The sequence below is a fragment of the Arachis hypogaea genome, chromosome 12, assembly GCF_003086295.3.
Source record: "Arachis hypogaea cultivar Tifrunner chromosome 12, arahy.Tifrunner.gnm2.J5K5, whole genome shotgun sequence".
Taxonomy (NCBI): Eukaryota; Viridiplantae; Streptophyta; class Magnoliopsida; order Fabales; family Fabaceae; genus Arachis; species Arachis hypogaea.
In genome coordinates this window covers 114284617-114356705 of record NC_092047.1, presented here as the reverse complement: position 1 = coordinate 114356705, position 72089 = coordinate 114284617, and the positions used below count along the sequence as shown (strand labels likewise).

Here is a 72089-nt window from a genome sequence, read left to right as displayed (position 1 = left end):
TGTTATAATATAACATGTTTAAAATAATTATCTTCAAAGATTGGGATAAATTAATACTTTTTTAAAGGTTTAATTTACATTTTTAGAGTGTGAGGTGGTTTACTTAGTTTTTCTATATTTTATATGTTTATTTTTAATTTTTTATTTATGTTTAATGTTATTTTTGTCGTGATACTTCAAACAGAATCAATTATGAAATTAAAGTTGAAGATGAACTTCAAAAATTAGATAATACTATTCAATTATATACAAGTTGAATTTATAAATAAAATTAGGCTAGGAGGACAACCTTTTTAAGTGAAAAGAGGAGGCAAAAAGAATCCGTATCTGAAGAAAGCTCTAACATATGATCTCAACACATTGAAAATACTATTGGAAAATATAGAGAATGATTTAGACAATTTATCTGATATTGTCGAAATGTATTGGCATATATTGAGAGATCGGATTCGATAAGATTGTTTTTTGTTATTTTTAATTATTCTTAATAAAAATTCTAAATATATAATTTCAGACAGTTATTAAGAAATTAGTTGATGAAGTTTTTATTGAATTGTCTCCAAATTTTTTGGTTGTGATGCACATACGGCTATACAAAAAATATATTTTTATTATGATGAAATAACTATTTATGAGTTTAATTATTTTTATTATTGTTCTTAAATATTATATTAATTATTTTATTCATTTTAGGAAGCCAAAATATACGAGAAAAATGATCACAAAGAATTCTAAATTTTAGAATCAACTTTTATTTATTTTGTATTGAATATGTTATTTTATGAAGTGAATATGAATATTGTAAATGTATGACATTTAAAGTTGATGAATGATGATTGTTGTTACTTTTTTTGTAGTCTTGGTAATTAATTGGAACTAAATTTCATGTTTTACTGTTTCTCTGCGTAATTTTTTTTTAATTTTTAATTATTAGATTAATATTTTTAGTTGTTTATTAATTTGGTTTGTTTTTATTTATTAGTTGTTTGGCATTCTTAGGGCTTCGTACGATAAGCTTTTAAAACAGGTTTTTTTAAGTTACTTTTATTCAAAAGATTTTATAAAAAGTAGAAGTAAATTTATGTTTGGATATTCTATGCAAAAAGATCAACTATGTTTGGGTATGATCATATTTTTTTATTTATTATGTAAAAAATATTTTTTTAAGTAAAATAATTTTTTGAAAAAATATAAATTGTAGTTTGTCAAATTTTTTTAGTACTTTTATTTTTATTATTAAAAATTTATCAAAAATACTAAAAAATAAAATAAGATTATTTTTCATTGAAATTTTTTTTTTATCAAAGTAGAAAATAAATATTTTAACTGAAAATATTAAATTTAAAATATTAGTCACCAATTGAACAAAAACAACTACAAGACATTCTCATAATATACATACAAAGTAGAAAGAATAATTATTCAATTTTAGAAAGAAGTATAAACACAACAACATTACAAAGAACAAAAAAAATGAACGAAGAAAGATACATACCAGTTACAGGAGAGGAAGAAAAAAAAAACAACGGAAGAGATGGTGTGATAATTTGAGTGAGAGGGATATAGTTGAACACGCGAAGCAAAATCCACAATCTATACCGAAGCTTGTATAACTTATGTGAGACAGAGAACCAAAGATTTAAAGCATCACATGGACATGGACAAATTATCACGGATACCTCTTTCAGTTTTTGCCATTTTGGAACTTCATAGTTTTCAAGTGCTATTCGATATCTAAGTATATTTTTGTGTTATAGTTTTTATTTAATTTACTAAACTAGTCTTTCAATTCAGAGGTGAAAGACAAAAATGGGTATCCTATTAATTTTTTGCTCCCTGCATATAACTCTTAACTCTTTGGCTAATTCAGCGGTATAAGCCGCATGGGATGAATTTTTGTTTTTGTTTTTGTTTTTGTTTTTATTTTTTATCTATTTATTATTTTGAGGTTAGTTGTTCCATGGTTTTAGAAATTTCACAACGGTAATGTTATAAATATGGCTTAATGCTCTAATTTGTTTTTATTTATGGGGATGTGTAATGATTTTTTTTATGCTTTTGTTATGTTTTATGTGAGGAGCTGGAATACATAAATTAAGAAAAGATGAAGGAAAAAATGCTTATATTCTCATTTATCTAATTGTATTTTAAGAGTTATAATTTTGAAAAATAAATAATTCAATTAAAAATATCAATAAACCAATTTAAGACTCGAGGTAGCTATTAAACTCTAATAATTAGCAACTGCAATGTGCAATTTTAGTTTGTTAAAAAAAATAAAGTAAGAATTACCACTAAGTCTTTGGTTTTTTTAAGAGAAATAAACTCTTGATTTTGTAATCTTTTTTCTTTTATATCATTTTATGGTTAACAATAATAATTTTTTATAGTTATTATTATTACTTTTTTTTAAATTTATTTTTAAATTATTAAAGATAGTTTGATAAACAAGTATCTTGCATCAATATAAAATTTGGAGGACTGTATTTAGAAAGTATTATATATGCCACCTAACTTGAAAATTATATCAGTTTTTACAACTTAAACTCATAATATTGAGGTCACACGAATAGATATTTTATGCCATTATAATTTAAATTTATAAATTATTATTAGTCCTTTTATTAATTCTATAATTAGTCGAAAAATACTGTCCAAAATATAAAAATGTCTCCTTTAATTTACAAATTACAACACTTTAAACAAGGTTATTTTCGATATTCTTGAATTTTAAATTCTAAAAATAATATAACTTGTAATTATAGAGTTTATGATGGTTATTAGGTATATATTATAATAATACCCTTTTAAATATGAATCTTTAGGGCAATCAACATTATTAATATAAGGTCTTGAATTACTAGAACACATTGTCCATTTTTTTTTTCATTTCCATGGCATTAATACATATGTGTTTTCCAATTTAATGTTACGGACCAAAAAATAAAAATTGTTATCTTATAGAAAAGAAAAAGGATTATAAAATATGGTGCTATACTGCTATCACATGATCTAACCATATCATCATACTATGTTCTAAAGTAGAATGATGTAGAATTTTAAAAAAAAAAACATTATCTTTATCATAAATGGAAAATTTTGATTGAAGGGTTTTTCTACAACAAAAGATTATATTTGGTGGAATGAATAAATACTTAAATTACAAAAAGATCGTGTTGTTACTATTTAACTTATTTTTTAACAAAAAAATTTTATTGTCTCAAAATAATTTTATTAGTGATTGAAATTATTGTCTTTTAAAAAAATGGATAGAAACCAGACTGAATTTTTCTTTTAGTTTTACTTATAAGGTAGCACCACTTACATGGTTTGGCCATTTTGATGAGGAAGAACAGTAATGCTTGTCTTTATATATACAACACAACAGCTTTATATATATAATATATCTCTTGCAGGATAGTGTTTATTGTATTGTTTGTCGTATTTAGATTTTGTGACACATCCCTCAGCTCACTCTTTTTTGTTTTCATTATCGGATTTTTGTATATGCTTCACTGTGTTCTTTTGTCCTTATTATTATTCTTAATTATTTCAATATATATTTCATGCTATATATGCCTAGAAATTAATTAGTGTCATGATGATGCTACTACACCATTTTATTCTTCTGACATTCTTATTCATTTCGGTGGTCCACAGAAAAATAAAATTACATTACAAAAACCTTTACACTACATATATACTACTTTTATTTATGGGCCAAGTACTTATGTCAATTATTTAATTTGTCATATATTTAATTATCTGAATTTAAGCTTTCATGAGAAAGCTTTCTTCGGTGGTTAAGAAATTAAGTATCCATACTTAAAAGAGATGATTTAATTAAGGCCAAATCATTGAGTAGCCTTGTTTCATTATATATAAAGACAAGTATTCCTTGGTGAAATATTATTAAATACTTTATTTTTAGGTGGAGATAACAATAATGTTACATTTGCGTTGGTTTTTTAACAAGAAAAATATATTAAAGTCTGCTAATTAAATTCTATCATCTGTATAAGAATCTTAAATTTTGACACTTATATGCAATGCTTTAGCAGAAAGCCATGATCATAAATCCGTTCATATCGTATACAGCAATCTCAGATTTAAGGGTTGACTATTAAGCATGTTGTTCATATCGTATACAGCAATATTTTAGGTGATTTGTACATGCTAAAGACCCGATTTTTCATCCGAAGGTGCGTAGGTTTCATTGATCTAAAATCGGGTTAGGATCCAAAAATTAGGTCCGGCCTATATTTCGGGCCGAGTCTGGGTTAAGGCAAACCCGGTGTGACTCAACTCATGTACACCCCTATTTTAAAGTATATTGGTATATTATAATTTCAGTGATTTTTAACCGTTAATCTTAATTAAAAAAAATATATAATATATATAATTAAGATATATTCAAAAGTTTTCCATTATATATACTTATTATTTAAGTTACCTATGTTGCTTTATTTGTTTGCAACAAATTAATATTTGACATCTATTATTATGGACATATAACGGGAATGAAGACTTGAGGAAAAAGATTATAACAAACTTACAAAGTTTTTGTAATTATTAGCACATTACATACATTTTTTTTCCTAATTGAATGATGTTAATTACAGGAGGAATCTAAAAGGTATCTAATTAAGAAACAAAAAGTTGGAAAAAGTAGCATGGTTGCTTTTATCACTCTTTTTTGAAATAGATTTCTCATTTAAATATATTGTATTTGATTATATTCTTATTTCTCTTGTAGAAAAAAAAAAAGAGTCCATGACACTTTTTTTTATATAATAGAATAGCAATAGTATTTTTTTGAAATGTAGATTGTTTGGGTGTTATTATCAATTTTGGAATCATTTAATTAGTGAAGCAGAAAGTGAATCGTTCGATTTGTGAAAGGTACAAAAATTAGACTATCTGATGTCTGAAAAATACAGAAATTGGATTTAGAGATTTCTATTTAAAAAAATAAAAAAAATTTGAGATACAGAAGTCAGATCTTCCAATTAAGGGATTAGTATTGATTTAGTCTCTAACGCTTGGAGTCAAAATTAAATTCGTCTCTAATTTTTTATATTTTAAAATCATCTTTAATGTTAAAATTATCTTTAAAATCATCCTTTTAAACTAAATTATCCCGAACCAAAATAAATAAAAGAATACTTTCAACCATCCCAAATCTCATTCAGATGTCAATTACTGAAAAATTTAGAAAGAAAAAAAAAATTGAAAGAGGGAAAAGGTGTAAATCTCCCCAAACCAGTAGCGATGGTGTTTTAATAGGGAGAAAGATGTACCAACCCTTTTATAGGCAGAAAAATGTACGTACCCTTTTATTTCCATGCAATAAACTCCACTATTTTATATTTCGGATACCACTCTAATAAAGACACTAAAAATATTTTTTTTAAAAACATTTATATATGTCATATTATTATTGGATATTTTTATTAAATCGATTAATAATTTATTTTTAATAAATTAGAATAAAATGGATTTATTATAGCAACCGTGATAAATCTAATTGTCTGCATTATATTATAATTATTAGATATGGTTTGATCCGATCGAATTACACAATCTAAACCGGATATCTTTAAATTCTTTAATAAAAAGACAAATATATCCCTGACTTTTTGTTTTGTGGACATTTAAATCCCTAAAAATTTAAAAATACAATTAGATCCCTAAAAAATTGGATTTATTATTATTGTTATAAAAAAAATCGGTTTTATTCTAATTTGTTAAGAAATTTAAAAATAACCGGTTCATTAATACGTCCAATAATAATGCGACACATAAACATCTTTTTGAAAGACGTTTTACGCGTCTTTATGGGAGCATCTCCCTTGTATCTAATTAAAAAAAATTACCTTTAACTTGGCGGCTATTTATTTTATTTTTACTGATAATTAGATATTAATTATTTTATATTTTAATATTAAAAGATTTTAAATACATTTTTTTAATGTTATTATAATTATTATTATTATTATTATTATTATTATTATTATTATTATTAAATATTTATTATTAAAAATGATTTTTATTATAGTGTATATACTAATCAACATATGTATAGATTTATTTCAAGGCCTTTTTTTTTTCAAAGTAAAAAGTAAATATATGAATTATCATGTGAGACCCACCAATAACATACTAATAAGTACAAATAAGCTTGTTAGGAATTTAAATCTTGCATAGCATTTGGAATTTGATGGACAAAACTATTTTTTCTAATGTAATCGTTATCTATAGCCCCATAACCAACTGTTATAGTTAGTGTATAGTATTTATATTGGGTTGGTTTACATCGTAATTGAATGGAAATTTTAAATAAGACATTTATTCACAGATAGTATCATCCTTCTCTAGTTCTAATGTATTTATTATGCCCCTCATTATTACAAATAAAATTGCTAACTTATTTGATGATCATTAAAGCTTTTAAATAAAAAAGTAAAGTGCCAATGAGTAATAGTTCAAATAGCATAGTCTCTCCATACTCAATTAAGAGGTTGCGGGTTCGAGTCTCATATCTTTGGTAAAAAAAAAAGGTAGTAAAGTGACAATTAGATCTTAAAAATATTAATTTTAGATTAATTAGTTTTTAAAAAAAAAATATCAATTAAATTTTTTAAGATAGTAAATGGTAGACATATATGTCCTTCTCAATGAATAATGCAAAACGAAATTCATTACATATATGTCTATCATGCAAACAGGAAAATGATGTAGTTTTGAACAATGAAGCATTTATTATCTTTTGAGTTTTCATATATATTTTATCAACTGCTCTTTATTTATCACAAATTCTATCAAAATAAGTAAAGTTTAGTTACAAAAATTATTATCTACAGGATTATCTTTCATAGATAGATATGTCAGAGTAATTAACAGTACATATAAACATCACCGTTAAGTTATAGTTGATGAATTGATAGAAAGATATCATATGTTCACTATTTGCTATCTTTAAGGACCAAATTAGTACTTTTTTTAGAGATTAATTAATTCGAAATTGAAATCTTCAAGAACCTAATTATGACTTTATTCTAAATAAAATGTTGTGATTGGAGTTTTGATATCTAAAAGAGAAATATAAAAGCGAACTAAAGAGACGAAAGAAACAGACGAAAGAAACGACCAGAATTTACGTTATAACATTCATTAATTGTTAAAATAATTAATGAATGCTAAATAAAATAAATTCTAATTATTTTTTACTTTTTTTTGTTATCGAATAATTCAGTATAAAAGCAATTGAATTGGATGGTGAGCTACCTACATATAGTAAAATGGATTCTCTCAACTATTAAAAAAAAATTTAGGATATAAAGTGTGATTACTGATCTTTAAGACTCTAATCTTTCATTGTTCTTTCTCTCATATTTTTTTTTATTCTACTTATAAAATTAATAATAAAATATGATACTTTACTCCCTCAATTATTAAAAAAAAATTGAGAAAATTTATTCCCTCCACATAATAAGTTTATAATAATTAATAGATGTATTAATTACTTTGCATATCATGCTTTACATTTGTCACTTCAATTCATTGCAAGCGTGCACGCTTAATTTAAATATGTTTCCTCAGTTAGATCATTCAAAATATAAATATTCTTGCAGCAAAATTAGAATATTATTGTATTGAGAAAAAAATGTGATATCACCTACTTGTAAGTTGTAACTAATGCCACTGTTGCAACTAATGCCACTGTTGCTCCCTATTATTATTATTGACAATATTTTTTCACGGAATATTAAGTCTAGTTTTTTTTTTTTTTTTGTTAAAAAAAAAAACCGTTTCTGTACTTCTACTATTAGTTAAAATCCAACAAAATTGTGCCGTTTAAAATGAAATAACTATTATATGTCTTAAGAAAATATATTATACAGTCAATAAATAAAAAATATTACTACATATTGTAGTAAACATACAAATTTCATCCTTTTTTTTTCTCCCTGACATCAATACAATCTATTCCTTGCTTCTCCAGCAAGAGCGACAGATGCATCATGGTGACTATTCTGACCTGAGAATGCTGATCAATGCAGTGACAAATGACTACAAAGAAAGAGATGGCAGAACAAGCTCGAATTATCGAGGGAGAGGGCGCTCAGGCCGTGGCAGAGGCAGAGGAGCCTCAAAACTCTGTTCTTATTGTGGCAAACACGGACACACGGTGGATACCTGCTATACCAAACATGAATATCCCCCAAATATGCAACGCAAGATAGTCAATGCTGTCAGTGTGAACAGCTCAGTTGCTGAAGGAAATGTAGAACTCAGCACCACTACCACTCCTAAGGGTGAGAATGGAATCAGCATTGATGGTTTATTTTCAGAAAAACAAAAGGAGGCCTTGATTGCTCTTTTTCAACAACATGACCAACAACCTGTTCATAGTGGAAACTTGGCATCACCTGTACTTGCTCCATCCGCAGGTATATTCCAAATACTCTCAACCACGAATTATAAATTGAAAAACCATGATTGGATCCTGGACTCAGGTGCTACTGCACATGTGTCTTCTTCACTGACACTCTTTCAATCATATCATTACATTAATCCAGTAACAATTAAAATGCCAAATGGTTCAAAGATTGTTGCAACCATCTGTGGAACAGTCTTCTTTTCAACTAATTTGTATTTGACAAATGTGTTTTATGTCCCTACCTTCTCTTTCAATCTGATTTCTGTTTCACATGCCACTAAATCCTTGCTTTGTGTTTTTTCATTTGATAAAAATGCATATAAGATCCAGGAACTCCTTTCCTCGATGATGATTGGAGCTGCTAAACAGTTAGGAGGTTTATACATCATGAATAAAGAGACTATTTTCACACATGTCATCAACCACAACATTCACACTACACATGACTCTCAGCACAAACAGCACAACACAAACAACATCACACATTCCATTGGAGACAGTAGCATTTGGCATCAAAGATTAGGACACTTAATTTTAGATAGGCTTAGTTCTATGAAAAAGAAATATCCCTTTCTGATTTGTCCTGATGCTGGTATGCCTTGTGACTCTTGTCACTTTGCCAAACAAAAGAAAATTTCATTTGGCACTAGCATCACTCAATCAGAGAGAAATTTTTCCCTCATTCATGTAGACATCTGGGGTCCCATTAACATTCCTTCAATTGTTGGTCACAAGTATTTTTTGACTATAGTTGAGGACAAAACAAGATTTACTTGGTTGTACTTCATGCAAAATAAATCTGAGACATCCTCTTGTTTGAAACAATTTGTTCAATTCATAAAAACGCAATTCAATTGCAGTATACAATGCATAAGATCAGACAATGGCAAAGAATTTATATTAGGTGATTTCTTTAAAAAAGAAGGCATTGTTCACCATACCTCTTGTGTTGAGACACCTCAACAAAATGGTGTGGTGGAACGTAAGCACCAAGAAATTTTAAATATGACAAGAGCATTGCTTTTTCACGCAAATTTACCTAAAAATTTTTGGCATTATGCAGCCGCATATGCTGTACACATTATGAACCGGGTACCAAGCTCCGTTCTTAATGATTGCAGTTCATATGAAAAACTTTTCAATAAATTGCCTGACATTAGTCATTTTAAAATTCTTGGGTGCTTAGCGTATGCCTTCACTTTAGTTGCCCATCGAAAGAAACTAGATAAGCAAGCTCGAAAATGTGTTTTTCTGGGTTTTAAAATTGGTACCAAGGGCTATGTACTCATGGATGTTCAAACCAGAGAGGTTTTCATCATCCAATAGAAAGGTTGATTTTACTATAAACAACACTCCTTCTTCGTACTTCATGGATGATGTTGATGATTTCACTCACCTTCCCTCTGATGCCATAATGCCTACTTCCTCACATTCTCATACTCATTCATGTTTGCCCTCTAATTCAACTCATGCATCCTTAGACAGCACTAATACCACTGTCTCACCTGCATCTCATAATTCTAGTGTTCCATGTACTTCTACTCCAGCACCGCATGCATTAAGAAGATCCACTAGAGATAAACACAAACCATCTTATCTCCACAACTATCATTGTTTTCAAACCTCTTCTAACACCGCTCCTGCACCCTCATCTAAATACCCCATTTTCAATTATTTGGACTATGCATCTTTATCACTTGAGCACAAAGTATTTTCTATAGCACTTACTAACACCATAGAACCTACAAGCTATGAGCAAGCTGTTCTTGATGACTGTTGGAAACAAGCCATTAAAGCTGAACTTGATGCTTTAAATGAAAATAAGACATGGATTCTGACCAAACTGCCCAAGGGAAAGAAGGCCATTGGGTGCAAATGGGTGTTCAAAGTGAAGCTCAAGCAAGATGGTTCCATCGAAAGGTATAAGGCTCGTTTGGTGGCCAAGGGTTTCACCCAAACTCTCGGTTTTGATTATTTTGACACATTTAGTCCGGTGATAAAGATGACTACATTTCGTTTGTTACTTGCCATTGCTGCCTCCAAAGATTGGTATGTGCACCAATTGGATGTGAACACGGCATTTCTCCATGGCGATTTGCCAGAAGAAGTTTTCATGAAGCCTCCACCGGACCTGGCTGCACCTCCGGAGATGGTGTGCAGACTCCAAAAATCCCTCTATGGGTTGAAACAAGCAAGTCGTCAATGGAACACCAAACTGTGCTCTATTCTGTCAGAATCAGGTTATTTGCAATCCAAGGCTGATCCGTGTTTGTTCACTAGGTTGTCCCCTCGAGGCTTCACTTGTATTCTCATCTATGTTGATGACTTGGTGGTAGCTGGAGACTGTTTGACAGATATTCAACATATAAAGAAACTCCTTGATGACCGATTCAAAATTAAGGACTTGGGTAATCTCAAATTCTTCTTGGGTATGGAGATTGCTAGAAGCACTCAAGGTTTTGCTCTTTATCAACGCAAGTACACTTTGGAGCTCTTGAAGGAGTTTCATCTTGAGGATGCCAAACCGGCAAACCCGCATCAACTCCAATTGATTACACAGTGAAACTCTCAAGAACTACTGGTTCGAAGCTGGAGGACTTTACTGCCTATCGAAGAATAATTGGGAGACTCATTTATCTCACCAACACTAGGCCAGATATTACCTTTGCGGTAAGCAAACTCAGTCAATATCTTGACTGTGCTACTGATTCTCATTTCAAGGCAGCCTTGCATATTCTTCGTTATCTCAAGTAATCACCTGCCAATGCTGTTCTCTTTCCTCCTTCTCCAGATCTTTCTCTCACAGCATTTACAGATTTCGATTGGGGCAGCTGTCCAGACTCAAGGCGCTCTGTTTCTGGTTTTTGTTTCTTCTTTGGAAAGTCCCTAATTTCTTAGAAGAGTAAAAAACAGACAACTGTGGCTAGATCCTCTGCTGAGGCTGAGTATTGCGCCCTGGCCTTGGCCACATGTGAAGGTCTTTGGCTCTCTTATGTGCTCGCTGACTTCAGACTTTCGTTGTCTAGGCCCATTCGCATGTTTTGTGACAATAAATCAGCTTTGCATATTGCTGCAAATCCCGTCTTCCAGGAACGTACCAAACATATCGAAATTGACTGCCATGTTGTACGTGACCAGGCTCAATATGGGATGATCAAGCTTCTTCTCGTTACTTCAGCCAATCAATTAGCTGACGTCTTTACCAAAGCACTGGCTCCTGGACCCTTTCGCACCTTTCACTCCAAGCTAGGAATGTTGAATTTCCATGCTCCTAGCTTGCGGGGGCATGTGGACAATAGAGCTCATTCACAAGCAATAGAAGAAATAGAGTGATGCACTACAGAGGCAGTTATGCTGCAATTGCTATTTAAGTACTAAATAACTTAACTAGAGTTAGATATTAATCTGAGTTTGTTAGCTGTAGTTAGAAGGCAGTTACATTTTTAGTTGTGTATATAAACACCATTGTACAAACTGAATTGGGAGTGATTCATCATTAATTCCATTCTCTCATTTCTGATTCTGCATGTTCTAAGTTCTCTCTCCCAACTCTTCTCACTCACCTTCACAAACTCTGCACTCAGAGCATGAGTTTCTACAATGATAGATATTTACAGTTTTGGATGTAAAAAGTATGAATACGCAAAAAATAAATTCGATTAAATTATATTTTTACCAAATAAACTTGATTTTATTTGTTACCTAGTAAATTAAAATGGGTCATTTCGATGTACTAGTAAAATAGCGTCATAATGCTTTGTTCACGACAACTGAATTCAATTTATAATATGTTGTAGTTCTAAGGACAAATTAAATTAATTAGATTCAATTTATTTAAAAAATAACTCAACTTGATTCGATTTAGTGTTGATGGACCTTATATAAATAATCGAATTAGTTTCATACGATTTATATTCTCAATCCCTTTTAAGTTCAAAAATTATGAAAGACGATTCGGATCATATTTAACGTTTGGACCGAATTACCTATATTGCTGGTAACATTAACAAAGAAGTGATTACATAAAATTTCTTTTCTTTAAATTAGATTAAAAATATTTAGCAATCTTTAGTAACTAGATTATAAATATTAGTTATAGTAGTGATTTAAAATTTTTTGTTAGAATTTTTAAATTTAAAATGTTAGCGATAGTAGTGATCTAGAATTATTTTTAATTAGATTTTTTGTAAAATTATAATTTTTTAAATTAGAAATGTTAGTGATACGTGAATATAAATTTATTGAGGATTTGATTTCTTTGGATAAAGATAGAGTAGCATGTATTAGGGGTGCACAGATCCGGCTCGGTTCAAAGGCCCGGTCCGGTCCCGAACACTTTAAGGACTAATTTGATGTGATTTCATCGGGTTTAGGGTCAGGTATGGGTCTCAAAAATAGACCCGGTCATTATTTCGGGTCGGGTCTGGGCCATAGCTCGGGTCACCCGAAGTCGGTCCGGTGGCCCGGTCATCATACACAATTAATATTTTGTGTTAATAGTGATGGATCATGACTATTCTTATGTGAAATTTAAGTATTATAAACCTTAATATTTTGTGTTATTAGTCATTATAAGACTATAAATTAATGTTTTATGATTAGAATGCATAAGACTTTAGACTAATACATAAGATTGTGTTATTTGTATTGCTTTAAATATTTGGTATTATTAGACAATATTAGTATTGATTGTGGTTATACTTTAGTATTGATTGTGGTTATGCTTTAATTTTGAAGAAGGGTTGGTTCTTGTTATATTTTTCTAAGTGAATTTTACCATGTTAACTAATGGTTGGAGTCTTGGAATTTTAGATATTTTTACATGCTAACTTACAAGAAGGTATCAACGTAATGTAATGTTAACGGCGCGGTTTTCACCCGGTATAATTGTGGCCCGAAAGTGTATTAGTTTTATCGGGTCTAGGGCCGGGTTCGGGTCTAATAAATAGACCCGGTGTATATTTCGGATCGAGTCTGAATCACATCAAACCCGGCTTCACCCGGCCCATGTGCACCCCTAGCATGTATGATAGAAATACTATAATTGAATTTTGTATATTTTATGATTGGATTTTAACATTTTAGAATAATATTGTCATCACTTTTGATAGAGATATTTAATAAATTATAAGATTATGATTTTGACTATTTTTTTTTTAACGAGACATGAATAATTTACTATTATTTTAATGTAGTTATTTATTAATTCTGTTAAACTTATTACGGATCTTTAGTAACTTTTATTATTATTATATAACCGACCCGATATATTACCAATATGAGAAGGTAACACATGCTACTTTTATTTGTTAATCCTAAATATTCCTATATAAATTGAAGGGATTAGTTCAATTTACAGCTTTTTTCTAGTGATTAAATTATATTTTTATCAAAGTATATTTTAAAATATTTTGTAATGATTAAATTAATTTTTTTACTAAGATATCCTTTAATATTATGTTTTTAGAGATTAAATTGTGATATTAATGTATATTATTTTAATATTAAATTAAAATTTTTCCTGTGAGACTAATAAAAAAAGATAAAAAAATATTAAAACCAAATTTGTAAAACTATGTTTAATAATATGCATTGATATAATGAGATTAATAGTAAAATATATAAAAAAAAATTGTTGTTAAATAAAATTTTGGAAAATTATAATTTAGAAACTAAAAAATTATTGAAGGGTATTTTAGTGAAAAATAATTTAATTATTAAAAAATATTTTAAAGGATAAAAATACAATTTAGTCACTAAAAAAATAATTTGTTAAAGAATATTTTGGTAGAGTTATGCTACACATACAAGTCTTTTTGCCTTACAAGTCTTACAAGTTGGAGCGTGATAACACGTGCATCACTCAACCGTTTTCAAAGCACGCTCTCACTCACCATTATAGAAGACACTTCTTCTTTTTCATGTTCCTCCTTCTCCTCCTCCTCTTCCTTCTTCGTCTTCTCCTTCTTTTTTGCGTTTCTCCTCCTTTTTCTTTACGTGTTTTATCTTCATCGTTGTTTTTTTATTAGTTAATACTGTTGTTGTTGCTGCATTTTTTTCCACCTCTTCTTTCTATTGATTTTGTAACATTATGTATTTTTTTTTCTTTGTTCAATTTTTTCTCCCAAGAAGAATTATAAGAAAACGAAATAAGAAGATGAGAAAGAAGAAGCAGTAGAAGATGAAGAGGAGGAAGAGGAAGAGTTTTGAATTATGCAAAACTTATCAGAATAAAAATGCACCTAAACATTCTTAAAATACACTCAAATATCTTCGTGTTACACCCAAATTTACTGCAAATACGGAAAAATATTTTCTCTAATACTGCGTTTTTTCTTCTTCTTTTTTTCCTTATTTCTTTATTTCTTTTAGTTAAATGAATGTAACTTCATCATCTTCCAAGTAATTTTGCAGCATTATGTGTTTCTTCTTATTCTTTGCTTGATTTTTTTTGTTTTTATTCTTCTTAAGAGAGTAAAACAAGAAGAAACTTGAGAAGATAAAATAAAACAGAAAAGATGAATAAGAAAAAAAATAAGAAAATGGTGATGATGATATAAAAAAAAAGAAACAGCAGAAGATGAGAAGGAGGAAGAGGAAGAGGAAAAGTTTTAAATTATGCAGAACTTATCAGAATAAAAATACACCCAAAAATTCTTAAAATACATCCAAATTTTTTCATGCTACACCCAAATTCGCTGCAAAAAAATATTTCTTCTAATACTATATTTTTTCTTCTAAATTGAACCACACCTTAGCCACTTGATTGGATTCAAAACAATAATCAATTTCATTATGGTTCAATTGACAATATGAACCTGAATTATTTATTATCTTCAACAACAAGATAAAGGATAAAGAGAAAAAGAAAAAATGAGAAGAAATTTTAATAAAAAAAAGAAGGAGGAAGAGGTGGTGTTGATGATGACGATAACAAGAAAGAAAAATTACGAAGAAGAAGAAGAGGCACAAAGATAAACGTGAAAGCATGACTTGTATGACTTATATAGAAGACGCTTGTATGTAGAGAATAACTCATTTTGGTAAACAAAATTTAATTGCAGAATATTTAAAAAAATAATTTAGTTTTTCTTAAAAAGTATATAAAGTTAGTTAATAGTTAACACAGAATTTAAAATGGGTTAAAGAGGAGATTTTTCAAAAATTATAAAAGGGAAGAGTATATATTTTATAAATAAAAAAATATTATTTTAGTATCTTTAAAAAAAAAGTAAAATTTTTTTAATATCCAAGAATTTTTTTTTAAATACTTATTTGAAAAATTGCAAAAGTAGTAGTTTTTTTAAAGGATTCAGGTAACCTTTTTTGGAGTTTAGAGTTAACTTTATAAATTAAAAATATAATTTTTTTTAAATATACTTATTGTGTATTTATTGAAAGAAAAATTTAAAAAATTAATTTATAATAATCTTAATACGTGCCAGCTAAACTTTTTTTTTATTGGGCAAAATTAGCTTGAATGGTTAGCTCATTAGTGGAAAGAAAGATCAAACAATTTGAAAAAAACTATAAAAATATTAAATGTGGTAAAATTAGTTTTTACCTTTTTGTTATTAATAAAAAATATAATATTTATTAGATTTATTATTATATTTTTAAATTATTCATAAACTATTTTATCAATAACATTTTTAAGAATATTTTGGATAATTAACTCTAATTATATACTATTGAAAAAGCAAATTTTACTGTATAGGTTAGAAAAATGTCCACCTGTGTAGATTTTGTCTGTGTATTTTTTTTTTTGGACGGAGATTTTGTTTCTGTATTGAATAAGCCACGTACCTTTTTATTGGGCCGGAATCATTCAGTTAACGCAATAGCCACTGTAAAAATAGCAGTGTGTCTCGTTGGATTTTTAATTAGTTGTTGACTTGTTGTGATTACTTGAATCTTTTTGCACTCTTTTTGTTTTCTCATGGTTCCAGAGATTGAAGGCCTGAACAATCTAGGATTGGAGAATACTTACTCTTTGGATCCAAGCACATGTTTTATTTTATTTTATTTTCCTCTTAATTTGCCGTTCTCTTGATTTTTTTTTTTAAACAATGAAATGAAAGGAAGGAACATAGAAATTTTGGGTTGCAAATGAGAAACGAACGTACATAATACATGTTAACACGGTTATGGGCTTGTTAAAACCATATGATTCGGTTTGGCTTGACTGATACAATATTGATTGACCATAAGCTATGTGAGGGACTTATAAATTTGTTATTTCTGGACAATATCAAGGCTTGGCAGTCCAACTCGAACCAAGTTAGAGTCCAAGCCCCAACCAGCAGCATTACGGGACAGCAGCACAACCTTTCGCAATCTTCATCTTCTTGTATTCAAAATTTGGTATATCACCAACTTCCCTCCTTGTTCTTCTCTCTTCAACTTTTTATACCTTTTCTTTTTCTATTCTCTAACATGTCGGAATATATGGATGAAACTCGCTACGGAATAGTGACTTGGTACAATAAGAATCGCGGTGTGGAAATAAGCTTCAGGATTCGGTGGTCCAGGATCCTTTGGACCACTTAGTGGTCCAAGTAGAAAACATGTTTTTTAATTTTTTTTAACAACTGTTACATAGGCCTTTAACTAATTTTAATTATAAATTGACCCTATATATTTTATATAATTATAAAAACGATTTTTTATTTTATAAATAATTAATTTATCATAAATTTATCATGTTCATTAACAATCAAATACAAAAACAACAACAATTATATCCTCCATGGATCCCAATTTTCTTAAAATATTACATTCGATCCGAGACGTTCTTGAGGATTCATGAAATCGTGTTTCGCTGAAATCCAATCGATTGGAATATCAAACCAATCGATTGAAATTTAACCCAATCGATTGGATTTCAGTTTATCACTAAACAATCGATTGTATATTGCTGGTAAGCATGGTTTTGCATAAATCAATCGATTGGTGAAAGTAACCAATCGATTGGTCTCACTATTCAATCGATTGGTTACGGCTAAAAATCGATTGAACTTTGCACGTAACTTCTAATTCAATTGATTGGTTTGAAACTTCAATCGATTGGAAAGTGTCCTAAATGTGTTTTTTTCAGCTTTCAATCGATTAGTATTGTAATCCAATCGATTGAAATTTCAAAATCGCTATATAGTAAACCCAAACCATGCGTATTGAATTAGAAGTTACGTTTTTTTTTATTATTATTATTATTATTATTATTATTATGATTTTGAATTTCATTTGAGTATTTAGCTAATTAAAGATAATTATAGATAAGATATAATTAGATAAATTGATCAAATTTAATTTCTTAAATTGAAAATATGTTCTTAAGTTGAAATTGAAAAGTATTTGTTTTTAATTAAAAGATAAGATATCTTAAACAGTTTTAAGATTATTCGGCGGTTTCGCAAATTTTTTAAAAGATAGAATTCAAATTTTGTTATCTTTTTTGGGTATATATATGTGTTCAATCCGACTAATTTTGTATACGTTCACAAACTATTTTAACTATTTGCCTTTCAACCAAGTCTACTCCTAATATATTATTCCGTTGATAATAATCATGGATATTCCTTCTAACGAAGATATAGTGGGGGTCTCAAATGATGCTACCAACACACAAAATATGTTACTGGACTGTGATTTTATCAAAGTTGATTTTGGTGATCAACTTGGAACTACAATTCCTAGTGCAAAGGTAATCCTTAATGGGTATTTAATATCTAGTATAACGTATTACGAGTAATTTAAACTTTAATTTTTTCTTGTTTTCTACAGGATGACCAAGTTATTAATGACGATGTTATTCAAAGCGAGGATCTAAATAAAGTTCAAGAATTGTCTAGCAAAGTGGATAAGGTCCTCTCTAACATGGAGGTAATTTGATGTGACAAACAGTAACTAATATATATTACGTAAAATAATTTAGATATTATAACCTTTTTACCATTCTTTTTTGCAGTTAATGAGAATTGTAAACATGGCTCGGGACGAAATAATTGATAAAATCTTTGAATCTGTAAGTCGCATTGAGACAATGATATCACAACTCAGTCTGAACAATGATTCAGTCTGAACTTGGTCGGAGTTACTGAATCATTGTTCAGACCGAGTTGTGATATCATTGTCTCAATGATTCAAAGATTTTATCAATTATTTCGTCCCGAGCCATGTTTACAATTCTCATTAACTGCAAAAAAGAATGGTAAAAAGGTTATAATATCTAAATTATTTTACGTAATATATATTAGTTACTGTTTGTCACATCAAATTACCTCCATATTAGAGAGGACCTTATCCACTTTACTAGATAATTCTTGAACTTTATTTAGATCCTCGCTTTGAATAACATCGTCATTAATAACTTGGTCATCCTGTAGAAAACAAGAAAAAATTAAAGTTTAAATTACTCGTAATACGTTATACTAGATATTAAATACCCATTAAGGATTACCTTTGCACTAGGAATTGTAGTTCCAAGTTGATCACCAAAATCAACTTTGATAAAATCACAGTCCAGTGACATATTCTGTGTTGGTAGCATCATTTGAGACCCCCACTATATCTTCGTTAGAAGGAATATCCATGATTATTATCAACGGAAGAATATATTAGGAGTAGACTTGGTTGAAAGGCAAATAGTTAAAATAGTTTGTGAACGTATACAAAATTAGTCGGATTGAACACATATATATACCCAAAAAAGATAACAAAATTTGAATTCTATCTTTTAAAAAATTTGCGAAACAGCCGAATAATCTTAAAACTGTTTAAGATATCTTATCTTTTAATTAAAAACAAATACTTTTCAATTTCAACTTAAGAACATATTTTCAATTTAAGAAATTAAACTTGATCAATTTATCTAATTATATCTTATCTATAATTATCTTTAATTAGCTAAATACTCAAATGAAATTCAAAATCATAATAATAATAATAATAATAATAATAATAATAATAATAATAATAATAATAAAAAACGTAACTTCTAATTCAATACGCATGGTTTGGGTTTAATATATAGCGATTTTGAAATTTCAATCGATTGGATTACAATACCAATCGATTGAAAGCTGAAAAAAACACATTTAGGACACTTTCCAATCGATTGAAGTTTCAAACCAATCGATTGAATTAGAAGTTACGTGCAAAGTTCAATCGATTTTTAGCCGTAACCAATCGATTGAATATTGAGACCAATCGATTGTTTAGCCGTGACCAATCGATTGAATTACATAAATTTCACATTTAATTCATTGTTCAATCGATTGGTTACTTTCACCAATCGATTGATTTATGCAAAACTATGCTTACCAGCAATATACAATCGATTGTTTAGTGATAAACTGAAATCCAATCGATTGGGTTAAATTTCAATCGATTGGTTTGATATTCCAATCGATTGGATTTCAGCGAAACACGATTTCATGAATCCTCAAGAACGTCTCGGATCGAATGTAATATTTTAAGAAAATTGGGATCCATGGAGGATATAATTGTTGTTGTTTTTGTATTTGATTGTTAATGAACATGATAAATTAATTATTTATAAAATAAAAAATCGTTTTTATAATTATATAAAATATATAGGGTCAATTTATAATTAAAATTAGTTAAAGGCCTATGTAACAATTGTTAAAAAAAAGTTAAAAAACATGTTTTCTACTTGGACCACTAAGTGATCCAAAGGTTCCTGGACCACCGAATCCTGAGCCAATAAGGAATAATACCTTATGACAACAGGCTCTCCTTTTCCAAAAGCGATCAACTTGATAATCAGATTCTTAGGACTTCCATAGAAGTTCAGTACACTCTTACCAAGAGAATACGGGCCGTACATACGCCATCAACATTTCTATCCTTAACGTCCAGAGTCCTATTTCCTGCGGTATCTAAAGATGTACAATAAAACTTACTTTGAAAAGTGCCATGCTAGTGGCTATGTCAAAGAATATTGTAACGTTGATCCCAAAAAAATATAGACTATTGCAAATGTCAAATCAAACAAAAGCTCTGCCACGACATGCTATAAAAGAATCCGGTGTGAATAGCTTTATTGGAAGAAGAAGACTTTGGTATCATCTTTGGTTCTTTGATTTATGTTATGACAAATAGTTTAATTTAGTACAAATAGTTTTTGTTACTTGTATCGTCTTTCTTAATTTCGATTAGTTTTTGACTAATATTACCATCTAGGGATTTTGGTTTGCATATGGCTGAAGAACATTTGTTGCTTACTAGACTGATATTGACCTTGTATGCCTTTTTTGTTGATCATTAATTATCTTGTGTTCGCCGCTGTTGTTGCTGAGCTTTTTTGTTGCAACTTGCAAAATTTTATTATCTTATTTTATTGTACGACTTCAGATATGATATAAGTAACTGATATTCAAATTGTTGTGCATGCAGAGATTGTTTGTTTCATTGAAAAATCCGATCATTTTCTTGAATGGGTATAAAGCAACCTTACATGCCTTACTTGTGAATCAAAGAGGTGTTCGATTTGTTCTTTGGTAACAACATGGTTTGTGCCATATTAATTGGCTTTGCAGATGAGCATCATAATTGCAGATGTCCATTGTTTTTTGTATCTGTATTTCATTTATCTATCATAGAGAATGCTATTGATATGAATTACATTAATAGTTCTGCTTCTCAAAAAGTTCAAAATTTTTTAACTGTTAATTTAAAGAATAGACATGTTTATTCCATAGTAGATTATTTGGAAACTATTTTGACAGAGGAAGACTTGTACCCATTTACAGATGAAATTAAGGAATTTCTTTGGATGGAGTCAAAGGATACTCTTTCTCCTGTGTCAAAGAGGCCAAAGCTGTTCTAGAGTTATTTCCATTTTAAAATACTTCTTTTATTGATGTTTTGTTTAGGTTTTCCTTAGATGTATTTATGGTTTAAGAATTAAGAAGACATGTTACTTCTAACTGTATTTTGTGGATTTGGAAACTTCACCCCGAAAAAATTGGGTTGAATTTTTGAAAGAATTCCTTTGTAATTCAATTCTCAAAACAATTGTTCAATTTGGGATGAATGAAGTCACCAAAAAAAAAATTTGGGATGAATGTGATGTTATTAATAGAATTTTTAATTTCTTTTAAATTAAGAATACAAGATGGACACAAATAATATTTTTGCATCTAAGTTAGATTGTTTCGTCAATTGGCAAACCCATATTTAATTAGATTAAGAGAGAAAATTAAAAAGTATACCATACATGTGAATAGTGAACTAAGACCCTTATTTTTTTTTGTCTGATGATGATAGATATACAGATTATTAAGCTATCCAATTCAGTACCCAGAATTATGACTATAGAAACAGATATCATTAACCTGATCAATACTTTCTTTTATCCAATTTCATTGACAATCTCTCTAGTGCATAGCAACACAAGAAAACAATAAATCTAAACGATGCCATTGATAATTTGATATAACACAACTTCATTTATCAAGTATGATTATATTTATAAGCAATTTATTTTATGAAACAAATCTCTGCATGCACAACAATTTGAATATCAGGTATTCATATCATGCAATTCAAAATAACAAAAATAAATGTAATTAAACAACTTGCATAAATATAGTGTAAAACTGCTACTAATTTTCGGAAGCATATCTACATAAGAAGAATAGAACTTTTATTGTCCGGGGTCCAAAAAGAAAAAAGCAGAAACTAGCTATGATCAAAGGCTAGACTGAATTGTAGAAACATGTTTGAAATTAATTCTCATCTCATAATCCTTTAAGCTATTGCAAAAAGTCAAAAATCATTCCTAATTTTCAACATCTATTCATTTATTTATTTAGATGATCACAACTCAGACTTCAGTGGTTCACATAAAAACCTTTATTCATTTATTTATTTGTTCTTTTTCTTAAAGAAAAAAATCAATTATTCTCATTTATTTATATTCCTACTTAAACTTTTTCAGTGCCACCCTAAAGTCCAGCTTGTAAAAAAATCCTTTTGATTCTGAGGTGAGGTGCAGGGAAAGGATAAATTGGTGGGATTGTCACAAAGTCACACAAGCAGGGAAATTTTTGTTATTTTAAGGAAAACATTAAAAAGAAACCTTAATTCTCTCATAAAAAACACAGAACATAGTTCTGTTTGATGGCTTCTTTTGGTTGCTCTTCAGCAGGGCTTTTTTTACAGCAAGAACTTGCCATGTTCAGCAACATTTTTAAGGTAACTAACACTTTTTTCTATAGTATCAAAAGTCATTGCAAAGTTTTTAGATTTTTTTTGACCGTATAATAATATTGGGGTTTTGATGTATAATATTTATATTTTGTTTAAAATTTCAAGTATGCTAGCAGTAATGAATTAGTTTCTTCCAAATGCAAATTGGATTGTAAGCTGGCTTAACTCAAAGCATAATAGAGTAGCTCCTTAGAAGACAAAATTGGCTATGCTATGTTTTGTGACTTTGTTTTAGTAACTTTTTTGTTACCGTTGTATGACTGATAAATTTGAACATCAATACATGCATAGTTTTACCGTTGATTAACATAATTTGTTTGTTTGTTCTTGAATTCTTGTTTATGGCAGGGTTCTCAACAACTGTTTCCCTCTGTTGCATGAAAACCAGAGATCGTTAGATATCAATATCCTTTTGTCTTAGTCCGATTCTTGGCGAGGAATCAAGAAAATCACAAAATGAGTGGTTAAATTTGAACTAGTTTGCCAATGTTAGACTTCACAGCTCAAAGGCCTATGCTTGTTGATTCCCAAGGTGTGCATGCTGCTCATTGAAGTGTTATATAGTTTTGCCGATTGTTTCCATGTACTATTAGAACTTAGAATATTTGTGAGGTACATGAGTTATGTATTCTTCTATTTTCTTTCTAGTTGTCTCATGGCAATGTAGAAGCTTTGGCTAGTTTCCCCAATTGAGTTCAAATTCTTGTAATCTCCTCTTATTCTTAGTTAATTATAGTAAACTTTTCTCTTCTGTATTTTGGTATGTGGATGTAGGATTGTAGTTCATTTTAGGTTGAACAATATTATCATTACTTTTTATGAAGAAATATTGTAGTTACAATAAAGGTTATGTTATTTCGACATGCTGATCAAGGCACCAATGAGCTACTTCAACTCTTAGAAGGGTGATCACAGGTTCGCTTAGAGTATAAGCTCCAAGGACTTGTGGGTTAAGGCATCAGCATTAAGAAGGCATGACCATGATGTTTAACTATTAGTGTTTACCAGGTTACAAAAGCTTAAACTCTGTTTGTCTTTAAATTTCGTTAGCTGATAAATTTCTTTTGACTGCATTTGATGCTGAGATACATGTAACTTATTCTGATGAAGTCTATTTTGCTTAATTTCGTTCATCTTTTGTTGCAGCAACATTCCCAAACACAATTATTTTCAGCTTCGACATTGATGAGTATCAACAACTGTTTACACCTCTTAGCTTATCAAATTGGCGATACCCTGAAGCCTTTGCTAGATGTTTTTCAAGACCCTGCTCTAAGTTCAAAGATACAAGTTCATCCAGATGGTGAAGTTACATTTTTGGGTTCCGCGATTAAGATGAAAGATTTTTTCTCTAGTTGCTGAGTCATACTTATCACAAATCTCATATAAGGGAGAGAAACAGTCTATTCTTGTTCCTCACTTCAGTAGGTATAATTTTATTGATTTAGCTTCAACTGCATGCTTGAAATTCTGATTGTTTCTATAAAAAAAGGACTATTTATGTTATTAAAAGCATACTATTTTGTAGTTGCTCTTGAATATGTCAACTGTGTTTGTAACACACTACTAATCATTGTTTAATGAACTTTCTTTTGAGTAGAGTTTTCAGTTTGTATCAAGGAATAGACTTTACTGAGATTTCTCTATGGACAGATTGATCATGAACATGTATGAAGCAGAAACCAGAAATCATTCCTCCACAATGGAGACTGATTCTACAATAACTGTTTCTTTAAGAAGGTATTCAAAACATGGTTTCTTTGACGGTTGAACCCTTCTCCTGATTTTTGCTCAATGTTACTTTGAGAAAATTAATTTTTTCCATCTTTCATAGCATTTAAAATGTGTTTTTTTTCCTCTGCTGTTTAAAGATGAACCACTTATTATTTGTAGCCTTCACTTGTGTTGCCAAATAAAAAAAGAACAAAAGAAATTGTATAGTCTTTCTTATGTAATGGCTAATGTAATATCTTGGTAACCAAATGTATTAAGTTAATGCTTTTCTCTTGATTTATAATCCTGAGAGAGTTAAAGCCAAACCATTGAAGAAAAAGAACAAGAAAGTTGCGACCGAGAGGGATCTCTACAAGAAGAACTACTACTTACAAGTGTGTGACAGTTTTCTATCCTTGATGGTTGACAAAATCGGATGAATTATCTAAATCAAATCCACATTTTTCATCAATATTTTTGGGTTTTTAGATCATATGTTAGAGCTTCCTTAAGATACTTATTTTTTATTGCCTCTTTTCTCGTGTTAAAAAGTTGTACTCTTAACCTAATTTTATTCATGAATTCAATTTCTATTTGTAATTAAATAGTATAGAAAAACTTTTGAAATTAGTTTTTAACTTTAATATAATAATTAATTCTATTTGAACAACTCATTAATAAAAGAAAAACTCCAAAAAGTATAACTACAAAAATAACATTATTAAATATAAATAAAAAATTAAAAATAAATACATAAAATATAAAAAAACTAAATAAACTGCCTCACACCTTAAAAATGTAAATTAAACTTTTAAAATAATACTAATTTGTCTCCATCTTTGAAAATAATCATTTTAAACGTGTTATATATAATAAGAGTAATTATTTTATTGTGTATGATGACGAATTTTAATTTTTTTACGAGCCATTCTCGAAAGAGTATGTTATATATAATAACAATAATTTTTTTATAATTATTTATCGTTAATTACTTAATTGACCTGTGATTATCAAACATTCAAACTAATATTTTTTTATATCTTTATTTCTTTTCGCATACATCAGGTGCTTGCTCTTTTATCGTTATTATTATCAAGAGTTATTTCTAACGAAAAAAATGTTCTCAAACACTATGAATTATGTAAAGTATTAAAAAAAACATCAACGAGAACAAGTTGTAAATATTAAAAAAAAATTGATTTTTGGAATTTTTTTAAAAAGAAAAAGCATTATTTTATAAAAATTCTATTGAATGAAATCATACTAACACTATAAAGGAAGAATATTTTCATAACCATGAAAAGTTATTCTTTTATTACGAAAATCATGAAAGATTAAACTATGCTATACATCTTAATTCTTGAAAGATTAAATTTATAATCTACAAATTTTGTAAAGCATTAAATTTTATTCCTGAATTATTCATAAAGAAAGTTTTGTATTATAACGAATGAATCATAAGGTGAAATAAAATCAGAATAAATTTTAAAAATATGACCAAAACAGTTAAAGAAAATCTCAGTAAAAATCAACTTATACCACAAGTGGAATTATTTTGGATTTCATCTTTAAAATTAGAATAAAGTTAGTATTTGAATAATATTTAAGAGTTAAATTATATCATTAAAAACCAATTTGCAATTTTGTTAAAATTGTAAGGACTAATAGAATAATTTAACATTTAAATATTATTCAAATACTAACTATATTCCAAACTTAGAAATGAAATCGATAAGTAATTCCATCTATGGCGCACGTTAATTTCCATTGAAATATCACTTAACTATTATAGCCATATTTTTTAAATTTATTCTGATTTAATTTTGGGCATGACTTTGGACATGAGGAATTGACTTTAGGCCTACATTAAGGCTGGGTTTAGTAAAGCTTTTTGAAAAGGTGCTTGTACTTTACAAGTACCTCATTTTGCGTTTGGTAAATTAAAAAGTCTAAGTACTTGTGTTTACGGCTTTTAAAAATGAAGGGTGCTTTTGAAAGCACCTAAGAGGGAGCTTTTTAAAGTTTGCTTGTGCTTATTAAAATTAAAAAAAATCTAATATAATAAATATTCAAAATTATCATTATTAATTATTAACACCAGATTTCATTTATTTTTCCACACATATTTTCTGCCATTATATTGCCAAGGGGTGTTCATGGTGAAACCGGGTTTGACGTGACTCAAACTCGACCCAAAATATATATGAGACATATTTGTTTGACCTGAACCCAATCCTAGACCCGATGAAACCTACACATTTTCAGGCTACGATCATATTGGGTAAAAACTGGGTGAAAACCGAGCCGTTAATATTACCTTCTTGTAAGATAACATGTGAAAATATCCAAATTTTTAAGACTCCAACTATTATTTGATATGGTAAAATTCACTTAGAAAATATAATAAAAACCAACCATTCCCTAAAATTAAAGCATTAACTTATAATATTATGCATTTCCCTAAATCAATACAAGTAATATAATATTATGCATTAGTCTAAAGTCTTATGCATTTTAAACATAAAACATTAACTTATAGTTTTATAATGACTAATAACACAAAATATTAAAGTTTACAATACTTAAATTCCATATAAAAATAGCCATCATCCATCACTAATAACACAAAATATTAATTGTGTATGATGACCGGGCCAAGTTCGGGTGACCCGAGCTATGGCTCGGACCCGACCTGAAATAATGACCGGTTTTATTTTTGAGACCCTTACCCGACCCTAAACCCAGTGAAATCACACCAAATTAGTCTCTAAAAGATTCGGGGTCGGGCCGGGTCTTCGGGCCGGGCCGGTCCATGAACACCCCATTATTGCCATTGAAATACTCATATATTTCTAATTTCTCAACCTAACCTTCACAAATTCTAACACAATCTTCATATATTTTTTATTTTTCAACCTAATTTTCACAATTTCAACACAAATACATCTCTATCACGTATTTGGTATAAACTTCTATCTATTTATATTATTTTTTGTGCGTTGTTTTTGTATTTTTTAGTAGATATTTATTTTTCTCTGTTCTTTAAAACGTGAAGAAGGAGACCTGATTTATGAAAATCAATCATAAAATTTTCGTACACCAACTTTATGAACATTAGTCAAAATTATAATAACAATATATATATATATATATATATATATAAAATTTTACTTGATATATGTGTCCCATTTTCTGTGATTTGTAAAAGTAAGTCAATATATATAGATGGGTAATGGACATATCAGTACTAACGTTGGATTACATACAAATTTTATTATTGACTAATGATAACTCTATTTATATTAATATAGAGTAAATCAAATAAATATTTAAATTATTGGTCTCTAAAATTTGAAAAAAAAATTATTTTTCGTTATAAATATGTTTATTATAATTTTTAATTTTTAAAAGCTATTTTACCAAACACAATTGTAGTGGTTGTGCTTATTAAAAGCTATTTTTAACGTGATTTTACCAAACGCAAGTGCTGCCGCTTTTAAAAAGCTGTCTTTTAAAAGACAACTTTCACAAGCTACTTTCGAAAAATAAAAATTTTACCAAACCAAGCCTAATAAAACATCATTCTATCTTGTGACTACTTTGGCATAGCAGAAAAAAAATTCTTTATGAAACTTAGGAGTAAAATAATTATTTCCATCAATAAAATCTAATGCTTTATAAAATTTTAAAATTATAAGTTTAATTCTAATCTATAGCACGGTTTAACCTTTCATAATTTTCTTAATAAAAACATGACTTTTTATCGTTATCATTAATGAAAAATTCTCTTTTTATAATGTTAATATGATCCAATTCAATGTAATTTTTATAAAATAATGTTTCTTTGATATTAAAAAAATTTCAAAAATTAATTTCTTTTATTTTTATTTCTTGTTCCTTTTGATGTCCTTTTTTTAAAGATTCTTCGTATAATTTATAGTCTTTGAAAACATTTTTTTGATTAGGAATAGCTTCTAGTACTGATAAGAACACTTCATGTATACAAAAAGAAATATAAATATTTTAAAATGTTTATGTGATAATCACATGTTAAATAATTAACTACAAATAATTATAGAAGAATTACTCTTATTATATATATAACATGTACTCCTCTGAGAGATGATTGTAAAAAATTAAAATGCGCAAGGATGCACAATAAAATTACTTATCATATATAATATTTAAAATAATTATCTTTAAATATTGATGCAAATTAATACTCTTTTAAAAGTTTAGTTTGAATTTTTAAAATATGAGACAGTTTATTTAGTTTTTTCTATTTTTTATGTGTTTATTTTATTTTTAATCTTGTTATTTATGTTTAATAATGTTATATTATAATAACACTTCAAGGAATTTTTTTTCTTTAATAAGCTATTTAAACAGAATTAATTATTACATTAAAGTTGAAACTGAACTCAAGAGTTAAATAATATTGTTAAATCACAAATAAAAATTAAATTCATAAATAAAATTAGACTAAGAGGATGACCTTTTGGCCAGAGAAAAAAGACAATAACGAATCAATATTTTAAGAAAACTCTAACATACTCCGAAAATATCGATGAGAAATAGAAATAAAAATCTTGATAATTTATCCGATTTTATCAAAATGTATATTAGAAGATCAAATTCGTTAATATTTTTATTTGGTTATTTTTAATTATTTTTAATAAAAAATTTAAATATATTTTTTTATTTTAATAGGAGTTTCAAATAGATATTAAAAAACAAGTTGCTAGAACTCCCGCGCGCCGAATTGTGACTAAATTTTTTAAATATTATGCACATGCTGCTATACAAGATATATATTTTTATTATTACAACGTAAGTATTTATAATGAGTTTAAGAATTTTTATTGTTATTATTGTTAAATATTATATTAATTATTTTAGGCGGTGAGAATAAATTTGAAAAGAAGGATCACAATCATTTTTAAACTTTGGAATTGATTCTTATTTATTTTTTATCGAATATGTTATTTTATGTGTTGAATACGGACATTATAAGTATGTGATATTTAGAATTGATGTACAATTATTATTGTTTCTCTTTTGTAGTTTTGGTATTTAATAGTAACTAAACTCTATATTTTAACGTGTTTCTACGTGATTCTTTATTAATTTTTTTAATTATTGGATTAATGCTATTAGTTGTTTATTAATTTGTTTTGTATTGTTTACTAGTGGTTTGGTATTTTTACTCGGAACTCGTTTTAAATACCCTTTTATACTCCTGCCTTTACTAAAACCCTTTCTCAGACGCTCACGAAAGATCACATACAAACAGCATACCTTCACTTTTATGGCTTGAATAATTCCACTAAAGTGACTAAACGTGGTAGCAACAATAGTGAAGTTTGCAATGCAACCTCCAATGACAAGGACACTCTTACGACTATCAGGCTCAGCAGTAGTGACACACTGCAACATAATCAAGAGCACAACTTTTAAAAATTAAGTTGATGTTAAAACGAACTTGGAAATTTATGGCGTAATTGAAGGGGGATGAGCCCACGGAAGAAAAGGAAAGCAAAGCATGGAGTTACATCAAATTTATGGCGGATTGGGAAAAAGTAGTCACCCACGAAACACAAGCACAACCACACGATATTGTGTTTTAGATTTCATTAAAAGCTATCATAATAGAGAGCTCCAAATCTCCAATAATGAAGAGGAATCAACGAAGAAACAAGAAGGAATTGAAGAACCTAGCTACCTATATATATCTTGGTTGACTTGACTTAACTTGCTTCTTTATTTAACCCTTAGCAAGCTAAGGAATCACACGCATACAACAACACTACAAGCATCATCAACTCCAACTTTCAATGGCATCTTCTTCTTTCAATGTTCCTTTAATCAAACATGATCTCTTCATAAGCTTTAGAGGAGAAATTCGCACTTCTTTTCTTTGCCATTTGATAAAAAGATTGCGCGATGACAGAATCATTAGTTTCTTTGTTGACGAGGAAAATCTTGGTGCTGGAGATGAGATCTCATCCGCACTTCTTCAAGCAATTGAGGAATCTTCCATTTCATTGGTCATCTTCTCGAAAGATTATGCTTCTTCGAGATGGTGTATGGAGGAGCTTGTGAAGATTATTGAATGCAAAGAACAATATCAAAGGACTCTGGTACCTGTTTTTTACAATGTTGATCCTTCTCATGTAAGGCACCAGAAACGAACTTTTGAAGAGGCTTTTGATGTCCACACTGAGAAGTATAGAGAAAACATGGCAAAGGTGCAGAATTGGAGATCTGCATTAAGAAAGGCTGCTGATTTGTCTGGAATCCATTATCCATCAACCTTCATCAGGTCAAACTTTACTTCCAAACAAAGGAAAAAACATGCTTTCGTTGTTTAGACTCTTTATTTTATGTTTTAATTTATTATTCTGGCATATGCATGCATGCATCCTTAGATCCTTTAAACATGTTTTCTAGTTTAAATTCTTCACGTAGTATAGTGTTACCCCTAGTTTAATACTATTGTGTTACATTTACACACACACAAAAAAAAGGATACATTATATATATACATATCTAGTAGTTATTAGCTCATTTTTATGTAGTTTTCAAGTATTCATCATGGAATATATGCTTGTGTGTAATAACTAGGTTTAGATCCAAACAATATATATAAATTCAGGATTGCTACACATTCAAGTATTTTTTTATCCAAGTTCATTCAAGTAAGTCTAACACTAACAAAAATTTTCTAGTAGTGTATTAATTTTAATTGATCTATTGTAATATTATATTATAACACAGAGAAAATTATTCAAAAAAAATTAAAATATGTATTATAATATTTTCTTAATTTTTTTATATTTAAGCTTTTTTGAAAAATTTAAAATAATGGATGTTGCAAGGAAAAAGAAAAAATGAATTATACATACCTCTTCAATACAAGCTTTGTTATTATTTAATTAATATCTTTTGTAAATGAAACACTACATAGTAGTACATACAAAGTGCAGCGTTCTTTGCAATTTTTTTTTATATATGAAACACACTCCAGTCATAACATTTAGCAAAATGCTCAAAGTGATGTCATTCATATATATATATATATACATTGGTTGTTTAAAGTGATGTCATATTTTATTCAACACAAATTCCAAAAGATCACACTTATATAACCTATTTTAAAATATTACATTATTGAAATATATGTTTATTTTTATTATCTTGGATAATTTTCTGTATAATAGATAATAGATAGGTAAATAACATATTTTCCCCCTATATATAAGATCATTATTTCTTGTTATTTATTTGATTTTATTAGGAAACTTCAGTTAAAATTTAGCTAACAAAATAGTAGATAAAAATATATAAAAGAGAAAAAAATTGGGCAAAAAAAGTTGATTTATTAATGCAAACAGAATTATAGCATTTTAGTTTTCATCAAAACCTGAAGCAGCTCTGTACATTACTGCACAAAAATCACCTTAGGTTTTCCTTTTGAATTTCAACTGATGAGAAATTTGTAAACTACTACACTTATTGGTTTTCAATAGGAGGGGGTCAATGTATTTTAAAATCATTAGCTTAGACCTGTTCATTTTCTTTATATTACTTTTGTGTTCATTGTTGTTTAATCTATTTCTTCTGGATTATAGTGTGAATTTGTGATATATCTGCCTTTTTTTTGTTCTTTATGGGACATGATAGAAATGAAGTTGAGCTCATTGAAAAAATTATTGAAGTTGTGAATGAGAAGTTGCCGCCTATTTGTCCAAATAAATCCAAAGGTGTTGTTGGAATTGATGAACAAGTTAAGTCTATTGAATCGTTATTGGCAAAAATGGAGCCGAATGAAGTTGGAATCCTTGGAATTTGGGGCATGGGCGGTATAGGTAAAACAACCATTGCTCAAGTTATATTCAATAAATATTCCTCACAGTATGAAGGTTGTTGCTTCTTGAAAAATGTCAGAGAAGAATCAGAAAGGCACGGTCTGGATTATTTGTATGAGCAACTCTTTTCTCAACTACTGAAGAAACAAAATCTCCTTGTGAAAGGTTCTGCCAATGCAATATCTGCCATTTACGAGAGAAGATTGAGTCAGAAAGAAGTTCTCATAGTACTTGACGATGTGGATACATCAGATATATTAGATTATCTAACTGGAGAACAAACCTGCTTGGCACCAGGTAGTAGGGTCATTGTAACAACCAGAGACAAGCAGATACTCATTGCTGCAAGAGCACATAGAATATACGAGGTCAAGCGATTGAGCTTTAAGAGCTCCCTTGAGCTTTTTTGCATAAAAGCCTTTAACAAAAGCTATCCTGAAAATGGATATAAAAAGCTTTCACAAATGGCAGTTAATTATGCAAATGGCATTCCACTAGCCTTAAAAGTATTGGGTTCTTTTTTATGCTCAAAAAGTGCAGTAGTTTGGAAAAATGCACTAAAAAAACTCCAGAGTTGCCCTGATAAGAGGATTTTCAATGTGTTGAAATTGAGCTACGATGGATTAGATGATTCGGACAAGAGCATATTCCTTGACATTGCATACTTTTTCAAAGGAGAATGCAAAGATAATGTCACAAGATTTCTAGACTCATGTAGTTTCTATGCGGATGTTGGAATAGACAATCTTGAAAGTAAAGCTCTTATAACTATTTCCTACAATAGAATACAAATGCATGACTTGATACAGCAAATGGGTTGGGAAGTCGTTCGCCAAGAATCAAATAAAGATCCTACAGAGCTCACTCGAATAAATAAGCCTGAAGATTTTCACAATTTATTGAAAAATAGCAAAGTAAGAACACGGTACCTCCACTCATTTTGTTTTTACTTGTTTTGAACTAATACAATAGCCTTTTCTTACCATAAATTTTTTGTTTTTAAGGGAACAAATTTAGTTGAAGGTATTATGATAGACTTGTCTCAAATTGGAGATCTACACTTCAATGCTGACACCTTTAAAAATATGCCTCAACTAAGGTTTCTTAAGTTTTATGCTCCATGGGATGAAAAACAGTTGAATGTGTACATTCCCATACCCCTGGAGCCGTTTTCTGCTAGACTCAAGTATTTGGAGTGGAATAGTTATCCTCTGAATTCTCTATCATCAATGTTCTGTGTGGAGCAGCTTGTTGAGCTTAGGATGCCAAACAGTCAAATTTCTAAACTTTGGGATGGAACGCAGGTACTAATACCAACATGAACTTCATTTATAGCCGTTTTGTTTTGATTGGAAATTGAGGATTTTTGAATGTGATGAATGTATCTCTGAATTGTTACAGGAACTTCCGAATTTGATAGTGCTTTACCTTTATGGATGTAAAAAGTTGGTAGAGCTTCCAGATTTCAGTAAAGCAACAAAGCTTAAAACGATAGATCTTTGGAATTGTGAAAAACTATGTCAACTTCATCCATCTATTTTATCCATCCAAACTCTTGAGGAATTATATCTTACTGGTTGCACAAAATTGAAGTGTGTCAAAAGCAATTTGAAGTCTCTTAAAACATTTTATGCTTATAATTGTTTAAGCCTGGAGAAATTTTCAGTGTCATCAGAAAAACTGTCGGATTTGGATATCTCTTTCTGGAGAATTAAAAGTCTACCAAATGAAATACGTAGCTTTTTTTCTCTTGAGTATCTTTGTCTTAGTAATTGCAGAAAGCTAATTGATCTCCCACGCAACATCAAAGCTCAATCAAGGTTAAGGGCTCTTGACGTAAGTGGTTGTAGTAGTCTTCGTGCTATACCAGAACTTCCACCATCTATTGAAGAGCTTTATGCTGTTGATTGCACATCACTTGAAACAATATTCAATTTGAAGGCAGTATTTAGTTTGAATAGGAGAAAGATCTCATTTGCAAATTGTGTGAGATTGGAACAAGAGTCAGTGAATGATATTATGGAAGATGCTCATCTCACAATATTCAGAAATGTTTTATTGTTGTCAGCAGATCCAGATCAGATGATAAATTATTATTATTATCATAAAATGTTAGGTTGTGTTTGTTATCCTGGGTACAAAGTTCCAAAGTGGTTCGGATGTGAAACAAGAGGAGCATCCATAATAATTGAACTTCATCAACCTTACTACGAGTTGTTGGGTTTCTTCTTCTGTTGTGTTATTTCTCAAAACTTACCTTCTTATTATTTTGAAGAATTGGATCTTGTCAATATCAAGTGTGAATACCGCCACTTCGGAGATGGCGTAAAGGACACATTTGTAAGTAAAAATCTAAACTTTGTTTCTAAACGACGATGTAGCTGTGATCATGTTTTAATATGGACTGATCCATTTGGTAGTGAAAACATATTGGGTGAAATTGAGAGGTGCAGACTCAGAGGTGGCAGTGATGATGATGATAGCACTTGCAACCAAAAGATGTCATTCAGATTCAGTATTGATAGACCTAAGAGAGGGAAGAGAGTCCAAATAAGGAGAGAAAATGATGAAGATTGTTTTATCAAAGGGTGTGGGGTTATTCCAATGTATGCCTCAACTCTCTTGGATGCCATTCAAAATCTTGAATTGGAGTTCAACTTGAAGCCTCATCATAACCCCATCCCAGGGATAAATCTGGACGAAGTAAAAAGTATGATGATCCGGAAGAGCAAAGGAAAATCAAAACTCCACTGATATCACTTTCTGTATGAATACGAAATTGAAAGAAAATTCTTGATCAACTTATGACAAACTTTTCTGAGAATGACTCATTGGTAAATGATTTTAATCAAGTGCTTATATAGCTTTTAATATAAAAGAGAGTGAATATTCAATCAAAGATTCTTATTTCATTTTTAAGGTTTTCAATTGTGTATTACAGTTTAAATCACTGAAATCAGAGACAATTCAAATATATTTTTTAAATAACATTCTACCTTTTATAAATTTTTTTAGTCATTGTCAACTATAAACTCTGAATATTGAAAATTTTTTATTATATAATTTATGGTCGGTTAATCTCCAGTCTATGGAATCACCTTTTCTACCAACTTTCAGTGGAATCTCCGATAAACTATGCTGTGGCTAATGATGTATGAGTGCAACTCAAATTTAATTTCTCAACCAAAATTTCTCATATTTATTTATTGTTTTGTGTGGCTGACAATCTGACATATCCATGTATTCTAAGAACTAATGACCATCTAATAAGACAGTAAAAAATGTCTACCATTTAAGAAAAGAGTCTAAATATCTTTGATTAGTAGAAATGAGTACGGTTTGAGTAATCATTCAAGCCCTGAAACTAACATAATACAACCAATAATCCAAGTCTGGCTCCATTGAATTTTCAAGAAATAACATATCCTTACTTTTAACTACCATGTTTCTTCATAAAAAATAATGATAACATTCTTCAACCTAAAATGAACTAAAATCCTACATCCACATACCCGAAAACAGAAGTGAAAAATTTACTATGATCAACTAAGAATACGAAGAGATTGCAAGAATTTGAACTCAATTGGGGAAACTAGCCAAAGCTTCTAATTATGAGAGTTATAGTTTTCTTTTTTAATATTTTTCTCAAATGATTAATTAGAAACTTATTTATTCATATAAATAACAACCTTACCATTTTCTGATTTCTCATTTCTCTGTACCTTCTGTTTTCCGCATTAATAGTTAATCTTAAACTCTTAACCATGGAAGCACATATTAAAGAAAGTAATAAAAATAAAAGAGACAAAACTTGCTCATTCCTATTAGTATTATGTATCTTTTTCTACTTCCTAAGTCTCACTGATGAGACTTTCTTTGCATGTAAAATTTAAAATTTCATATGACACACTACACTTTGTTTTGCTGCCACAATTTCAACCAGTTACTATATTCATAGCTTGAATAATTGAATCTATGCAATAACATAGCCAAATGCTGATCAAGCCAAAACATTCACAATCTCAGTGCTTGAAAGTAACCAAGATTTCTCAGCTTTGCTATCACTTCACCAAAAGCCATAGCCCGTATACATCCAAAAAATTCAGTGTTTCTTCGAACTTTTTCGCAACCACGCAGTTGGAGGTAGTACTCAAGCAGGCCTCAGTACAGCCAGAGCTAGCAACGCCACTGCTCGATGATTGTAGTCCTAACTTCCCTGCATGCTTGCTTATGTTGATGATTGTATCCCTTAGCTTGCTTACTGCCCAAGAAAGCCAAACTAGCCCGAATCTAAATCCAGTATTTAAGAGCTTAGATGTGCAAAAGGGAACTCTCCCACATGCGAGTTTACAGACGACAGAAAGCATGACAGCAAGGTCAGTACCAACAATGCCAACAAAAAATTGTGTCAGAAGGTGTGGAAGCTCAGGCAGGATTTCTTTAGCAAGAGAATCGCTGTTTTCCGGTGCTGTCTGTTTTCAACCATCAAGGATAGAAGACTCTCACACAGTCACACGCCTGTAAGTAGTTCTTCATGTAGAGATCCCTCTCGGTCGCAACTTTCGTGTTCTTTTTCTTCATTCGCTTGGCTTTAACTCTCTCAGGACTGTAAATCAAGAGAAAAGCATTAACTGAATACATTTCGTTACCAAGATATTACATTAGCCATTACATAAGAAAGATTATACAATTTTTTTTGTTCTTTTTTGGTTTGGTAACACAAGTGAAAGCTACACACAATAAGTGGTTCATCTTTAAACAGCAAAGCAAAAAAAAACACATTTTAAATGCAATGAAAGATGGAAAAAATTAATTTTTTCAGAGTAACATTGAGCAAAAACCAGGAGAAGGGTTCAACTATCAAAGAAATCATGTTTTGAATACCTTCTTAAAGGAACAGTTATTGTAGAATGAATCTCCATTGTGGAGGAATGACTTCTGGTTTCTGCTTCAAACATGTTCATGATCAACCTGTTCATAGAGAAATCTCAGTAAAGTCTGTTCTTTGATACGAACTGAAAAATCTACTCAAAAGAAGGTTCATTAAATAATGATTAGTAGTGTGTTACAAACACAGTTGACATATTCAAGTGCAACTACAAAATAGTATGCTTTTAGTAACATAAATGTTCCTTTTTTTTTTCTAGAAACAATCAGAATTTCAAGCATGCGGTTGAAGCTAAATCAACAAAATTATATCTACTGAAGTGTGGAAAAAGAATAGACTGTTTCTCTCCCTTATATGAGATTTGTGATAAATATTACTCAGCAACTAGAGAAAGAAAATCTTTCATCTCAATTGCGGAACCCAAAAATGTAACTTGACCATCTGGATGAACTTGAATCTTTGAACTTAGAGCAGGGTCTTGAAAAATATCTAGCAAAGGCTTCAGGGTATAGCCAATTTGATAGCTAAGAGTTGTAAACAGTTGTTGACACTCATCAATGTCAAAGCTAAAAATAATTGTGTTTGGGAATGTTGCTGCAACAAAAGATGAACGAAATTAAGCAAAATAGATTTCATCAGAATAATTTACATTTATCTCAGCATCAAATGCAGTCAAAAGAAATTTATCAGCTAATGAAATCTAAAGAAGACAAACATAGTAAAGAAGCTTTTGTAACCGGGTAAACACTAATAGTGAAACATCATGGTCATGCCTTCTTAATGCCGGTGCCTTAACCCACAGGTCCTTGGAGCTTATACTCTAAGCGAACCTCTGATCACCCTTCTAAGAGTTGAAGTAGGTCATTGGTGCCTTGATCAGCATGTCAAAATAACATAACCTTTATTGTAACTACAATATTTCTTCATAAAAAGTTAATGATAACATTGTTCAACCTAAAATGAACTACAATCCTACATCCACATACCAAAATACATAAGAGAAAAATTTACTATAATCAACTAAGAATAAGAGGATATTACAAGAATTTGAACTCAATTGGGGAAACTAGCCAAAGCTTCCACATTTGCCATGAGACAACTAGAAAGAAAATAGAAGAATACATAACTCATGTACCTCACAAATATTCTAAGTTCTAATAGTACACGGTAGCGATCCGCGAAACTATATAACACTTCAATGAGCAGCATGCACACCTAGGGAATCAACAAGCATAGGCCTTTGAGCTGTGAAGTTAACATTGGCAAACTAGTTCAAATTTAACCATTCATTTTGTGATTTTCTTGATTTCTCACCAAGAATAGGACTAAGACAAAGATATTGATATCTAACGATCTCTGGTTTCCATGCAACAGAGGGCAAAAGTTGTTGAGAACCCTGTCATAAAAAAGAATTCAAGAACAAACAAACAAATTATGTTAATCAACTGTAAAACTATGCATGTATTGATGCTCAAATTTATCAGTCATACAATTGTAACAAAAAAGTTACCAAAACAAAGTCACATAACATAGCGTAGCCAATTTTGTCTTCTAATTGAGCTACTTTATTATGCTTTGAGTTAAGCCAACTTACAATCCAATTTGCATTTGGAGAAAACCAATTCATTACTGCTAGCATACTTGAAATTTTAAACAAAATATAAATATTATACATCAAAACCTAAATATTATTACACAGTAAAAAAAATCTAAAAACTTTGCAATGACTTTTGATACTATAGAAAAAGGTGTTAGTTACCTTGAAAATGTTGCTGAACATGGCAAGTTCTTGCTGTAAGACAAGCCCTGCTGAAGAGCAACCAAAAGAAACCATCAAACCCAGCTTCTGAACTATGTTCTGTGTTTTTTATGAGAGAATTAAGGCTTCTTTTAAATGTTTTCCTTAAAATAACAAAAATTCTCCTGCTTATGTCACTCTGTGACATCCCCATCAATTTATCCCTTCCCTACACCTCAGAATCAAAAGGATTTTTTTACAAGCTGAACTTTTGGGGTGGCACTGAAAAAGTTTAAGTAGGAATATAAATAAATGAAAATAATTAATTTTCTTCTTTAAAAAAAAAGAAGAAATAAGTAAATGAATAAAGGTTTTTTTGTGAGCCACTGAGCCATGATCGTCTAAATAAATAAATGAATAGAGGTTGAAAACTAAGAACGGTTTTTTATTTTTTGCAGTGGCTTAAAGGATTATGAGATGGAAATTAATATCAAACATGTTTCTGCTAATCAGTCTAGCCTTTGATCGTAGCTAGTTTCTGCTTTTTCTTTTTGGACCTGACAATAAAAGTTTTATTCTTCAGATATGCTTCCGAAAATTAGTAGGAGTTTTGCACTATATTTATGCAAGTTGTCTAATTACATTTATTTTTGTTGTTTTGAATTACATGATATGAGTACCTAATATTTAAATTGTTGTGCATGTAGAGATTGGTTTCTTAAAATAAATTGCTTATAAATATAATCATACTTGATAATTGAAGTTTTGTGTTATTTTTCAAATTATCAATGACATCATTTCGATTTATTGTTTTCTTGTGTTGCTATGCACTAGAGTGATTGTCACTGAAACCGGAGAAAAGAAAGTACTGATCAGGTTAATGATCTCTGTTTCTACCATTATAATACTGGCTACTAAATTGGATAGCTTAATACTCTGCATATCTATCATCATCAGAAGAAAAAACAAGGGTATTGTTCACTATGTATGGTATACTTTTTAGTTTTCTTTCTCTAAATCTAATAAAATATGGATTTGCAAATTGATGAAACAGCTTAACTTAGATACAAAAATATTATTTGTGTCCATCTTAATCCCGTATCTTGTATTCTTAATGTAAAAGAAATTATAAATACTATTAATAACATCACATTCAGACCCAAATTGAATAATTGTGAGAATTGAATTACAAAGGAATTCTTTCAATGTGAAGTTTCTAAAACCACAAAATACAGTTAGAAGTAACATATCTTCTTAATTCTTAAACCATAAATACATCCAAGGAAAACCTAAACAAAACATCAATAAAAGAAGTATGTTAAAATGGAAATAACTCTAGAAGAGCTTTGGCCTCTTTGACTCAGAAGAAAGAGGATCCTTTGACTCCATCCCAGGAAATTCCTTAATTTCATCTATAAATGGGTACAAGTCATCCCTTCTTAAAAGAGCTCTCAAATAATCTACCATGGAATAGACATGTCTACTCTTTACATTAACAGTTATAAAATTTTTATTCTTTTGAGGAGCAGAACTGTTAATGTAATCCATATCAATAGCATCCTCCATGAAAGATAATTGAAATACAGATACATAAATCAATGGACATTTAGATTTATGATGCTCATCTACAAAGCCAATTAACATGGCACAAACCAAGTTGTTACGAAGGTAGACCAGAGCCGGACATACAGCAGAAAATGCAGGTTGGATGCCCTCAAAACAACCCTCGATTGGCTGAACAAATCGAACACCTCTTTCGTTCACAAGCAGGGCATGTAAGGTTGCTTTATACCCATTTTGGTGAATGGGAAAATGGGTATAAAACAACTTTACATGCCTTGCTTGTGAACGAAAGAGGTGTTCAATTTGCTTAGCCAATCGTGGGTTGTTTTGAGGGAATCCAACCTGTATTTTATGCTGCATGTCCGACTCTCGTCTACCTTGGTAACAACATAGTTTGTGCCATGTTAATTGGCTTTCTAGATGAGCATCATAAAGGTAGATATCCATTAATTTGTGTATCTGTATTTCATTTATCTATCATGGAGAATGCTATTTATATGGATTACATTAACAGTTCTGCTCCTCAAAAGGTTCAAAATTTCTTAACTTTTAATGTAAAGAGTAGACATGTCTATTCCATGTTAGATTATTTCAGAGCTCTTTTAAGAAGGGATGACTTGTACCCATTTATAGATGAAATTAAGGAATTTCCTGGGATGGAATCAAAGGATCCTCTTTCTCCCGAGTCAAAGAGGCCAAAGCTCTTCTAGAGTTATTTCCATTTTAACATACTTCTTTTATTGATGTTTTGTTTAGGTTTTTCTTAGATGTATTTATGGTTTAAGAATTAAGAAAACATGTTACTTCTAACTGTATTTTGTGGTTTTAGAAACTTCACATTGAAAGAATTGGGTTGAATTTTTGAAAGAATTCCTTTGTAATTCAATTTTCACAATTATTCAATTTGGGTTGAATGTAATGTTATTAATAGTATTTATAATTTTTTTTACATTAAGAATACAAGATGCGGGATTATGGATACAAATAATATTTTTGTATCTAAGTTAAGCTGTTTCATCAATTGGCAAATCCATATTTTATTAGATTAAGAGAAAGAAAACTAAAAAGTATACCATACATGTGAATAGTGAACAAAACCCTTGTTTTCTCTTCTGATGATGATAGATATGCAGAGTATTAAGCTATCCAATTTAGTGGCCAGTATTATAACGGTAGAAACAGAGATTGTGCTATCTTTTCTCAGGTTTCAGTGACAATCTCTCTACTGCATAGCAACACAAGAAAACAATATATCGAAACGACGTCATTGATAATTTGATAAATAACACAAAACTTCATTTAGCAAGTATTACTATATTTATAAGCAATTTATTTTATGAAACCAATCTCTACATGCACAAAAATTTGAATATCAGGTACTCATATCACGCAATTCAAAACAATAAAAATAAATGGAATTACACAACTTTCATAAATATAGTGCAAAACTTCTACTAATTTTCGGAAGCATATCTACATAAGAAGAATAAAACTTTTATTGTCAGGGGGTCCAAAAAGAAAAAGCAGAAACTAGCTACGATAAGGCTAGACTGATTAGCAGAAACATGTTTGAAATTAATTTTCATCTCATAATCCTTTATGCTACTACAAAAAGTTAAAAACCGTTCCTAGTTTTCAACCTCTATTCATTTATTTATTTAGATGATTACCGCTCAGATCAGTGGCTCACATAAAAACCTTTATTCATTTATTTATTTATTCTCTTTTTTTAAAAAAGAAAATCAATTATTTTCATTTATTTATATTCCTACTTAAACTTTTTCAGTGTCACCCAAAAGTACAGCTGTAAAAAAATCCTTTTGATTCTGAGGTACAGGAAAGGGATAAATTGATGGGGTTGTCACAAAGTCACACAAGCAGGAAAATTTTTGTTATTTTAAGGAAAACATTAAAAAGAAACCTTAATTCTCTCATAAAAAACACAAAAAATAATTCAGAAACTATGTTTGATGGCTTCTTTTGGTTGCTCTTTAGCAGGGCTTGGTTTACCGCAAGAACTTGCCATGTTAAGCAACATTTTCAAGGTAACTAACACCTTTTTTTAAAGTATCAAAAGTTATTACAAAGTTTTAAAATTTTTTTTACTGTATAATAATATTGGGGTTTTGAAGTATAATATTTATATTTTGTTTAAAATTTTAAGTATGCTAGCAATAATGAATTGATTTCCTCCAAATGCAAATTAAATTGTAAGTTGACTTAACCCAAAGCATAATAGAGTAGCTCAATTAGAAGACAAAATTGGCTATGCTATGTTTTGTGACTTTGTTTTAGTAACTTTTTTGTTACAGTTGTATAACTGATAAATTTAAACATCAATACATGCATAATTTTAAATATGATTAACATAATTTGTATGGTTGCTTGAATTTTAAAATCCGATGACAACCTATATGAATTATATCATAATTGAGTTCTTATTATTATAAATTTATAAATAAGGCCATAATATAAATCAATCCGTTTGTCTATTACGATTTCTGTCTCTATAACTTGATTTAATGACTCCTAACAAATATTACCAGAATAAAAGCTAAATTATATTAGTTATTATTAAAATGACACTCTCCTCCCCTCTATTTGTAAAATATATATTCTCCTTTATTATAATTTTTAAAACATCTCTTTAATTAAATTTTTCGTGTTAACTTTATCTATTTTTCAAAAAAAAAATTATTTTGTAAAAAAAAACACCTTAACAAGAATTTAATTTTTTTCATTAAATTTTTCTTATTATATTTTTACCAAAATATTTTTAAAAAATTTAATAATTAAATTATTTTTTTTAAGATATTCTTCAATAATTTTTTAATTATTAAATTGTGATTTTGTTAAAATTTCGTTAATAATTATCTTTATATTTTACTATTAAATTTTTTATATCAATATCTTACTTTAACATTAAATAAAAAAATAACAATTAATATATATTATTTTTTCTTGAAAAATGGTTAAAATTAACATTAGTTAACACATTTTTAAAAGAATTAAAGTAGAGGTTTTTTAAAAATTATAAGGAAAGAGAATGTATATTTTACAAATAGAGAAGAGAAGAGTATCATTTTAATAGGAGAGAAAAGTGAATTTTCTTATTATTTTCAAAAAGTATGTTAAAATAATAATTCATTATTATCTTATAATTATATAATTATTACACTAATAAAAATTGAAAAGATGAATCTAATATGGAAAATGTGATAGACAAACGAATATAAACAAAATGGAGTTTACTTACAGATATTGAAAATCAAATTGATGGAATACTTGCTCAATTATATTCTCAATTATGTTCAGATTTTTTGGATGTGATGTACATGGTGTTATATAAATATTAAGTTTATATTGTGAAGAAGTAAATATTTATAACGAGTTTAAGTTCCTTTTATTATTGTTAGATATTATATTAATTAATTACTTTATTTATTTATTTTAGACAATCAAGATAAATTTAAGAAACATCACAAATAATTCGAATTTTAAAATTAACTTTTATTTATTTTTTATTGAATATGGCTATTAAAAGTGTGAGTCACTTAAAGTTGACGTATGATAATTCTTATTAGTTTTTATAATTTTATTATTTAGTTATAATTAAACTCCACATTTTACTATATTTTTCTTTTTGTTGGGATATAATTTTTTGCTAATTTTTTTTAATTATTGGAGTAATACTAATACATTTATTGATTTGTTTTGTGGTTATAATTTTAAGAATTGTATTCACATGCTGTGATATCTTGCGGATTTACATGGATTAGTAATCATTAACCCCTTTATATTATTGGAAAGTTTTCAAATGATCCAGTCACCTTTACTGGAACTCTGAAGTGCCATGGTGCAGTGCCGTTAAGATATATAGTTAAAAATGTAGAGGGTGTAGATTTATTGGAATTATTTTGTGGTAGAAACACAGAAGAACGGTGTAAGGTCTTCCCTAAACCTGTTCACACGGTGAACTGAAAAGTAACAGAGTATATTACATGGTGGGCAGTTGAATGCATTTTTTTGTCTTTTTGTGAAGCCATTGTTTGGAACCAAGCCGCGGGAGTGTTATGGGAGCCGATGCAAAGATTGGGTCAATGAGTAACACTGTATAACAGCAAGAATGTGAGATAGACCATTAAATGTATGTGGCAACAATAATATAATGTGACTATTTTAACAAATAAAATTTATATTCCAGCCAAAAAACAAATAAAAGTTATATTAGCATATTTTTTTATTACAACAAATAAAATATAAAATAAATAAATTTTATATTAATTCGCGATATATGATATATTATTTCATATAATTATTAAAAATATGTTAAATAACTATATTTGTTAAAAATATTATTAAAATAGATTTTTATTTAAAATATTACATGTATAATTATATACAGAAATTGATCCTTTTTATGAAAAAAAAAACAGTAAAACTTTTTAGTTGTTTCATTTATACCTAAGATTAGTAATAGAAATAAAAAATAAATAATATTATTATTTTTTAAAAATTTTTAAATATCTAAAAAATTAGGTACGTCAAAATTATATGTATCTAACGGTATATACATATATATCTCATAATGAATTTATGATTATGTTATTTTTTATTTGTTTATAAGAGCAGGTAAAAAAAAAATTGAATTTGACTTCATCAAGATGATGAATACGAATTATTTTTAATATATATAAATAAAATAATTATTTTTTACTATTATTTTATATGTTACTTATTTATTTATATTTTAATATATTTTATTATTAAGAACTTGAATAATTTAAAAAAATATATATTTATATTTATTAAAATTCAATGATTTATAAAATGTGCTATCTTTAATGTGCACAAGTTATTTTAGCTCATTTAGACACTCGTTGCTTGTAATTTATCTTAATCGAATCAATTGATTATTAACTTAATTTTTTTAAGTATTTGAATTTGGTAGAAATTATACACTCTAAGTTTAACTTATTCAAAAGAATTGTTCATAAGATTAAACGCTAAACTAAGATGAATCGAATTTGAAAACCTTTGTTTACGTCAACAAAGACTTGCAAAAACATATCTGCCATAGGAAGTTAATATGTTTCTTGTTGCTCATAAGTGAGTATTTAAGTCGAAATAAATGTAGTGTTAATTGCATAATATTATTGTGAAATTCAATTTATTTGAATTTGTAAAAGTTTATAATTTGATCAGAAACAATATTATGATAGTTCTTGTTCATACCCTAACCCAAAACATAAGTCAAATCCAATAAAGTTAAAAGAGCCAATCAAAAAGAGTGGCCTTATCCACTTATCCGACCTTTTCTAAAAGGTCGGAATAGACTAAAGCAGGCAGCTCATACTTATCTAAGTGAGTAACTGCCTTCGTAAATCTCTCCCCCCCTCCCCCCACTTCTAGAGGGGAGACCTCAACAATCCCTAGAAAAAAGGGACGTTTATCCACTAATAGTGGATCCACTTCAACGGTGGTTATTGACACATCACTTATAAATACATTGACATCCCTCAGGTATCTCTAAGTTCCAATACTCTAAAAACATGTTTACCTCATTGCTAACTTAGGCATCGGAGTGTCTTTGCAGGTACCACCTCCATTCTTTCACATACATAACTCGGACGGAGGCTCCCAGACGTAAAACAAGTCAGAGGCCACCATCCTTTAGCGCTTGGGCCTTACAAACAAGCCCAACCACCATCCAGCTCCAGGTAAGCCCCAGAACATTTCTCCCTCTAATGATGAACATACAGATTTTTATATATTCTTAATTCAAAAATGTTATTTATACATTTACATGAGCTATTATGTATTTTTTATATTTTTATACATATAAAGATCGAATACAAATCAACCTCTCTTATTTGAATTTGAATCCTCTAAATTTTGAATTTTACTTTAGAGAATAAAATATGATCTATCACCATTTATTTCATAGGTGGGACCAAGAAAAAACATAAGAGGAAAAACATTCAATAATAAAAGATCTCACTTTATTTTAGAGAATCCAAATTCTTCTTATTCGATCTCTCTCTTCATCGAACACCAGTGGCGGAACCGAGGAGCCCAGCGTGGACCATGGTCTCCTTTCCAAAAAAAAAACTTTTAATTACATATGTGTGTTAAATTATTAATTATTTGCTTCTAAATTTTTTTAATTTATTAAACAGTTTTAGTACAAATGTATATTGTAATTTTATTAATTATACTAATTTTTTAATGAGTGATTGAATAATTATTATATAAAAGATAGAGTAAAGTATTGGTTTTTTTCTCAACGTTTTGGGTAAATTCTAAAGTTATCCCTAACGTTTCAATTGTGTCCTATTTAAGTCCTTAACGTTTTAAAATTGACTCAATATTGTTCTGCCGTTAGGGATCCGTTAACAGAATTAACGGCGGGACAAAATTGAGACGATTTTGAAACATTAGGGACTTAAATAGGACGAAAATGTTGGGGACAAAAACGATACATAAAAATAAATTTTAGTTTTATCTTTCAATAATATCAATTTTTTACTATACATAGTATTCAATTATTTTTTAATCACATCTAAATAAATTACACTTAATCATATTACTTTCATTCTAAATAAATTTAATTTTTTTTTATAATTTTACATTTAAAGTTATAAGTTAATATAAAAATATAAAAAAATTTATTTGGAATGAAAGTAGTGTGATTAAGTGTAATTACTTAGATGTGATTAAAAAATAATTAAATATTATATATAGTAAAAATTGAAATTATTAAAAGATAAAATTAAAATTTATTTCTATCTATCGTTTTTGTTCCCAACATTTTCGTTCTATTTAAGTATCTAACGTATCAAAAGCGTCTCAATTTGTCCCGCCGTCAATTCCGTTAACGGATCTCTAACGGCAGGATAACATTAAGCCAATTTTGAAACGTTAGGGACTTAAATACGATGATTGAAAACAACTTTAGGACTTACCCTAAACGTTGGAAACAAAAACAATACTTTACTCTAAAATATATTATTTTATTTTTGTCAATTTTTAAAATAAGATTAAGTACTCTTCTTTGTTTTATGTATGCAAAAAATATTTTAATTAAAATTGGACAAAAAAATATATTTCATTAAAAGTTATCGAAAATATAATTTATTTTATATTTTTAATGTGTTAAATACATAAAAAATTTAATATTTTTATTATTATACGAATATAAAGTGCTCTTAGAATAAGTTTATTATAATAAAAAATTAAAACTAAAAATATTGTAGATTTAATATTAATTATAAGTAGTACTAAAATTTTAACTTTTTGTCATTTATTGCACCCTGGCTCTATGAAGGCGCAGTCCAGCTTCGATCCTCCCCACCTTAGTTATCTATCCAAGTGGCTACTATTTTTGAGTATTTTCATCCACCGTTTCAAGGGTTCCTTTGTAATTCTCATGCTTGCTATAAGACAAATTATAAACTTGCTACTTAGCCGTACATGGATCATCAGAGATCCAGAAAAGTGGACTGGATCATTGGAAAAGTTTCCTATATTATTAATGTTACTGTCATTGCTGATTTCATAATGCAAAAGAATGTTCATTTATGCCTGATTCTATATGCTATGTTGGGACTTGGGCGTGTTCAGGTTTTCGCATGTGTTGGGCTCACCAAAACAAAAAATCGGTCAGATATAAATATATAATTATTATAGATCAGGTCCAAGAAACAAAAAAAATATTATATATAATGTTGACAAGAATGAAAATTTTAATGCAGAGTGTATTACTCTATTATAATAGTGCATGATATTTAGTCACCAAAAAAAAATAGTGCATGATATTTAGGATGTTGTTAGCATTAATATTAAATAACATTATGTCTATTATATACAGGTCTATTATAGTTTGTTAATTAGATGATCTTATTCTGTTTATTAAGTAAATCAGTTATAGTTCTGTTATAAGAATTTTTTTATGTTTGATTGTGATTAATTATGTTCTTTCCACGTTCTTTTGACATCTTGATTTTCAATTGACAAGCCCAAAATCCATTCATCAATGCTTTAAATCAACTTCCACAAAAAAATGACACAATAAGTAAACTTTGAAGTGTAAAAATCTCTTTCTTTTCTTTTTCTTTATCAATTTTCAAACCCCACCAAACACTAAGCCTATAAGCAAAAGCAGTGGAAGAAGAAAAAACTGCTTACCAAGTAGACTCAAAAAACTGGTTGAATATTGGCTGCACATATCTCATGTCCACCACCAAATATCTGCATCACTTGGATACCTGAGAAAGAGACCAGAAAATGACATCAAAGTCCTTGCCATAACCGTATAGACACACAAAGTCTTCCCTAATGTACCAGAAAATTACAATAGAAAATTTTAATCCACAATATTAATTGGTATTAGTACACTTAATCAGCAAATGGGAGCTACAAGAAAAAATTGCAATTACTTCACCAAAATAACATTTTAAAATGAAGTCTACCTCCCAAAAGTTCAGATATTCAAACCTTCAAAAGTTTTGTTTTTTTTTTAGGGAAAAGAAAAAGAGAAAGGGAAAAAAGGCATATAGTAGTGAGGTTATTTACCTGCAGAACAACAATGGTCAATGATAATGCAACGGGAAATTTGTGAACGTCTTTTGTGAATTGGGGACATACAGAGAGACACCATTCATCCATACAGAAGAAAAGAGAAAAGAGATGGTGTGAAGAAGAAAAAGAAAGTAAAGGAGGTGTGATGGTTTGAGTGATAATTGAAAACAGAACAAACTCATCAATGAAGAAGAAGAAGAGAGCAAATGGAGTTTGTTGGTGAGATTTGAGATTTTAAAGGGAATTGATTGATATAAGGATAGATGAATTTATTGATACAAAGATATAGAATTTAAAATAATATTTTTAAAATAAGTAATAATGTTATGTCAGGTTGGTGATTATTACTCTGTTTAAGTTTTTTTGTGTAAATAAAAGAATCTTGACAGCTTGCATATAACTTATGTGACAATGTGAATCCGAAAACCAAGGATTTAAAACATCACACGGACATGGACTTGTTTCATTCATAGGGGTTGAATAAGGGTGATTTAAGGTGAGTTTTAGCCCGGGCCTCGATCAATGAAGGGAAGCATTAGCCTCGTCCTTTTGGGCTTGTTGTCACGTGGAGATAGTAAAGCATGGCTCGCTTTAATCACCCCTGTAAAATAACTAAAAAATTAAATCATAACTTGTGAAAAACACATTACAGCTAAAGATTATATAATGAAGGTGAAAAATGACCACAATTATACCCTGCACTCAAAGAAAGATACAAAATCTTATTCTCATAGGATAAACCATAAGATTTTCATTGCTAAACTAACTATTATAAACACTAATAAGATCTAATAACTCCTTAATGTATAAAGTACCAAATCATCCATTAATTATGTTTATATATTGATCTAAAAATAAACTATTTGATTATATCTTAAATTTATTTTCGTTCATTTATATACCAAATACAATAAATAAATACTAAGTATAAATGATTTTTGCAACGGAAAATTTGATTTGTAGTGAACTAAAAAAAATCACAACACCAAAAAGAAATATACAGAACATTTGTTGGATAAACTTGATTTTATCTATCCCAAAGAGAGACAAACTTTCTTCAGCAGAAAAAGAACCATTTTTGGTTTCAAGTTGTACATCAACAGTAACAAATTGAATCTAGGTAAAAATATACTATTTTTAACAAAAAAAAAAAAAAAAGAAGAAATGGTGAGAAAGAAAAAAAAATGTTGCAACCGCATCTTTTGGAACACAGCATAAGATCATTGATAAAAATAGAGTCTTCATAGCTTCTTTCACAAAAACGCCATATTTGGGGCTGCACATGAATCGGATAATATCCGCATATCCGCGGTGATTATCCGCATCCGATCCGAATTTTGCGGATATTATCCGATCCGCATTATGATAGGATCAGATTGCAGATTTAGCAGTGATATTCGCAGATCTGATCCGCAAATCCGCATATCCGTATGTCTCATATAAATAGCATAGTTTAAGAAAGTAAACCCTAATGTAATATGAATTTGAATGTGTTGTTTTATGAATTTTATGATATCTTGTTTTTAATTTTTTATATTGTACGTCAACTTAGAATAATTAAACTTAAATTTTATGTTTTTTTTTTGTTATTCAAGAGATATTGATAATATTTTGGGAGTAAATACGCTTAAACAGATGAAAAATGAATTTTATGGATATTTTTTTTTAAAATAGCCAAATAGAATCTTAAAATAGTTCTTGATATACCCGATATATGATCCGGATCGGATCGGTCATGAAAAAATGCGGATATCGTATCCGATCGGACGAATGCAGTGCGGATTGGATAGAATTTTAGCCTATATCCGATCCGTATGCCGCCCTAGCCATCTTTCTCCCAACATCCTCAACCAACACATAAGAAAAAAAATTTTCTTTGATCTTTAAAAGAAGAACAACAATAACAATATGCACCAACAAATTAAAAAATAAGAATAAGTAAGAGTGAAAAGTGGAAACCTTCAAATGCAACGAGCATGCATTTTGTCAGCAGAAAAATTTCCAGCGAGTGATGCAAAAAGGTCCTAACTACCACGGCGGGATCCTCTTCCAGCCTTTTTAGATCTTAATCTACCACCTCTCTTTGGCTCCGATCCAAGTTCCTGGTGATAAGTTTGTAGCGGTCCATCCCCCGGAAGAAGATGTACAAGGAGAGAGAGAAGAAGAGCAAGGCAAAAAAATTATGTTTTTGAACATAAAGAAGCAAACTCTGAAGCTGCACTCTCTGCTTCTTTGTGGGTGAGTGAGAAAAAATAAAGAGAAAAGGACAAATAGATCCCTGACCTTTTGTCGCGCGGACATTTTTGCTTCTGACCATTGAAAAATACTTTTAAGTCCCTGATCTTCATAAAATTTGGACGGATCAGTCCTTCCGTCCAAATGCTTCCGTCAGGGACTGATCCGTTCAAGTTTTATGAAGGTCACAGACTTAAAAGTATTTTTCAATAATCAAGGACAAAAATGTCTGCGAGACAAAAGGTCAAGGATCTATTTGTCCTTTTCTCAAAAATAAAAGACTGAAATATTTATAACATTAAAATGATATTTAAAAAAACATAAAAGATAAAATAGAATTGGGAGAATTAATTTGTTCCACCGGTGAAATAATTCGTCAAAGCTTCAAAGAAGCATTTAATAGGATGGCTGAAGTAATGGAACGTTCAGTAAACAATAAAAGTTAGTAATTAACATAATTATTACTGCCATACAATAACACAGGGTGTTCCATTATATTCTTTTTCCATAATAAATAAACCAAATATGATCATACCCAAACATAGTTAATTTTTTTTGTATCAAATATCTAAACATAAAATTACTTCTATTTTTTATAGAATTTTTGAAAAAAAATAATTTTAAAAAAATCTTTTTTAAAAGCTCATCCTACTAAACCCTAAGAATACCAAACAACTAATAAATAAAACAAACCAAATCAATAAACAACTAAAAGTATCAATTTAATAATTAAAAATTAAAAAAATTATGCAAAAAAATAGTAAAACATGAAATTTAGTTCCAATTAATTACCAAGACTACAAAAAAGTAACAACAATCACCATTCATCAACTTTAAATGTCATACATTTACAATATTCATATTCACCTTATAAAGTAATATATTCAATAAAAAATAAATAAAAGTTGATTCTAAAATTTAGAATTCTTTGTGATCATTTTTCTCGTATATTTTGGCTTCATAAAATGAATAAAATAATTAATATAATATTTAATAACAATAATAACAAAAATAATTAAACTCATTATAAATAGTTATTTCATCATAATAAAAATATATTTTTTTGTATAGCAGTATGTGTATCACAACCAAACAATCTGGAGACAATTCAATAAAAACTCCATCAACTAGTTTCTTAATATTTATCCGAAATTATATATTTAGAATTTTTATTAAGAATAATTAAAAATAATAAAAAAAATCTTATCGAATTCGATCTCTCAATATGTGCCAATACATTTCGATAAAATCAGATAAATTGTCTAAATCCTTCTCTATATTTTCCAATAGTATTTTCAATGTGTTGGGATCATATGTTAGAGTTTCCTTCAGATACAGATACAGATTCTTTTTGCCTCCTCTTTTCACTTAAAAAGGTTGTCCTCTTAGCCTAATTTTATTTATAAATTCAACTTCTATATATAATTGAATAGTATTATCTAATTTTTAAAGTTCATCTTCAACTTTAATTTCATAATTGATTCTATTTGAACAGTTCATAAAAAAAGTCCACAAAGTTGCACTACAAAAATAACAATAAATATAAATAAAAAATTAAAAATAAATAGAAAAACTAAGTAAACCGCCTCACACTCTAAAAGTATAAATTAAACCTTTAAAAAAAATACTAATTTACTCTAAAAGTATAAATTAAACCTTTAAAAAAAATACTAATTTACCCCAATCTTTGAAGATAATTATTTTAAATATGTTATATTATAACAAGAGTAATTTTTTATTGTGCATGATGGTGAATTTTAATTTTTTACATTCCACTCTCGAAGAGTACATGTTATATGTAATAAGAGTAATTCTTTTATAAACATTTATCGTTTGTCATTATCAAATTAATATTTTTTAATATCTATAATTCTTTTTATACATCAGCTGCTATTTTATCGTTATCAGTACTAAGAGTTATTTTCAGTGAAAGAAATGCTCTCAAAGATTATAAATTATACAAAGTATCCTAAAAAAAGACATCAACAGGATTATAAAAATGAAAAAAATTGATTTTTAAAATTTTTTCTTTATAAAAAAGAAAACATTATTTTATAAAAATGATATTGATTGGGATTATGCTAACATTATAATGGAAAAATATTTTCTTAATAATAACGATGAAATTCATACTTTTAACATAAAAATTATGAAATGCTAAACCATGCTATAAATCTTAATTCTAAAACGATTAAACATATCATCTTAAAATTTTGTAAAGCACTAGATTTCATTCATAGAGATAATTACATTGATCCTGAGTTTCATAAAGACAAAAAAAATAATAAGATGAAAGAATGTCTGGTTAGTGTAAGCTTCAAGCCAATTTGGCATATTAAAGTCACATACAAAATGAAACCAGAATAAATTTCAAAAATATAGCCAAAACAGTTAAAGGATGTCTCAATAAAAATTAACATACACCACAGGTGAAATTAATTTTGAATTTCATATTTAAGGTTAAAATCAGGTTAGTATTTGAATAATATTTAAAGATTAAATTATGCAATTAGAAACCAATTTACAATTTCACTGAAATTGTACGGGACAAATGCATATTTTAACTTATAAATATTATTCAAATACTAACTTTATTCCAAACTTAAAAGATAAAATCCAAAAGTAGTTCTATCTGTGGTTTCCATTGAGGCATCTTATGCATAATTTTGGATATCTTTGACATCACTCTATTGGCTACAGGATGCAGTGGACCATACACTTTTATGAAAGCATTCAAACATGTCACTGTTTTCGAGGAAAAGACCCAGAAGCATCATGTGAACTTATCCAGAAGATCAATAAGCATCTCAATTTTGAAGTCAATTTACAATACCATATACTTAGCTAAACTACACTGCAACCTACCACTTCCTTCTTACCCTTTTGTGTTCGTCAGAATTTTTGAATTCCAGAGCATACTATAAACAACTTCCCTCACCATTTCTTACTTTCTTGTTCTTGTGAACATGGCTGCATCACTTGTTGGAGGAGCTTTCCTCTCTTCTTTTCTCAATGTTCTTTTCGACAAGCTATCCGATGATAAGTTTGTCAATTGGATCCGAGGAAAGAAGCTTGACCAGGATCTGCGTGGAATGTTGGAGAATATTTTGAACGTGGTTAAAGCTGTGCTAAATGATGCTGAGAAGAAACAGATCACTGACAATGCTTTCAAGAGGTGGCTCAAAAATCTTCAATATGCTGTCTATGATGCTGATGACTTGTTGGATGAAGTATGCACCAAAGCTGCCACTCAAAAGGATCCAAGTAACTTCCTGTCTCATATCTTCAATTCACAAGATAGGGATATGGTTGTGACTACGATTGAAGAAGTCATTGCTAGACTAGAGGATATTACGAAATACAAAGATATCCTTGGTCTGAAAAAGATTGCAGCGAAGAACATGCCCATCAACCTCACTAGTTAAAAAATCTGATATGTTTGTTGGCAGGGAGAGAGAGAGGGATACCTTAGTGAAATTGTTGTTAGATGATACTAAAGATGATGAAATATCTGTGATTCGCATCGTGGGCATGGGTGGGATAGGAAAAACTACTCAGGCAAAATTGGTTTATAATGATGCGGAAGTGAAACAAAAATTTCATGTTAAAAAAGCATGTGTTTGTGTTAGTGAGGAGGAATTTGATGTTCTTAAGATGACATAGACTGTGATAGAGAAAACTGGTAATTCTTGTCACCCAAATGATTTAGATACAGTTCAAAATCATTTGAAGGATAAGCTAGAAGGGAAGAAATTCTTGGTTGTTGTAGATGATGTATGGAGCAGTAATCGTGAGGGTTGGGAAAGCTTTCTAACTCCTTTTGAATGTGGAAGTGAGGGAAGTCATATTATTGTAACATCCCGTCTTGATTCAGTTGCTTCAATGGTGAAGACTAATGACATTCAACATCTCAATTTGAGTTTGTTGCATGAGGAAGATTGTTGGTTAGTATTTGCAAAACATACATTTTTTCCTACTGAATCTAGTGACCGTTCATCTTTAGAAATTATTGGTAGAAAAATTGTTCAAAAGTGTAAAGGGTTACCTTTGGCTGTCCAAACACTTGGGGGCTTATTAAGGACAAAAGATCATGAGAGGGAATGGATTGGTGTTTTGAATAGCGAGATTTGGGAGTTTTCTAAAGATGAGAGTAGCATTCTTCCTGCATTAAGAATTAGTTATTACTATCTCCCTTCTACTTAAAACGTTGCTTTGTTTATTGTTCTTTATACCCAAAGGACTACGAATTCAAAAGAGATAAACTGGTGTTATTGTGGATGGCAGAAGGTCTTTTGCAGGAACCAAAGAGTGACAATAGTTTAGAAGAAGTTGGTTATAAATATTTTATTGATTTAGCTTCAAGATCATTTTTTCAACATTCTAACTCTGGTGAAAATTCATTTGTGATGCACGATCTCATGCATGATTTAACAATATTCTATGGTGGAAAGTTCTTTTCTGGAATCATTGAACTCAAAAATGCAGCCAAGCATGATGCTTATCCTCGTCATCTTTCATATGATCATTCGCTCTCAAAGTTCATGGAAGCATGTGCTTGGCTGCATTTTTGAAAGTGTACTTTTTTAACAGCTTAGCAATTTCTTCAACTTCTTGTATTCCTTCCATTTTTGCATGCTTCCTTTCCATCCTCTAAGTCGTTCCTGCCTTATAAATCCTGAAATCACTTAACACACATATCAAGGCATCGAATGGTAATAAGAGATGATTAAAATTAGCAATTTAAAGGCCCCGGAAACATGTTTTCAATCATATCACAAGATTAGGAAGGAAAATGTAAAATCATGCAATTAATATGAATAAGTGTGCAAAAACTAGATAAATACCACTCAATTGAGCACAAGATAAACCATAAAATAGTGGTTTATCAATCTCCCCACACTTAAACATTAACATGTCATCATGCTAAACTCAAGAGAAGCTATAAAGGAGTGAAGATGAATGGTAGAATGTATGAAATGCAACCTATCTATATGAATGCAACTACATGCTAAGATGTTTCTACCTACTTGGTTAAAAGTAAATAAGCTCTTCAAGACAAACATAAATCAGATTTCACTAATTCAAATTATACAATAAAAGACAAGTAAACTTGTAAGAAGATAGCTCATGAAAGCAGGGAACATAGAATCAAGCAATTGAACCCTCACTGGTAGTGTATATGTACTCTAATCTCTCAAGTGTCTAGGATTAATCACTCTATTCTTCTCTAATCATGCTTTCTAAACTTTGTTCTTCATCTAACCAATCAACAAATATTTAATATACCAATGCAAACATCATGAGGTCTTTTCAAGGTTGTAATGGGACTAAGGTAAAGGTGAGGGTATATATGGTTAAGTGAGCTATAATATGAATCTTTGACTAACCTAAGCTCTTACCTAACACACACGCTCTATGTAATTCTAAAATCACACCTAACTACCCAAAATTCCCACTTTTGTATAATTCCTATACTCATGTACCAAATTTTCTTAAATTTTATCACATGTGCATTGATCTTTTATTAAACTTAGTACTGGGGTAATTTTGTCCCCTTATTTATTTATTTACATTATATTTTTTTCTTTTTTCTTTTTCTTTTTCTTTTCCTTTTTCTTTTTTTTTTAATTGAAAATATAAAAGTAAACATAACATATCAATGCACATGAGTTTTTTTTCTGGTCTCATATGAGTATGCACCCAAATTTCCAATATTTTGTCAAAATAAAAACATAGCACATTCCCTTATTAACCCATGTTCCCAAAGTTTTCCCACAATTAGTTGATACACAACATATATCTTAAGCTAACCAAAGATTCAATTGGGGTATTTAATTGTTTTTCCGCTTAAGGCTAGTGATGTGGTAAAATATAGAACAAATGGGGATTGATAGGCTCAAAGTGACTAACAATGATGATTTAAAAGGGTTGGCTTATTTTTGGAATAAGTGAGCAAAAACAAGTAATGGCTTCAATCATATGCATGCATAAAACACATTAAATATTGGATATATAGATTGGAACAAAATAAAGATCACAATTATAGAGAAGTAAATACACAAGAATAAAATTTTATGGTTAAATAATGTAACCATGTAGTTAAGCTCAAATATCACAGGTTGTATGTTCTTTTAGCTATAATTCATGTTCCCATTACAACTTCAAACAAATTTAACACAAAATTTTAAATTTAAATTAGTGAAATGCTATAAAAATTTCTTGAAAAAGAGACTCATTACTTTAACTAAGTAGTGGTAAACTATGTACAAAATCAAGCAACATGTAACAACTAATTTAACAAAGAAAATTAAACATTGGTGTTGAGAAGGAAATAACTAACCCATGGAGATCGGTATCGACCTCCCCACACTTAAAGATTGCACCGTCCTCGGTGCATGCTAAGATGTGCAAGTGGACGAGTTACTGCAACTGATGCTTTTTTCCAAAGATTGTGCAGATAGATTTATCTGTTGCCCCATGTAAAGGTTTTTCGTTTTTCTTCCTCGGTAGCCATCCTGAAAGAAGAGGAAAAAGAAGAAAAGTAACCCAGGAATAAAGAGAAGAAAATAAATAAAATATGGATGGGTTAATACCAAATAATGGGGGGTCTCAACTACATGGTAGCTACAACATGCAAGTGAGAAAACAATAGAAGCACATGGTATACCAGTGGTGCAAAATTTACAACAATTGGGAAGAGAGTGGGTAAAGAAAGACAATATAAATTCATGTCAATGCAAAAGGAACATAGGTATCATAGAAGATTGGCATTGACAGATAAATAATGTCACCCAACAGTGTAAAACAAGTCACTAAAACACTAAAATAATACCAAAAAAGATACAACAGTTGAATAAGAACATTTGAACACCAATAATAAAATTATAAATTTAAAAAAAGAAAATAAAACAAGCACAGGATGAAAATGCAATGAATGAAAGTATGCAAATGTAATAAAATAAATAGAATGAAAAAGAATGAAAATGAGAAGTTAAATAAACGAAGAAAAAGAAAATAAGAAAGGAGGAAGAAAGAATAAGAAAGGAGAGAAGAACAAGAAAGGGAAATGAAAGACGGGGCGTGACGCGTACGCGTGAAACCTGGGTTGGCCGTTCATGGTATTATTTCATGTGTTTGTAAATTATCACATCCTTCCATGAACTTTGAGGGCGAATGATCATATGAAAGATGACGAGGATAAGCATCACTTGGCTGCATTTTTTTTGAGTTCAATGATTCCAGAAAAGAACTTTCCATCACAGAATATCGCTAGATCATGCATGAGATCATGCATCACAAATAAATTTTTACCAGAGTTAGAATGTTGAAAAAAATGATCTTGAAGCTAAATCAATAAAATATTTATAACCAACTTCTTCTATACTGATGTCACTCTTTGGTTGCTGCAAAAGACCTTCTGCCTTCCACAATAACACCAGTTTATCTCTTTTGAATTCGTAGTCCTTTGGGTATAAAGAACAATAAACAAAGCAACGTTTTAAGTACGAAGGGAGATAGTAATAACTGATTCTTAATGCAAGAAGAATGCTACTCTCATCTTCAAAAAACTCCCAAATCTCGCTATTCAAAACATCAATCCATTCCCTCTCATGATCTTTTGTTCTTAATAAGCCCCCAAGTGTTTGGACAGCCAAAAGTAACCCTTTACACTTTTGAACAATTTTTCTACCAATAATTTCTAAAGATAAACGGTCTCTAGATTTAGTAGGAAAAAATGTATGTTTTGCAAACACTAACCAACAATCTTCCTCATGCAACAAACTCAAATTGAGAGGTTGAATGTCATTAGTCTTCACCATTGAAGCAACTGAATCAAGACGGGATGTTACAATAATATGACCTCCCTCACTTCCACATTCAAAAGGAGTTAGAAAGCTTTCCCAACCCTCACGATTACTGCTCCACACATCATCTACAACAACCAAGAATTTCTTCCCTTCTAGCTTATCCTTCAAATGATTTTGAACTGTATCTAAATCATTTAGGTGACAAGAATTACCAGTTTTCTCTATCACAGTCTTTGTCATCTTAAGAACATCAAATTCCTCCTCACCAACACAAACACATGCTTTTAACATGAAATTTTTGTTTCACTTCCGCATCATTATAAACCAATTTTGCCTGAGTAGCTTTTTCTATCCCATCCATGCCAACGATGCGAATCACAGATATTTCACCATCTTTAGTATCATCTAACAACAATTTCACTAAGGTATGCCTCTCTCTCCCTGCCAACAAACATATCAGATTTTTTAACTAGTGAGGTTGATGGAATCCACCCTAGCATGTTCTTCGCTGCAATCTTTTCCAAACCAAGAATATCTTTATATTTCGCAATATCCTCTAGGCTAGCAATGACTTCTTCAATCGTAGTCACAACCATATCCCTATCTTGTGAATTGAAGATATGAGACAGGAAGTTACTTGGATCCTTTTGAGTGGCAGCTTTGGCGCATACTTCATCCAACAAGTCATCAGCATCTTGAAGATTTTTGAGCCACCTCTTGAGAGCATTGTGAGTGATCTGTTTCTTCTCAGCATCATTCAGCACAGCTTCAACCACGTTCAAAATATTCTCCAACATTCCACGCAGATCCTGGTCAAGCTTCTTTCCTCGGATCCAGTTGACAAACTTATCATCGGACAGCCTGTCGAAAAGAACATTGAGAAAAGAAGAGAGAAAAGCTCCTTCAACAAGTGATGCAGCCATGTTCACAAGAACAAGAAAGTATGAAAGGGTCAGGGAAGTTGTTTATAGTATGCTCTAGAATTCAAAAATTCTGACAAACACAAAAAGGTAAGAAGGAAGTGGTAGGTTGCAGTCTAGTTTAGCCAAGTATATGGTATTGTAAATTGACTTCAAAATTGAGATGCTTATTGGTCTTCTGGACAAGTTCACATGATGCTTCTGGGTCTTTTCCTCAAAAATAGTGACATGTTTGAATGCTTTCATAAAAGTGTATGGTCCACTGCATCCTGTAGCCAATAGAGTGATGTCAGAGATATCCAAATAACGCAAATGAATCAAATCACCTATTGAATTGAGCACTGAATCATGCTTAAGAGGAAAAAAAATTAAATGACAAAACCCTTACATGCTTCAACTGTGCAAGTAAGCAACAAGGATTACAAGAACCAATTTGCTTTGAGGAATCATGCCATGTATTAAAATTGATTTCCAACAATGTCCTTGCATGTTTTAAACTATCACATATTTTAGAAAAGGCACGAGTAAAAAAAGGTTAACTGTTATTATCATACGTAAATCCGCAGGATGCATTCTTCAAGATTTTAACTACAAAACAAACTAATAAATAAGTACGAGCATCAATCCAATAATTAAAACACAGTAAAACGTAGACCTTAGTTACAACTAAATAAAAAAATTATAAAACACCAACAAGAATCACCCTCCATCAACGTTCTCACATTTGTAATATCCATATTCAATAAAAAATAAACAAAAACCAATTCTAGAGTCCGAGTTCTTTGTGATCCTTCTCAAGTCTATTCTAATTATTTAAAATAAATAAATAAAATAATTAATATAATATTTAACAATAATAATAAAAAGAATTTAAACCCATTATAAATACTCCTTCACAATAAAAACATAATTTTTATATAATACCATGTGCATCACATCCAAAAAATTTGGACACAATTGAGTGAGGACTCCGTCAACTTGATCCTTTGTCTATAAGAAAATCCTATTAAAACAAAAATATATTTATTTTTTATTAAAAATAATTTAAAATAACTAAATAAAAACTTTTACCAAATTTATTCTCTAACATGTGTGGATATATCTTCACAAAATCGGATAACTTGTTTATATACATCTTCATATTTTACTAAAATATCTCCAGTTCTTTTCGAATCATATGTTAGAGCTTCTATCAAATAATAATACATTAAAATTCTTTTTATAAGGAATGGCCGTTTAATTGCAACAAGAATGAGAAGCTACATAAGAATTTATACAGTTGTTTTTATCCATATGTAATGTAATTGACTCAAAACTCGGCTAATAAAACTCCTATTTCCACTGTGCTTCATCAAATAACAATATTATACATTCTAGGACCAAGTTTTTTTCCCTTTTTCCCATTTGCTGTTATTTTTTTGACACATTTTAATTGGCTATTATCACTAAAATTCAAAGCATCTATGATCTATCTTGTGTAATGGTGATCTTAGCTAAGACCTATTACCAACATCTTCAAATATTAGATAGGGAGTGAAATCTTTTTACTATTCCGACTAATTGATCCTAAGAGATATCATTAGAGATGATGCTTATTTAAGTCTTTAATTAGAAGATAAAGAGAATTCTTAGGTTTTTTTCTTGTTTTCATATTCAGTTGATATGCTTTCACGACAATAACACAAATGACGCCTCATTTTAATTTTATATCATGCTTGCAGTTTTACCTAAAAACAATGGCAAAAATAGGCAAACAAAAGGAGGCAAAGTTTCATTATCTTAATCATCCTAATCATGCTTATGAACGTATCAACTTAAAAAAATAAAAATAAAAATAGAATCAATACGGAGACAAAACTAAAGTAATGCAGCAGAGAGCAGACACCACTTACCACTCTTGGAGAAAAACAAAAATCAGTTCATATGCATCCTTTGGAAGTGTCACACCTAACTCTTCTTCGAGCTCCCTTCTGAAAAGAACTCAACACACTATTATCTCTGAAATTGCCATAACAACATCATGTTCTGTCCTTGGACAAAAAATAATATATTATTTGACACCCATTTTGTACAAATGCCATCATATGTATTTTATGCACACAGCCTCATCATAAGAAAAAAGAACCCAAACCAAATACGATTTCAGCTCAAAATAATTTTAAAGAAAATATTATATTCTTTTCAAAATGAATTTCAATTTAGTTAAAAGTGGTCTATTTTTAAAGAACCAATTTATCTGAATAATAGATTACTTCAGTAGCATGCTTGAGTTTGTGTATTGCAGATTGCCCTGAATTACATGTTCATTCCATTAATCTGGGAGAGCATTCTAATCTTAGTTTAGTTTCCCTCCTTCACTACTAATCCTTAATTTGCTGCTTCTACTATATATATTCCTCACATTATTTCACTTATATAATGTGTCTTAAGTAACAAAATCACCTTCTGATTCTTAAGTTTGTAACTTTTTCCCCATTTCAAACAATTCAAAATACTCATTGCTAGGATAAGACGTGTGTGATATCTTCAATCATATGACCCTCTTTTACATGACCAAATATTCTAGCAGAACTTTTTCAGGTACAAGAAATTTTATTTCAAAGTTGCCTATAAGATTTACATGCATCCTTCCTTGACCATATTCTTTTGGATTGTTCATTTATTCCTTACTAGAAAATTACAAATCATCTTATTTATTTATTCAGGGGTTTAGCACCAAGCGTATCTGGCTCATGCATCAACTTAGTTTACTCTCAAATTTCAACATTCTAATTGAAATATAAGAAACAAATAAGAGCATAATTGTTGTGTTTGTGATTACCGAGCGGAAACCGGTTTCTAAAATCGGAACCCTAAACCCCTCAAATTTCATAACCAAATAGAAATTAATACATACCTAATCGACGACGTGAGCACAGAGAGGACGATAAGAAGCGCAGAGATCGACGATGGTGAGGGCGGCGCAGCGACGATCAGTGCAGGAGGGTCGAGAAGGAGCGACGGTCGAGTGGTGAGTGGTGTGTAGCGGTGAGTGGTGAGTGTGCAGCGATGTGCTGAGTGGTGAGTGGTGAGTGGGGAGTGGGGGGCGACGATGGTCAATGGCGATAGCGAGAGGATTTTCGATCTTCGCGATGGTGAGCTCTCTGAAAGTGTTTTCTTTGGGCTTTGGAGGTGAGTGATGAGCTTTGGAGAAGTACTGTCTCTTTACACAAGTGATATCAGAGCCAATTCGATGGTCGAGAACTTCATACGGTGTCCCAATAAGTTGGTATCAAAGCTGTTTCGGTGGTCAAAAGCTCTTCAGGGTGACCATACGAGTGGTATCAGAGTCGTACGGTGGCCTAATAAGTAGTATCAGAGGCGATTCGATGATCAAAAACTTCTCACGGTACTCGAACAAGTTGTATTAGACCCCAACAAGTGGTATCAGATCCGACTTGATTGTCGAAAGCTCCCTATAGTAGCTCGATATTTGAAGATTGTAACTTTTTGATCAGCCAAATGGTAACCTTTTACACTTTTTAATTAAGCATATAATAAATAGTATGAAAAATATTAATATTTGATTATATTTTAGACAATACAATTTAAATTTTTAACTAACAATAAAAACATAACAAAGATTTTTGAAAAAAAGTTGATAGAATTAAAATATATACTTCTCTTTAGAAAAGATGATAGGATAATTTTATAAAAAATTAAACTTTGAAGGAAAAATTGTGATTGGTGAGAGAATAATTGAAAAAAAAATATACTTTTAACTTTTTTATGTTGAGTAACTTTTTTTAAAAAATACATTAAATAAATTGCTTTCTTTTACTTTTTCTCTCATGAGACAGATAAACTATTAAATTTAAATTTATTGATCTTTATCTAATTAAATATAAACTTGTCAATTGATGAAACAACTAGTTTAAATATCCAAATATTATTTGTATTAATTTTAATTTCGCCATGTTCTTTTCAAATGTAAAAAAAATTGGTGATAAAGACGAACCTTGCGGATTTTTCGGGGAGCTTCTGCTCCTTCCACAGCTGACCAGTGAAGGCAAAGAAAGGATTCATCTGCGTCGTCATGCTCCCGCACTTGATTCAAAACCGAACAGCACCACGTCTGCCACCACCAGCTACTGTGCCGTCATCTGCTGCAGAATCTCTCCCGTCAAAATGACGTCAGAGAGATGAGGAGAGGGAAAGATTAAAGAAGAGAGGGTACTTTTGAGAGTTAATGGGAGTTAGGGAAGAGAATATGATAGTAGAAGAAATTAAACTTCCAGAACATACACAGAAGAAATAGCAGAAGCTAAAAGCCCAGATGAAGAAAAACCAGAAGCCAGTTGAACCAGCAAGCGCAAAAGTCAGAGAAGAATCAATAGTAGAAGCAGAAGTTAGAAGAAGAAACCAGACGAATAGAGGAACACTAGAACAGAAGCAGCCTAAGCAGTAGCAGAATCCAGAACAGTGACAATGAACCTCGAGGAACACTAAAACAGAGACGATGAACAGAGGTGAGGAGGAGATCGGTGAAACGGGGAGGAGGCGAGCGATAGAAAGCGTGGACCGTGACCGAGGAAGAAACGAGAGCGACGAGGAAAAGAAGAGTGCGACCGAGGGTGACCATACAAGTGGTATCAGAGCCGCACGGTGGCCCAACCAACAAGTGGTATCAGAGGCGAATCGATGGTCAAAAACTTCCCATGGTATCTGAACAAGTTGTATTAAACCCCAACAAGTGGTATCAGATACGATTTAGTTGTCAAATCTATGGTGGCCTGATATTTGAAGATTGTAACTTTTTGGTCCATGCATGAGATTGATTATTGGTTAAATTTAAAAAAAATTTAAATTTTATCACGAGATTCCAATAAAATTTATATTTATATATTTGAAACCAGTTTTACATTTGATTTTAATTTGCTTATAAATTTTAATTATAAAACGTTAATTTGTGATAACATATCGTAAGGATAAAATAATTATAAGTATTTTTATAATCTGATAACAAAATTCAACTCAACTATTTCAAACTTTTTGAGATACAAATAATAATTATATTATACTTAATATATTTTTTATATATCCATTGCAAAAAATTTTATTGGGCTTGAAATAAAAAAAGCCCAACCATTTAACCACAACAATTAACATAACATAGTACTTATCTCATTAATCAATTTTACCTGTTAAAGTAATAAAGTCTGCTGTCTCTGCTTCTGGTCAGAGTTGCTATATTTTGGAGAATAACTTTACACACGTCCACCAACCCTATATTCCACATTGCTTCAGCATATAAGAAAATTTTTTCCTTTCATCACCGTAGCACTGCCCATACAATGAATGAAGCTGAATCAATGTCCTTCAGCCGAATTATTGCATTGTATTTGCATCATTATTTTGCTATGACCCACAACTAGCTCATTATAATAATGTATCTAACATCAAAGGCAAAAATAATGATGTTAGTTTCGGGAGAAAAAAGAAATAAAAGATAACAAACAGTGGCTATTTTTTTTATATGAGTTTAATTTGTGAGTTATGCTCATTTATGGAGTATTATAATTGTTGTAAGCAATGGGGGAGACATTTTGAAACTTGTTTACATCATTTGAGTTCTTTTTATTATCTCTTCTTTCTTTCCCTCTACAACCTTGCTGGGATTGCTTAATTGGGTTATCACGAGATGCAGTTATCTCTTGCTGCTAGAAAAGAATAAGGAGAAGATAATTAGTTTACAAAAAAAAATCAAGACACAGGGAGAAAAAATTTGGTGGCATGCAGCGGTGTACAACAGTTTGCTCGTAGCCCTAAGCAACAAAGAGCAAAACTGAAAATAAACAATCAATAAAAAAAAGAAGATTTAGTGCTTATAATTTTCATGGTAAGTAGAATTGAGCACAGTAGAAAATAAGAGTAAGCGTAGAAATCTAAAAGAAGTTGTTACTGTCTCTTCACACAATAGACACCTTCAAACCACCAAGTGATATCAGAGCCAATTCGATGGTCGAGAACTCCATACGGTGTCCCAACAAGTTGGTATCAGAGCCGTTTCGGTGGTCAAAAACTCTCCAGGGTGACCATACGAGTGGTATCAGAGCCGCACGGTGGACCAACAAGTGGTATCAGAGGCGATTCGATGGTCAAAAACTTCTCACGGTACCCGAACAAGTTGTATTAGACCCCAACAAGTGGTATCAGATCCGATTTGATTGTCGAAAGCTCCCTACGGTAGCCCGATATTTGAAGATTGTAACTTTTTGAACAGCCAATAGTAACCTTTTACACTTTTCAATTAAGCATATAATAAATAGTATGAAAAATATTAATATTTGATTATATTTTAGACAATACAATTTAAATTTTTAACTAACAATAAAAACATAACAAAGATTTTTGAAAAAAAGTTGATAGAATTAAAATATATACTTCTCTTTAGAAAAGATGATAGGATAATTTTATAAAAAATTAAACTTTGAAGGAAAAATTATGATTGGTGAGAAAATAATTGAAAAAAATATACTTTTAACTTTTTTATGTTGAGTAACTTTTTTTAAAAAATACATTAAATAAATTGCTTTCTTTTACTTTCTCTCTCATGAGACAGATAAACTATTAAATTTAAATTTATTTATCTTTATCTAATTAAATATAAACTTGTCAATTGATGAAACAATTAGTTTAAATCTCCAAATATTATTTGTATTAATTTTAATTTCGCCATGTTCTTTTCAAATGTAAAAAAAAAAATTGGTGATAAAGACGAACCTTGCGGATTTTTCGGGGAGCTTCTGCTCCTTCCACAGCTGACCAGTGGAGGCAAAGAAAGGATTTATCTGCGTCGTCATGCTCCCGCACCTGATTCGAAACCGAACAGCACCACGTCTGCCACCACCAGCTACTGTGCCGTCATCTGCTGCAGAATCTCTCCCGTCAAAATGACATCAGAGAGATGAGGAGAGGGGAGGATTAAAGAAGAGAGGGTACTTTTGAGAGTTAATGGGAGTTAGGGGAGAGAATATGATAGTAGAAGAAATTAAACTTCCAGAACATACACAGAAGAAATAGCAGAAGCTAAAAGCCCAGATGAAGAAGAACCAGAAGCCGGTTGAACCAGCAAACGCAGAAGCCAGAGAAGAATCAATAGTAGAAGCAGAAGCTAGAAGAAGAAACAAGACAAACAGAGGAACACTAGAACAGAAGCAGTCTAAGCAGTAGCAGAATCCAGAACGGTGACAATGAACCTCGAGGAACACTGGAACAGAGACGATGAACAGAGGTGAGGAGAAGATCGGTGAAACGGGGAGGAGGCGAGCGATAGAAAGTGTGGACCGTGACCGAGGAAGAAACGAGAGCGACGAGGAAGAGAAGAGTGCGACCGAGGGTGACCATACAAGTGGTATTAGAGCCGCACGGTGGCCCAACCAACAAGTGGTATCAGAGGCGAATCGATGGTCAAAAACTTCCCATGGTATCCGAACAAGTTGTATTAAACCCCAACAAGTGGTATCAGATACGATTTAGTTGTCAAGTCTATGGTGACCCGATATTTGAAGATTGTAACTTTTTGGTCCATGCATGAGATTGATTATTGGTTAAATTTAAAAAAAATTTAAATTTTATCACGAGATTCCAATAAAATTTATATTCATATATTTGAAACCAGTTTTACATTTGATTTTAATTTGCTTATAAATTTTAATTATAAAACGTTAATTTGTGATAACATATCATAAGGATAAAATAATTAGTATTTTTATAATATGATAACAAAATTCAACTCAACTATTTCAAACTTTTTGAGATACAAATAATAATTATATTATACTTAATATATTTTTTATATATCCATTGCAAAAAATCTTATTGGGCTTGAAATAAAAAAAGCCCAACCATTTAACCACAACAATTAACATAACATAGTACTTATCTCATTAATCAGTTTTACCTGTTAAAGTAATAAAGTCTGCTGTCTCTGCTTCTGGTCAGAGTTGCTATTTTTTAGAGAATAACTTTACACACGTCCACCAACCCTATACTCCACATTGCTTCAGCATATAAGAAAAATTTTTCCTTTCATCACCGTAGCACTGCCCATACAATGAATGAAGCTGAATCAATGTCCTTCAGCCGAATTATTGCATTGCATTTGCATCATTATTTTGCTATGACCCACAACTAGCTCATTATAATAATGTATCTAACATCAAAGGCAAAAATAATGATGTCAATTTCGGGAGAAAAAAGAAATAAAAGATAACAAACAGTGGCTAATTTTTTTTTATATGAGTTTAATTTGTGAGTTATACTCATTTATGGAGTATTATAATTGTTGTAAGCAACGGGGGAGACATTTTGAAACTTGTTTACATCATCTGAGTTCTTTTTATTATCTCTTCTTTCTTTCCCTCTACAACTTTGCTGGGATTGCTTAATTGGGTTATCACGAGATACAGTTATCTCTCGCTGCAAGAAAAGAATAAGGAGAAGATAATTAGTTTACAAAAAAAATCAAGACACAGGGAGAAAAAATTTGGTGGCTTGCGGTGGTGTACAGCAGTTTGCTCGTAGCCCTAAGCAACAAAGAGCAAAACTGAAAATAAACAATCAATAAAAAAAAAGAAGATTTAGTGCTTATAATTTTCATGGTAAGTAGAATTGAGCACAATAGAAAACAAGAGTGAGCGTAGAAATCTAAAAGAAGTTGTTACTGTCTCTTCACACAATAGACACCTTCAAACCACCAAGTGATATCAGAGCCAATTCGATGGTCGAGAACTCCATACGGTGTCCCAACAAGTTGGTATCAGAGCCGTTTCGGTGGTCAAAAGCTCTCCAGGGTGACCATACGAGTGGTATCAGAACCGCACGGTGGCCCAACAAGTGGTATCAGAGGCGATTCGATGGTCAAAAACTTCTCACGGTACCCGAACAAGTTGTATTAGACCCCAACAAGTGGTATCAGATCTGATTTGATTGTCGAAAGCTCCCTACGGTAGCTCGATATTTGAAGATTGTAACTTTTTGAACAGCCAATGGTAACCTTTTACACTTTTCAACAATTTTTCTACCAACAATTTCTAAGGCTGAACGGTCTCTAGATTCAGTAGAAAAAAATGCATGTTTTGCAAACACTATCCAACAATCTTCCTCATGAAAAAAACTCAAATTGAGAGGTTGATTATGATTAGTTTTCACCATAGAAGCAACCGGATCAAGACGGGTTGTTACAAGGATATGACCTCACTCACTTTCACATTCAAAAGGAGTTAAGAAATTTCTCCAACCCTCATGATTACTGCTCTATACATCATCTATAACAACCAAGAATTTCTTCCCTGCTAGCTCTTCCTTCAAATGATTTTGAACTGTATCTAAATCGCTTGAGTGACAAGAACTACCAGTTTTCTCTATCACAGTCTTTGTCATCTTAAGAACATCAAATTCCTCCTCACCAACACAAACCCATGCTTTAACATGAAATTTTTGCTTCACTTTGACATCATTATAAACTAATTTTGCCATAGTAGTTTTGTCTATCCCACCCATGCCTACTATGAGAATCACGGACAAATCATCATTGTTAGTATCATCTAACAACAATTTCATTATAGCATCCCTCTCTTTGTCCCTCCCAACAAACATATCAGGTTTTTTAACTAGTGAGGTTGATGGAATCCTCCCAGACATATTCTTGGCTGCAATATTTTTCAGACCAAGGATATCTTTGTGTTTTGCAATAACCTCTAGTCTAGCAATGACTTCTTCAATCCTAGTAACAACCATATCTCTATCTTGTGAATTGAAGATGCGAGACAGGAAGTTACCTGGATCCTCTTGAATGGCAACTTTAGTGATAATTTCATCCAACAAGTCATCACAGACAGCATCTTGAAAATTTTGAAGTCACCTCTTGACAGCATGGACAATGATCTATTTTTTCTCAACATCATTCAGCACAGCTTCAACCACGTTCATAATTGTCTCCAAACTTCCTAGCAGATTCTGGTCAAGCTTCTTTCCTCGACTTAAAAATGAAGATTTGGTAGCCTAACAAGTGGTATCAGAGTCTTTTCGGTGGTCGAGAACTCCATACAGTGTCCCAACAAGTGGTATCAGAGCTGTTTTGGTGGTCAAAAGCTCCCCAGAGTGACCATATAAGTGGTATCAGAGCCGCACGGTGGCCCAACAAGTGGTATCAGAGGCGATTCGATGGTCAAAAACTTTTCACAGTACCCGAACAAGTTGTATTAGATCCCAACAAGTGGTATCAGAACTTGCCTTATTTAGCATTCATTAATTGTCACAACAATTAATAAATGCTAAATAAGGCAAATTATGGATGCTTTTGGCTGATTTTCTTTGGTTACCAACCATTTTCGTTATGCAGCTGATGGTGAGTGGGACCAGGTTGAAAACTTGAGGAAGGTGATGAAGGAAAAAAATGTTCATAAGAGTCCTGGTTATAGTTGGCTTGAAAAGACATGTGAGACTCTTGCCATGTGACATAATATAATAATTTATTGAAATAAAATTGAATTTTATTAAAATAATCTTGATAATTAAATACATTATTTGTAAAGTTTTAGATTCATTATAAAGAGAACTAAACATATTTTATGAGTGTAAATATTTTTTTTAGATGTATTTTGATGGAATGAATAACTTTTATCCCTTCTTACAAAAAAGGATGGTGAGGCCTTGAAATTGAAGTATATAAACTCAAAGGCGTCCTTTTATAGGCCAAACTTTTGCACTATAGCACCAACTTTATAGAGTGCCAAATTTTTTTTCTTTCGGTGCCAACTCTTGCTGGTTTTACAAAGCCATCAAATTTGACCAATGTGACAAATGGGAAGCCACTAACCATCTAATTCAATCATTAATAAAATAGAAAGATTATATAAAGAGTACACAAAGATAATAAAATTGTAAAAGAATAACGAAAGAAAAAAAATGAAGAAATTTTATTGATTGTTGATCGATTAAAAATTGTAAGCTATGAAAGTAAAACTAGCTAAATTTTAAATAAAATTAGACATTAATGCATGTTTTTTTAATTCATTTATTTATTTTTTAGTTTTTTTTTACAATAATTTTTAATTCAATTAATTAAAAACTAATTTGTTTTGTGCCAAAACTTCATTTAAGAGTCAGTTAATAATCAAGGACTTATTGCATATGTAAATAAATTATACAGGAGAAAATTATGGAAATACAAATACTTAACTGTGTAGGAGAAAAGAGAGAGAGAGTCAAATGTAGCAAAAATTTCACAACATATGACAAGTTCAGCGCAATGAGAGAGAGATAGAGAGAGAGTCAAATGTAACAAAAATTCCACAACATATGAGAAACTTAGTGCATTGAGAGAGAGAGTTGTGATTTGATTCCTCGTGAGACAGGAATGGCATGACATATAGGGTTTGGAGCAAGCCACGTGAGGCAATAAAAAAAGAGATACTAAATAGACAGGAAATGACACATATCTGTGCGCATAAATTGAGAGAGATACTTAGATGCTATAATATAATATAAACATGTTTTTAATATTAAAAATTAGACATTAAATTAATTATTTATATCTTGATTATATTTTTAAATTAAATAATTGATTAAATTTATTTACAATGATATAATAAAATAATCTTTTGAAATTCTAAATACATATTTTTATATATCATGATTGATGATTAATAATTAATTTTTTATTGAATGTAATATATAATATAATGTCACTTTGCAAGTTGGCACTTACCTTCTTCCCAGTTTTGTTTACGACTGCTACATCTCACCTTTTATCCTTGTTTAATTTTGCTTCATTCTCGCCGTGACACACTCATTTGAACTCCAACCCCTGCTATTACCTCAATAATAACTAGTATAATTACTTTCATATTCTTAATTACATACATTAAAATGATTGAAGTCTTTTTTATTCGTTTCGAATATATTTTAAAAATAATATTTATTGATATATATTATATATATATATATTTTGTATTTAATTATATCTTCTTTAAATATATTTAGACATTAAACATATTTAAATATTATTACCTTTTAATATATTTAGTTTTATTTTTATTATATATTTTTTAAAT

General features: G+C 30.1%; 6 protein-coding genes and 3 long non-coding RNA genes across 22 annotated transcripts; 4 read left to right on the top strand and 5 right to left on the bottom strand.

The window, feature by feature from the left end:
- The first annotated feature begins 20246 nt into the window (after nt 1-20246).
- Nucleotides 20247-21525, top strand: LOC140177378 (uncharacterized). The gene is made up of 2 exons (XR_011869225.1): nt 20247-20526; nt 20861-21525. It is a non-coding gene; the product is annotated as an uncharacterized lncRNA (long non-coding RNA).
- Nucleotides 21526-23033: 1508 nt separating this feature from the next.
- On the top strand, nt 23034-24988 carry LOC112728446 (uncharacterized). Its single transcript, XR_011868946.1, has 2 exons — nt 23034-23686; nt 23825-24988. It is a non-coding gene; the product is annotated as an uncharacterized lncRNA (long non-coding RNA).
- A 5065-nt stretch (nt 24989-30053) lies between these two features.
- On the top strand, nt 30054-35158 carry LOC112728444 (disease resistance protein Roq1-like). Of its 2 annotated transcripts, XM_072209839.1 has the most exons (5): nt 30083-30713; nt 32075-33173; nt 33264-33563; nt 33661-34599; nt 34680-35158. In XM_072209839.1, the coding sequence occupies exons 1-5, from the start codon at nt 30226-30228 to the stop codon at nt 34680-34682; spliced, it is 2829 nt and encodes a 942-aa protein (XP_072065940.1). In that variant the 5' UTR covers nt 30083-30225; the 3' UTR covers nt 34683-35158. The 2 variants fall into 2 exon arrangements, with proteins under 2 accessions (XP_072065939.1, XP_072065940.1); XM_072209838.1 differs by having other exon boundaries at nt 30054-30713; nt 33661-35158.
- Nucleotides 35159-36049: 891 nt separating this feature from the next.
- On the bottom strand, nt 36050-51254 carry LOC112728442 (uncharacterized). 10 transcript variants are annotated; one of them, XR_011868937.1, is made up of 6 exons: nt 50988-51253; nt 49023-49629; nt 48636-48715; nt 38462-38543; nt 37144-37741; nt 36050-36865 (listed from the first exon to the last, which is right to left on the bottom strand). XR_011868937.1 is itself a non-coding variant. In XM_072209837.1 (4 exons), the coding sequence occupies exons 1-3, from the start codon at nt 38979-38981 to the stop codon at nt 37521-37523; spliced, it is 378 nt and encodes a 125-aa protein (XP_072065938.1). In that variant the 5' UTR covers nt 38982-39108; the 3' UTR covers nt 36050-36865; nt 37144-37520. The 10 variants fall into 10 exon arrangements, 1 of the variants encoding a protein (XP_072065938.1); XM_072209837.1 differs by lacking the exons at nt 48636-48715; nt 49023-49629; nt 50988-51253 and adding an exon at nt 38907-39108; XR_011868940.1 differs by lacking the exons at nt 36050-36865; nt 37144-37741; nt 38462-38543 and adding an exon at nt 44326-44558 and having other exon boundaries at nt 50736-51254.
- A 2975-nt stretch (nt 51255-54229) lies between these two features.
- Nucleotides 54230-55466, top strand: LOC112730624 (putative disease resistance RPP13-like protein 1). The gene is made up of 2 exons (XM_029291129.1): nt 54230-54683; nt 54973-55466. The coding sequence occupies exons 1-2, from the start codon at nt 54230-54232 to the stop codon at nt 55464-55466; spliced, it is 948 nt and encodes a 315-aa protein (XP_029146962.1).
- A 1352-nt stretch (nt 55467-56818) lies between these two features.
- Nucleotides 56819-58519, bottom strand: LOC140177145 (uncharacterized). The gene is made up of 2 exons (XR_011868945.1): nt 58355-58519; nt 56819-57778 (listed from the first exon to the last, which is right to left on the bottom strand). It is a non-coding gene; the product is annotated as an uncharacterized lncRNA (long non-coding RNA).
- A 60-nt stretch (nt 58520-58579) lies between these two features.
- On the bottom strand, nt 58580-59362 carry LOC140176885 (putative disease resistance RPP13-like protein 1). Its single transcript, XM_072208445.1, has one exon. The coding sequence runs from the start codon at nt 59360-59362 to the stop codon at nt 58580-58582; it is 783 nt and encodes a 260-aa protein (XP_072064546.1).
- On the bottom strand, nt 58823-63434 carry LOC112728443 (putative disease resistance RPP13-like protein 1). 4 transcript variants are annotated; one of them, XM_072209842.1, is made up of 4 exons: nt 62888-63192; nt 61884-61961; nt 60916-60994; nt 58823-60260 (listed from the first exon to the last, which is right to left on the bottom strand). In XM_072209842.1, exon 4 carries the CDS (start codon nt 59992-59994, stop codon nt 59473-59475), a length of 522 nt encoding a protein of 173 aa, XP_072065943.1. In that variant the 5' UTR covers nt 59995-60260; nt 60916-60994; nt 61884-61961; nt 62888-63192; the 3' UTR covers nt 58823-59472. The 4 variants fall into 4 exon arrangements, with proteins under 4 accessions (XP_072065943.1, XP_072065942.1, XP_029146718.1 ...); XM_072209841.1 differs by lacking the exon at nt 60916-60994 and adding an exon at nt 60380-60488; XM_029290885.2 differs by lacking the exon at nt 60916-60994 and having other exon boundaries at nt 62888-63434.
- Nucleotides 63435-69288: 5854 nt separating this feature from the next.
- LOC140176884 (putative disease resistance RPP13-like protein 1) lies at nt 69289-69771 on the bottom strand. Its single transcript, XM_072208444.1, has one exon. The coding sequence runs from the start codon at nt 69769-69771 to the stop codon at nt 69289-69291; it is 483 nt and encodes a 160-aa protein (XP_072064545.1).
- Nucleotides 69772-72089: the final 2318 nt, after the last annotated feature.

Bases quoted from the DNA above. Each gene is read 5' to 3' on its own strand.
- LOC112728444 (XM_072209838.1), top strand. From the start codon at position 30,226: ATGGCATCTTCTTCTTTCAATGTTCCTTTAATCAAACATGATCTCTTC. The intron at 30,714-32,074 runs GTCAAACTTTAC...GGGACATGATAG, and splicing joins TATCCATCAACCTTCATCAG to AAATGAAGTTGAGCTCATTG. The intron at 33,174-33,263 runs GTAAGAACACGG...TTTGTTTTTAAG, and splicing joins ATTTATTGAAAAATAGCAAA to GGAACAAATTTAGTTGAAGG.
- LOC112728442 (XM_072209837.1), bottom strand. From the start codon at position 38,981: ATGGTTTCTTTTGGTTGCTCTTCAGCAGGGCTTGTCTTACAGCAAGAA. The intron at 38,544-38,906 runs GTAACTAACACC...TTTTTATGACAG, and splicing joins TGTTCAGCAACATTTTCAAG to GGTTCTCAACAACTTTTGCC. The intron at 37,742-38,461 runs GTGAGAAATCAA...CTTTTGTTGCAG, and splicing joins TTGTCTTAGTCCTATTCTTG to CAACATTCCCAAACACAATT.
- LOC112730624 (XM_029291129.1), top strand. From the start codon at position 54,230: ATGGCTGCATCACTTGTTGGAGGAGCTTTCCTCTCTTCTTTTCTCAAT. The intron at 54,684-54,972 runs GTTAAAAAATCT...CAAATGATTTAG, and splicing joins CATGCCCATCAACCTCACTA to ATACAGTTCAAAATCATTTG.
- LOC140176885 (XM_072208445.1), bottom strand. From the start codon at position 59,362: ATGTTAAAAGCATGTGTTTGTGTTGGTGAGGAGGAATTTGATGTTCTT.
- LOC112728443 (XM_029290885.2), bottom strand. From the start codon at position 59,994: ATGGCTGCATCACTTGTTGAAGGAGCTTTTCTCTCTTCTTTTCTCAAT.
- LOC140176884 (XM_072208444.1), bottom strand. From the start codon at position 69,771: ATGGTTGTTACTAGGATTGAAGAAGTCATTGCTAGACTAGAGGTTATT.